This window comes from Lycium barbarum, chromosome 1 (assembly GCF_019175385.1).
Source record: "Lycium barbarum isolate Lr01 chromosome 1, ASM1917538v2, whole genome shotgun sequence".
Taxonomy (NCBI): domain Eukaryota; kingdom Viridiplantae; phylum Streptophyta; class Magnoliopsida; order Solanales; family Solanaceae; genus Lycium; species Lycium barbarum.
In genome coordinates, this window is record NC_083337.1 from 79,112,836 (window position 1) to 79,184,924 (window position 72,089).

A 72,089-nucleotide genomic window follows, 5' to 3' on the forward strand; every position below is an offset into this window, starting at 1 on the left:
GTATTCATGTTTATGACCAAACTTCAATTCCAGTTTCAATTTTAGTTTTCATGATGTTATTTCCATGTGCCATGTTATTTCATTCAGTTGCTTCACATACCAGTACATTTAATGTGCTGACGTCTCCTTTTATTGCCCGGGGGCCTGCATTTCACGATGCAGGTACGAATTTACAGGACGACGCATTTGCTTTGTAGGATTTGCTCATATCAACCTATTGGTGAGCCCCATCTCATTTGAGGTTTTAGTCAGTTATCTTTATTTTATCAGTTATGGTTTTAAAGGTATGCTGAAGGCCTTGTCCCAGCAAGTACGTTTTCCAGTTAAGACTCATGATCATAGACTAGCCAGTTTAGTTATGTCAGACATGCAAGGTGTTTAGCCATCTTTGGCTCAACTCATGTTATTTTCGCACTCATGTTTTGAACGAGTATTTCATTTATCATTATGACTACATGTGTTTTCTCAAAAGCCATCACGCTTACGTAATATTTCTGCTCATGTTATGCCTCATGATGATTCAGCAAGCCATGTGGTTCGCTCGGTCACATGCAGTAAGCCACCGAGTGGTGTGTTTCGCCCATGCCATGGTTCAGGGCATGACAAAGCTTAGTATCAGAGCCCTAGGTTCAAGTGTCTTTAGAGAGTCTATGAAACCGTGTCCAGTGGGGTCACTTTTATATGTGTGAGGGCCCCATGCATATAAATAGTTGACCACCAAGACATTTAGGATTGTCTCACTTCTTTCATACTCTAGATCGTGTAGTTAGAGCAGTACTCTTAGGACGCCTTACTAATTCGTGCATGTACATATTTTCAGAATCATGCCTGCAAAAAGGAAGACTTCTAACAGCCAAAGAGCATCTGCTAATGCTGCAAGGACAGAGACTATCTGAGCCACTTTGGATCAGGCACCTTTGCCAGAGACTACGCCACCAACGACTACTACTCCAACAGACAATCCAGTTCCTCCACCCAGAACTAATGATACTGATGTTAGAAGCGCCATTAACATGCTCACTGAGTTGGTAGCAGCTCAGGCCCAGCGTCAGCAATCTGGGTCAAGTTCAGGGAATAATGGAGAGTCTTCTAAGACTAAGGACTTTCTCAGAATGAATCCCCCAGTCTGCATGGGGACAAAGAAAAACGAGGACCCTCATGACTACATTGATGCTCTTAAAAAAATCTTCAGGATTATGATAGTTACGGAAATCGAAGCAGCTACCTTTAGAGCTCATCAACTACAGGGCATTGCTAACACTTGGTATAAATCTTGGGAGTTGTCCCGAGAGGAGGATGCGGCTGATGCTACATGGGATGAATTTGCAAGCGCATTCCTAGACCACTTCGTGCCAATAGAAGTCAGAGAAGCTAAGGCTGAGAAATTCCTGAAGCTTAAAAAAAATGGCAGGCCAGTTCAGGACTACTATTTGGAATTTTTAGTCTGCCTAAGCATGCTCCACTTATGATACCGGACATGAGGGCAAGAGTGAGGAGGTTTGTTGGTGGTCTAGATCCCCATTTATACAATGGGGCCAATATTGCTGCACAGAACGGGGGAATGACTATCTCCAAGATAGTTGCTTTCGTACAGGGGAATAAGAAAAGGCTAAATGAGGAGGAAGCCTTGCAGAAAGGGAAAGAAAAGGAGTTTAACAAGAGGGTCAGGTCTACCGTACAATTTAGCGGTAATGCGAATAGGAGATTCTTTAAGAACAGGTCAACTGAACCTGCTCCATCATGCGCGTGTAGGGTCAAGCCTACATCAACCTTATATGAATTATACTATCAGAATGAGCATGTTTTGCTCTAGTAGGGATGATTAAACTTAGTTTTCTAAAGGTTGAAGCTTTAAACATGTTTTCCTTAAATGGGTTTCCTTAACTTGGATGAATGATTTGGACATCAAATTCTAAATTGATTGTGACTTGAAATACCTCTATTGTGAAAAGATGACTTGAGAAGAGAATTCGACTCTAAGCCATGATTGATGATTCGGTTATTATGCCATGACTTGTAATTGTTTGTGTTTGGGCCTATATGGGAAAGTTGTGCTAGTCTAGAGGAAAATTAGCCAATATGGATCCTAACGTATCGCTCTTGAGCATTGTTGTGTCGGTCTAGAGGGCGATTGACTTTCGAGGTATGTAGCCCAGAGCATCTAATGTTGTGCTAGTCTAGAGGACGATTAGCCTCCGCGGCATAATAACCCCGGCGTATCGAATGATTGTTCGCCCGTGAGTTGGCAGGTATAGATTCTTTGGTTATCCATAAATTGGCTTGTTGATGATTTCAGATTAGTAAGTGAAAGACTTAATGTGGTAAACGGTAAATGAGTTAAACTCGTGGTATTATTTGTTATTGGTTTCTCTCTGATAATTGTGGTTAAGTTTGATGTTTTACTCTATCTATGGATTTTAAACTGTTACATAAATACTGCTTTACTGAGTTTTACTATCTTATTTTGTTTTATTAACTATTTCCCCTTAGACACTCACTGAGTACCCAGTACTCAGGCGTACCATTGTTGTTTATGATGGTGTGTTAGGTAACGTTGAGGAGCAAGTTCATGATACGAATGCGGACTAGGAGAGCTTGCTATTTTCCAGACTTTTGATGAGCCCACACTCTTGTTCATGGGACACTCCTATCTTAGTTATTGCTTTTAGTTTCTGGGATGCGTCCCGAAGTTAGACTATGCCTTATTTATCATCTTAGAGGATCCATAGATAGACGTTAATTCTGTGGGTAGTTGTGGAAGTCATTGTTGACTCTTTGGGTGTTGCTACGTTTCTTGACGATGCACTTATATTAGACTTTCGCTGATTTATTTATAATAATGATTATGAGTTAATCAGCTATTTATAACTTTTAAAGTAGTTGATGAAGGATTATTAAAAGGAACATGATGTCTATTGATTCATAAGGTGCTTCCGGTGTTATCCATAGCATCGGATGCCTGTTACGTCTACGGTTGGGTTTGGGACGTGATAATTTCTCTCCTGGATGAACATCATGACATGAGCATAAATATAGTTAAGTCATTTAATGCCCTCTTTGGACTAAGAAACAAGTTAATGAAAAGTGTAGACAACAAAGAGAAGGCAAAAAGGGAAAACTACTCCCTAAAAGAACAAGTCACTCAACTAAGTTCATCTGTCATAGCTCTACAATCTGAAGTCCTAGAGCTAACCATCAAGATTGAATCCATAAAAATCAGTGACAACCAATTCGAGGCTGAAGTTGATTTGAAAAGGATGAAAAGGGAGCTACTCGAAGAAAGGGAAAGCACTATGAAAATCGACATGAGATTAGTAAAGGCAGAAGTTGATCTAGAAAGAGCAAATCACTGGACACAATCATCTCCACTAATCTCAAATTCCACCAGCAGGATGAATAAGAAATCCACCCAACTATGATGTGATAAAATCCTAAATCTGAAGTTCACATGGAGGAATACCAAGATTGTCAATAGAGCTAGAACAGGGGTGAAGAACAAGTCCATAAGAGAGGTGCCAGGAAGGAAAAAATAAGAAATCCACTAGCTCCGGTGTTCGAAGAAAAGGACCCAAGACTGCATGGGTTCTTATAACTAACCCTTGAATGTTTTGCAGGTTGGAGGAGCAGAAGGAGGCATGTTAGATCAACACCTGAAATAAAGCCTCTCAAAAGCAAAAAACGATGATAGAAACTCTTTTCGCTCAGATTTAGGAAGGAATGTGCCAATCAAAGGACTAGAAGGCATGATGATAGGGGGAACTTGTAAGAAAGAGAAAATAATCCCAATTGCATAAGTATCTCAAAAGTTGGGTAGAATAAATACTATAGATCATGCTATGCCTAAATTGAAAAATCATACTCTACTCAGTCTTATACATTCACTTGTATGTCCTGTACCATGTTAGTTGTGGAATGTCACATAAATTAGTTTGGATGCTGAAACTGCTGTGAAGTCCATCAAAGGAAGGTATGTTTACTATCCTTTCTGTTAAATAAAAAAACTGACCAACAAAAGAGTTTTATTTTTGAACTAAAATGTGTAGCCGTCATTTTTCAAAAAGAGAACCCCACTTCTTATAACAAGCGACCCACTCACACCCAAAGAACATTACCCTCGTAGAAAAAATGGTTCTCCACTCTCTCTTTCCTCTCAAATTTGTGCTCTACTCCCATGGAACAACAAGCCTCTACCTCCGCTTCTCCTCAAAAGCCTCAAACCTCCTCCTAAATTGCCCATGACTGGATCTCCTTCACTACTGAGACAATTTTAAGTTCAAATATCCTTGAGTCATCCCTCTCAGAAAATCTACTAAACATGTTTCAGACCTCTAACCCACAAGTCCAAAACCCTAGGAAAATCAAGGCAAGAGCATGTCGTACTGATGAACCAATTTACTCTGATGACTCTTAGTTTGATCCATCTCTGGTAACTTTGTGTAATCATTCCGATGTTCAGGAGACATCTGGAAATTTGTTTGATTTTGAAAAAGAAGTATGCAAGAGCCTGGTGTGCAAATTATCAGAATTACAAGGACTCTATAGGTGGTCTTGAACAAATTGCCCCAATTTTTGTTCCAAATGTGGTGATATTAGAACAGACAGGAATATCTCATGTAGTAACGTCCATTGAGAGATTAGGTCTTGAAGAAGACAAACTTGAGAAAGAGCCAGAAGAGAAACGAAGTCAGGGGGAAGGAACTCACAAGCCGCCAGCTAAAGCAAAATTACCTATGAGGGTTAATGAGGTGGAAGATAGAGTAATATTTGCCGGTGTTGGTGACTGTATAGAAGAGATGGAGGAGGTAGTTAACACCGCAAAATCTGTAGAAGAAGTAGTGGCAGAGTACTAGAAATTTTGGGTGAAGGTGACATAAAGGAAACTGAATCTGAAAAGGATCTTGAAAACCCATAAATTGTCCAAGAAGAATCACTGTCAGTCGACAAACAAGTGCCGATGGAATAGGTCAATGAACCTAGTCAAACATAAGAAAAGGACATGCCAATAGAACATGTTATTCAACCTGATTTAGATAAGGCTAATACTGAGAATGAAAACAATGATGAAGATAAGGTACTCATTACTAATTTTGTGGTAAAGAAGGTCCGATCTAGGCTTAGAAAGGCATCAGGAAATCCTGTTCTATAGCTAAAGGAGGTAAGGAAAGAGGCTCCTAAAAAAAAAAAGAACTCCATATACCGGGGGCAGAAGAGGAAGGCCGAGGAAGAGCTTACAAAGGCAATGTAGGCAAGTACAAGAGACACTACCTCAAGAAAAAGATACACTAAAGTTGGTTCAGCAACCATGACTGAGTCATTGAAAGAGACGGAGGACGCTATGATGGAAAGAATGAAGAAGGGAAAGGGGGGTAAAAACTCCAAGATCCAGTCCACCTGTGACAAAGAAAAAAGTTGAAAATTCTGCCTCAACTAAGATTAAAACTCAAGGTAAGCAAATGGATGTGACAACTGAAAGTGATGAGAAGGAATTGTCTGAGTCAGAAGATCAAGATTACAAGGACATTGAAATTTACTGTTACTCTGAGGATTTGAAAGACCCAACTAAGCATACAATGTTGATGATCAAAAGAAAGTCAGTACTGAGAGGGAGAGTAGTCACAGGCCATGGGGGACCTGAAATGTATGCTCTGTTGGAAAGGATTAGGTACCAAGGGTGGAGTAACTTTTTTCTTCCAAAAGATAAAAAGAGGAAGATGTTCAAGAAACATGTTATCGATTTTTATGTCAATGCCACTTTTTATGGCGAGGAACTCATCAGCAATGTAACAGGAGTCAAAATAGTGTTGAATGCTCAAAATCTGGGAGAAATTCTGCATGTACCCCATGAGGGATGGGCAAAGTATGCCAAGAACAATTGGCCATCACTTCAAGGAATGGAAAATGCTGTGGATATCACTAGGAATCTCTCAAATAACCAAACATCCAATCAACACAAGAGGGTACTGAAAGGGGAGATGCCAAGACTCTATCAGTTGTACTTTGAAGTTGTTCATCGCATGATTGTGCCATGGAAGGAAGGAAGGGGAGGAGTAACTTATTGATACTTATTGATCTTCTTGATACTAGGGTCCAAATAGATTTGTCTGGTCTTATGCTTCAGCACATGCATATGATCACACTGCAGGAGAATATAAGTGTCACACCCCAATCCTAATAGGGCATGATGGGCACCCGACCCTTACTTAGAGCCGAGCGAACCTGATGGTTCTCGTTATACTCATAATCTCATTGGACTCCTAAATCATGAAATGAAATGCATAATGAAAGCTTTTCAAAAACATTCTTTTCGTCTTTCTCAAATCAAGTAAAATCTCTAATCATATGAAATCTGTAAAGTAATGCATAATGATACATCGGCTTACATAGCCGCTTACAAGACTGACATACTGCATACATCACTCTGTCTGCAAAAGTCTCTAATGTAAGATATGATAGCCAACCTAAGTTGGGACAGGACCTCAACATACCCATAATGTGTATGACTCAACTCATAAGGAAATACTCCGACGCGATATCACTCCGAACAGAATGGAGTTTACCAATCCAGCTGATAGCTTGGGACATCCTATAGTGAAACTCCTGTATAACTTTCCTGCAAAGAAATATGGGGCTGTGTGGCATCAAACACAGCACTCCCAGGCAAAGGGATGTCAGTACGAACAATGTACCGAGTATGTAAGGTAACAGTAATCATAAGGAATGAGATATAAGTCATAATTAAAGTACGAGAAACAACCTGTAATATGAATAGCCCCAAAGGCAGAATAACAATGTAAGTAGCCCCGAAGGCAATGACTAGAAATGTAAATATATACCGTACCCGGCCCTTTAGTAAGGGACTCGGTGAAATGTAAATATATACCGTGCCCGACCCTTTAGTAAGGGACTCAGTGAAATATAAATATATACTGTACCCAACCCATTAGTAAGGGACTTGGTGAAATGTAAATATATACCGTACCCGGCCTGCATCAGGACTCGGTGTGAATAGCCAACTGATCAGTGGTTGCACATCTACGTGCCATACCCGGCCAACTATAGCGTGGAATGGTGAAGTAAAATAGTGTATACATATATATAGAAGCAAATGAATGCAAGTGAGATTCATAAGATTATTTCTTAAACTCTTTGAATAACCTGGAAGCGCCCTCGAATGTCACTATGTATTATATCAAAATAGGACTTCAAGAATCATAGACACGTATCAGGACATAATGAAATAGCTTCTGGAAATCAAGAACATTAGCCATTCTAGTATTTCTAAGAATAGGAGCTTCTTTGGAGTTTATACGTTCATCGTCCGTTTGTTTCATATAGACCATGCCAAAAGAAGAAAAGGGAATAGCCTTAACATACCTGGTCTTAGGTCGACGACTCAAGAACTCAACTCGTATCTGCTTCACGATCAATATCTAACAACAATGATGCTATCGTTAATTATACAAACGATTCTCTTAATCGTATAATGAAACTTTAACTTATCCTAAAATAAAATGGGCAACACCTCCCCAGTTCTTCTCATTTTCCCAAACTCCATATATCAACAACAATAACCAGAACAATCTAGCAAGTATATACATCAATAACAAGGTACCATGTAGCAACAACAAGCCACAAACATTTCACGACGAGCGACAAGCCCGGATACGATTACCAAACACCTCCAATTTTTTCTTTCCTTAAAAATATATATCAATGACAACAACAACAATATACTTAAGTTACTACAACAATTTCCAGCCAAAACACAACCGAAAAATATACCTCAAATCAGCCCACACAACAACAATAATAACTTATCTGATTTCCCGTAATTAATTTCGTAGTTCCCATCTCACAATTTAGCTATGAACGGGATGAATTTAAAAATATCGAGGAGAGGATAATTATTACCTTATATGCTAAGAACTATTCTTCTTCCACCTTACTTCTCTTTGAAGAAATCCCGGATTCAACTACGCAACAAGCGGAATAACGAGATCGAAGCGGTGAGCGAAACTCGCATGTTGGAAAAATTATAATTTACTTCCCCAAAATTGACACTTACGTTGCTACAAAGAAATGATGTTGCTGTTATTGTGAACATAGGTATTTCATATACTTATACCTAAATCGAATAGCCAAAGTTTCATGAGAATCTGCTTAAAACGTGTATATCTTTATATATAGCAAATTGGAAGTGAATCAATTCCCCATGTATACTTAACTCTTTTACCACAAAAGAAGTAATGATAAATATATATTCTCATTATTGACCAAGGGGTCCACCACCCTTTATCCATTCCTTTTAAATAAGGCATTTGTCATATAGGTGTCATTCTTATAAATATGACAAAGTGGGTGGTCACTGCTAGCCCCTTCGGCTGCCACATGGAGAGGTGGTGTCATTCACCATTTATTAATTAATTTATTTAATCTCTTTATCTCCACTACCCTTTACCACTTACACCCATAATTAATTTCTTTATCTCAATTTACTTAAGTAGCAATCACCTTTAACATACTCCTTATACCCATTACCATGATCATGTGATATAACACTAGTCCATAGCCTCATCTGTAGCACATAAAATATTATTTTCTATCATCGTCGTCACACTTTTTCGTCTTAAATCATTTCAGGACTTCATTCCTTGTATACACTGAGCTCTTGATTTTCATCCTTGAATATGATCAAATTCTCCGGGCTCGGGTAAATTTGCTCACGTTGGACGGTTCAATTTCCTGGTCCAATATACAGGATATTATAGCTTGGACCATATTTCATTCAAATAAATTTCTAACCTCGGCGAAACTTATTTTATTTGATTTGTTTAGCTTCTAATCCTTACGATACATCTGTACCATCACTCTAACCACATATAAGCTTAAGGGGTAACCTCACTTCTGTTGCTAATGTCATTTAACTCGCACACTTTCCAACGCATGAAAACACGGGATGTGACATTCTTCCCCCTTTAGGACATTCTTCCTCGAATGTTAAACTAGTCTTGTACAAGTATACTGGTTATGGTGATCTTATAACGAATCAATTATTCTTCTATCATGTTGTGCCTCTTCTTGCTTAAATTAATACCATTCTCCACCTGACATCAATTATTATTGAATTTCCAAAGAAAGTGGTCATAAATTAGCTACTTCCATAATTGACTGCAACTTACTATATCCATCTACGCTTAAAGCTTAAGTCGAGTTTATCTTGTTTCGGAGTCATCTTTCCAGTAATACTATAGAATAGGAGCTGTCTTTCCCCTGGGTAGGTTTACCATCGTATATTGGTTCCTCTTGTTCTCTCTTCTAATTCTTATAGGTCTACTTCCACTCTTTATTTAGGTCGCATAGTCCGCAGCTTACATCCTTCTTGGAGTAATCATTTTAATCCTCTGACATCCACTATCTATTACATTCCCTTTGAATAGTTGAAACCGAGTTTCCTTCTTAGCAATGAATCTCTGTTGCAATACTCCCTTGACACCTCAGGAATATGCTTTCAAGAGATATAAGCGAGTCACTCTCTTGATATGATCCTTCTTGATATTTGAACTCTTCGATCCTTTTTCTTGCTCAGTAGTCTAGATACCTTTCGTCCTTATCGTTACCTCTTCCCATAATCTTAATCGTATAGTCATTAGTTCTATACCTGCATTATTAAATCAACATTGTGAATCCTATATTTATATCATATTCAGAGTAATTGTCCTATTTGTCCTTAATGATAATTCCAACTCAACATTTCGACTCAATTTACCATATATTTTCCCTCAACTGACTCAGAGTATCACAAACACACTATTATTGCTTACCTCTTACTCCTCTTTCTAAGTACCCAATTGGTTTCATTCTCGACATGTAACTACTTGCAGGTTACATAACCGTTCTTGTGTGATTTGTGTATGAACATCTAATCTTATTCGTAAACTTCCCTTCCTTTGGTCGTTCTATTTTACGTAACTCATACATACCAAAACTCTTTTGTGTATCTGTTGTAACTTATCTCGTCATACTCTTTTCTTTCCTTTATTTGTCCCTTGATTATCACATCTTATATTCTACTGTAGAAAACTTTATGTCCCTTCTTATTTGTCACTTATAAATCGCAATATCATTAACAAACTCCTTTACAATATTCCTCGAGTTATTTGCTTCCAATGTCATGTTGTTCAAGGTCTTCACTAATGATTTTCAGTACAGTCTCAGATACCCGCTCGATTTTTGTTCATTTATTTACTAGCTATCAGACTCATTTCTGCATAACTCTCACTTTTGTTTTAGAGTCTACATTTGTCACATCTTAGGATTCATCATTTCAATCTCTACACTTGTATTTTCCTTACTCGCTTCCCCCCTTAAGGGTCTTACTTATACCATTCTCAAATCCGTTACCTCACTTCCAATCTCGAATTCATATATCCCTTTCCTCAATTCCCTTATTATACTGCATCATGTTCATGCCATTTCCCATAATTTGTAGCTACGGTAATTCATGTGTGAAGTCTTAACATACTCATCTTGCTGTTTTGCAATCAAGTGATACAACCAACATAGCAATCTAAACAAGGATGTATTTTACTTAGCTCAACTATTAGTTATGAGTCAATGTCTACATTCGCTCCAATTAACAACTTCTGTCCCATAGGGATACTTGAAATAGTAGTATGTCTAGCTATCCGTACCATCCATGTAATGTCACTTATCCTATTCTAGGATACTCAGAGTTCACTTATAACATCATTTTTCCCTTTTCTTCCCATCTCAAGTTATTCCTCTCTTTCTTGTAATTGACTTATAGTAACCGTAAATGCATTTTCCCTTAAAGATCTAAGTCTCATGTGCAACTAATACCCCTTATGCCTCATACTCTTTTACTCTTGTGTTGCACTCAACATTGATTTCAAAACCAATCATAATCATATCGTATTTGTCGTTGATGATAGCCTTGCTTTATCGCTTTATCGTCGTACGGTAAACTCAAAACTCATGGTCACATTTTTCTTTCCAACTTATTCCTTTATATACTTTACTCGTTCTGTCTTGGTATAGGTTATCCATAGGAGATGCATCTTCCTTTTCTCATAATATGACTACTTCTTAAGCGTGCGTACTTCGCATATTTCCTTTTCTTTCTATACCCATACTTATTCCTTTACATTCTTTCCTCCTCAATTTATCTTATTACATCTCATTTTATAATCAATCCTTTATTCCTCGCACAAGGAACCCTATTCTTAACTCAGTACCGCTTTGTCCTTTAGAATATATTACTTCTATACAATCCATTCTTCGCTTCCAAAGCTTATTTTGTTCATTCTGATCATCCCCTCTTATCCTTATTATGCTGATCCCTTTTCCTAACAATCGTTCTATTTCGTTATTCATCTTTCCGTAGTCTTGGTCTTTTACATCCAGCCACAGATATCCCTCGTGATCTCGATTATACAAATCACAAACTGTTTTCAAGTTGGCTTCCTTTTTCCTTTTGCTTGCTATCATTTCTGTCATGGCGAAACCTCTATGCTGAACTTTCCCCTAACAAGGTCTTATAAGCTTTCTTATCTACTGCCTCATGGGTCGCTTATTCGTTTTACACTTGCATTCACTCTTTATTCATATAGAACATGTCACATCTTTAGTCGTTTCCTTGCTATACTTTACTTACTTTGTATTACAGTTCTTGCTACGTTCTCATTATATCCTGATCATAATCAACTATAGAGTGCCACTTCTTGATCTCATTCGTAAGCCTACTTATAAAATAGAATAAACCTCATGAAGTAAGCATACTTAACCTGTTACTCTTTCTGATCAGCCCTATTACACTTACCACACAAGTTGCTGTCACGACCCGACTCGGGGCCGCGACGAGCACCCGGTGCTAGCCCACCCGGGCACCCTCTTAGCTTACTCTTATGCTTACATCTAGGTGAGCCACATAATTATACATGCATTTCCATTCATTCGTCAACTAGTCCCATTTGGACAACAACACATTTATATCATCATAGGCATCTATGCCACATCAATGTACATGGGCCAACGTGGCCGACAAAATGATATACAAACATAGGCCGACAAGGCCAAACACATCTACCCACACACACACATGTCTACGAGCCTCTAAGAGTATAACATATCACATTAGCGGGACAGGACCCCGCTATGCCCATAATTATATACACAAAAGAATGAGTACCCAAACGATATGGCTCCGAAGGAAATGGAGCTCTATGTAATCTCCGAATAGGCAGCTATGGATCAAGTCTGTCTCCCTGTGCACCTGCGGGCATGACGCAGCGTCCACAAACAAAAGGACGTCAGTACGAAGAATGTACTGAGTATGTAAAGCATGAGCAACATCAATAAATAAGCATCATGAACAACATATGAAATAGCATAGGAGGGGGAGACAATAATATCATCGTCATAGCACTTACCTGCCTTTCATAGGACTTTCCATTTTTCATACGTATTTGTACACCTATATCATCATCCGTATTCCATAATAGTACTCGTACCATACTTGTGCTCATATTTGTATACATGTCCTTATTCGTATTCTTATACATAGTCTTATCACATTCATATTCATATTATATACATAGTCATTTCATATACATAGCATTTACATAGCATACCCGACCTCATAGGATCGGTGTTTCATACATACTTGGCCAACCAAGGCTCAAGGTTACTCATACCTGGCCCTACCAAGGCTTCAGGGTTATCCGTACCATCTGCAGAGGTGCGCGCGCATTTCGTTATCGTATACATACTTTATACATATTCATATACATATATCCTACCCGGCGTTATAAGCTCCGGGTGTCATTATAGCCCTTCATAGGCACATGTAAGTATAATAGCCCGTAGGTACCTTTAGCATCATTATTATTATTATCATCATCATCACTATCATCATCATTTTCGCTACATCTATATCTTATGCTTACTCGTCATATGGGGTGCGTAGTACAATCGTAGCACATATCGAGGATCGTGAGCTTATGAGCTCGGAGTGTCAATCATTTGAATACAACATACTCATATAGAGGATTTAAGAGTTTGGCCAAGGAACCATGCCTTATGAAAGAAGGGTTAGCCTTACATACCTTTTCGTCGGACTATTCTACACTTGCACGCTTCCTTCCAATGCTAGCGTCTATACCTTCATTAATATCATAACAATGGCCATTAGTCATTCACATTATCCACATTATCTAGATTCCTTAATTTGCCTCTAATTCACCCATATTCATGTTCATAACATCCAACTTCGTCCATTCGTCGAAAGTGTCTAGTTCATGATCTTAGTACCATTTATAATGCATTCATATCACAACACAACAACATTCATGATTAAATTCAAACTATTCCTCAAAATGCCACTATTCATCATTCATGACCTACTTGACCATATTTTCTACAATCCATTTATTTCAACTCTTCAATACCTTAAACATCAATTAAAAATCATGAATCTTACCTTAGAAGTTGTAGGAACAAGCTTTGGTTAATAATACTCCACTTTGAGCAAAACCCTAGTTTTTCTCCATTTGGATTTCTTGACCTAGATGGTCTTTGATGATGTTCTTACTCTTGATTCACCTTGTTTTATGTTGTTGATCCTCAAATATCCTTGAAAACTTGTATAATAAATGTAGAGAGAGGTTTTAGAGAGAAGTGGTGTAATGTTGTAATGAAATAAAACAAGTGTTGGTCCCTTTATTTAATGACTTGCAAAATCTGTGCTGAGGTGAACAGTGGTCGTCCATCATGGTTTACGACCCGTATTACAGTTTACGAACCGTCTCTCGCGATCGTCTTTAACCATTTCCGGAACCAGAAGATTTGGCTGCTTGCATGGTGATTTACGACCATGGTTTACGGGCCGTAAATCACTTTACAGTCCGTCCTCCAGGTCGTATTTTACCATTTCTCGGCTGGCAAAAAGTTGAAGCCTTGCATGTAAGTTTACGACCTGCTAGTTTACGGACCGTATACCAGTTTACGGTCCGTCCTAGCACTTTACGACCACTGGGCAGTTGCAATTCTGCAACTTCCCATATTTCTTAGACTTCTCATTTTAATAACCCACGTCCATGCACATGCATTGCTCACCTTATATCTCATCTTAATTTAGCCAACTTTCTCATCTCACATCGGATACCTTCGAAATATCGCCTAAGGTCATCAAACGTCGTTTCTTGCTCATGGACATCATGCACTCATACTTATCACTAGTTCGTTCACTTACGTACCAACGAAAAGTTTTTCCGAGGTGTAACAGTCTTCCCCCCTTAAGATCATTCGTCCCCGAATGTTAAAGTGCTCGGGAATTCTACAAAAATTTCGCCAGAGTTTCCCTTATAATACGGTGCTACCATCCTTCCACAACAACCCATAATATCGATGCCACACAGGGCCACAACATAACAACATAAAATTTTGGCCACACATGACCCAAAAGCATAAAAGGAAAATATACATACCTTATGATCTTGACATCTCATCTTGGGCTTCTTCCAAGGGCTGAAATAAATGTGGGTATTTGGATCGCATACTTTCTTCTGCTTCCCATGTCATCTCCTCTCATTTACTGCTTCTCCATAGAACCTTAACCGAGGCCACCTCTTTGTTTCTAAGCCTCTGTACTTGCCTGTCTAATATGGCAATGGGTACCTCTTCATAAGTCAATTTCTCTGTCACTTGCACATCATTTAGTGGGACGATCCTAGTGGGATCTCTAACACATTTTCGAAGCATCGAGACATGAAATACTGGATGGACTGACTCCAATTCCGGAGGTAGATCTAACTCATAGGCCACTTTGCCTATTTTGCGCACAATCTCATATGGTCCAATATACCGGGGACTAAGCTTCCCCTTTTTGCCAAATATCATAACGCCTTTCATTGGCGACACTTTCAAGAATACCCAATCCTTCACTTTGAACTCCAAGTCTCTTCGACGATTATCCACATAGGACTTCTGACGACTTTGGGCTGCTAAGAACCGATCTTGTATAAGCTTGACTTTCTCTATAGCTTGCTGGACCAAGTCTGGTCCTATCAATTTAGTTTCTCCGGTTTCAAACCACCCAATTGGGGATCTACACTTTCGCCCATATAAAGCTTCATATGGTGCCATTTGAATGCTGGAATGATAACTATTATTGTAAGCAAATTCAATGAGTGGAAAATGATCATCCTAATTTCCTCCAAAATCTATCATACATGCTCGTAACATATCCTCAAGAGTCTGAATAGTACGTTCAGCTTGTCCATCGGTCTGGGGATGAAATGTCGTGCTAAGGCTAACTCGGGTCCCAAAATCCTCATATTGTCGCTCTTTCACTTCTGTTACTAGCGACGAGACTGCTGTATTCTGGATAGTAGCTCCGCTGCTACCTGAGTCCACTACTCGGACTCCTAGGCTAGCTAACTGTTGAAGCTCACGGGCCATCTCTTTCTTTTCTGGTCGTACATCCCATCGACCTACGGCTAAGAGCATCAGCCACTACATTTGCCTTTCCGGGGTGGTACAGGATCTGAACATCATAGTGTTTTAGCAACTCTAGCCATCGTCGTTGCCGCAAATTCAACTCTTTCTGCTTGAAGATGTATTGAAGACTCTTATGATCTGTGTAAATATCTACGTGGACACCATATAAATAATGTCTCCATATCTTTAATGCATGGACCACCGCGGCCAATTCTAAGTCATGGGTAGGATAATTCTGCTCATGTTTCCGCAATTGCCTTGAAGCATACGCAATCACTTTGCCATGTTGCATCAGCACACAGCCTAGCCCAACACCTGAAGCGTCGCAATACACAACGTATCCTTCCAATCCCTCTGGAAGTGTCAGAACTGGGGCAGAAGTAAACCGACCCTTTAACTCTTGGAAACTACGTTCACAAGCATCTGTCTATTGAAACTTGGCTGATTTCTGTGTCAACTTTGTGAGTGGTGCAGAAATAGAGGAAAAACCTCCAACGAATCTCCTGTAATAACCTGCTAAGCCCAGAAAGCTACGAGCCTCTGTAGGAGTTGTGGGTCTTGGCCAAGTCTTCACGGCCTCAATCTTTTGACTATCCACTCGAATACCATCGGCTGCCACAATATGCCCTAAAATTGCCACTGAGTTCAACCAGAACTCACATTTGGAAAACTTTGCAAACAATTCTCGAGTTCGAAGAACTCCAAGGACAATACGCAAATGATCCGCATGTTCTGCTTCGGATTTAGAATACACCAAAATATCATCAATGAATACGATTACAAATAAGTCCATAAAGGACCTGAACACATTATTCATCAAATCCATAAATACCGCTGGCGCATTAGTTAGCCCAAATGACATCACCCGAAATTCAAAATGACCATATCTCGTTCTGAAGGCTGGCTTAGGGATATCTTTCTCCCTAACTCTCACTTGATGATACCCGGACCTCAAATCAATTTTTGAAAACCATTTGGCGCCTTGCAATTGATCAAACAAGTCATAAATCCTTGGGAGAGGATATTTATTCTTAATCGTTACTTTATTTAATTGCCTATAATCAATGCACATTCTCAGGGAGCCATCTTTCTTTCGGACGAACAATACGGGCGCTCCCCACGGGGATGAACTAGGCCTAATGAAGCCTTTATCAAGCAAGTCCTTCAATTGCTCCTTCAACTCTTTCAATTCTGCGGGTGCCATTCTATATGGAGGAATAGATATAGGTATGGTGCCTGGCAACACATCAATGGTAAAATCAATCTCCCGTTCGGGAGGAAGGCCTGGAAGCTCTTCCGGGAACACATCCGGAAATTCGTTCACTACGGGAACTGACTGAAGAGTCGGCGATTCAGCTTCTACATCTTGAACTCGCACTAGATGATAAATACATCCTTTCATGATCATCTTCCTTGCCTTTAGATAGGAAATAAATCTACCTTTTGGTGATGCCATATTCCCTTTCCATTCTAAGACTGGTTCTCCCGGAAACTGAAAAACGAACCATCTTCATTCGACAATCAACATTGGCATAACAAGAAGCCAACCAATCCATGCCCATAATAACATCAAAATCTACCATTTCTAGCTCATGCAAATCAATGCTGGTACGACGGTCACAAATTGTGACTATACAATCCCTATATACTCGGCTAGCTATTACCGATTCACCCACGGGTGTGGACACCTCAAAAGGTTTGATCGACTCCGGCTCAACTATAAATTGACCCGCAATATAAGGAGTAACATATGATAACGTGGAGCCCGAATCAATCAAAGCATATACATCATGAGAGAATACCGATAATATACCTGTGACCACGTCAGGAGAAGACTCTAGATCTTGGCGTCCAGCCAAGGCATAAATACGGTGCTGAGGGCCGCTAGTACTGGGAGCTCTGCCTCTACCTCTACCATGGCCAATTGGCACATGTGAACCTGGCCCTGTAGGGCGTACAGATGCCGAAGATCCGGCTACCGACCCTAATGGTTGGGTCCTACCTCTACCATGTACTGAGGGGCAATCACACATAATATGGCCTGGTCGACCACATGAATAGCAAACATCTGAATCACCTCTAAACTGGGACCCCGAATAACTCTGACAGGTGGACTTGATCCTTAGGAGCTCTGCCAGCAGTACTCTACAGCGCTCCAGTCGTTCCGGAGCCTTATTTCAGTGGTACTATTTTGTGTATATATAATCTCGGGCACGATAGTACTCGGCCCTTTCTATGTATAGTGTACTATGTCTAGAGGCTCGTAGGCAGATATGTACAGTCGGTCAAGTATAGTTAGATATATGGTGTTTTGGCATGTTAATGTTGCTGTATAAAGTGCTACGAAGTTTATTAGCCTATGTTCAGAATGACGCTGCTAATGTTAATGTTCAAAAAAAAAATATATGGCTCTGTTTACACGGTTTGCTAAGAGGTAAAGGTAATATGACAGATAAGGAGTGCTCGGTACAAGTATCGGGTACTCGTCACGGCCCCTAGTCGGGTCGTGACACGTCTGTACCTGCGGGCATGTAACGCAGCCCCCGAAGAACCGGGGGTCAGTAAAAATGTACCGAGTATGTAAAGCAGAAACATAACAAACATAATCATAGTCTGAACCAGAAGCATATATATATAGCGGACAGAACCATAAGTCAAACGGACGGACGAAGTCATAATCCCGACAGACGGACAGAATCATGGTTCAGACAGACAGATAGAATCGTAAACCATACGGACATACAGAATCAGGATCCATATGGACATACAGACAAAATCGTAATCCAGACGGACGGACAGAATTATGCATGCAGAGTCATACAGAGTTATACAGAATCATACAGAGTCATACAGAATCATACCGAGGCATGTGCTTAGATAAATGCTGATGGCACATGCATACATACATACAGATTCCGGCCCTGTCTGGGGGCACGGTAACAGAACTCGGCCCTCTTAGTACGGGACGCGGTGGACAGACAGAATCAGATCATATGCCATCCTGGCCGCCATCCCCATACACAATTCATAATATCATACAGATATAAACAGATCCCGACCCGTACACCGAGGGACGCGGTGAACAATGCAGAGGAGTATGCACGATAACAGAACCTGGCCCGGGACGCAGTGAAGGAATGCATTGAGACATCCACGAACAGATTAATGAGAAACCACATACATACAGACTCAATCAAACTGAAGGGTGCCAAACGGCGAGTCAAGTCAGAGTATCCGGATAGTATGCATAATACGCGCCTATGTCCTACTTGGGAAGGCACGACAGATTATTATCAGAATCAGATTCTCAGATGTCCAGAAATCATTTTGTAAGATTTGCATAAAAATAGTCATTTCCTAACCAAAATAATAGTCCAGATGTTTTCTGAGAAAATCGGACAGAGCCAAAGTAATTAAGGTTATACAGAAGGCATCGGGCCTTGTGGGCCCGCCTCGGACCAACTCGAGGCGACATATGTAAATTACTGATAATAGACCTTATGAGGTCATCCATAATCATTTGGAAGTGTTCCGACTCCGTTTGGAAAGGTTTCGTGCAAAAGTTCACTTTGAAGGCATTTTATAAGGAAATGGTTTCAATTGTACTGAAGGAATTGGAACGGATTTCCATCTCGAATCCCGAGGAACGGAGTCGTACTTAAGGCTCGCGGCCGAGCCTATTACATCCAGAACATGCCTAAGAATAAAGGGGAAGGCTTTACATACCTCGATTGCGCCTTATGCTCGCTTGGCTTCAATTCCAATTTCGTCCAAAATCTAGAAATGGTCAAGTTTACCAATTGTTAATTTCAAACTTTAAGACTCCAAACTTAATACATACTTGCCTACCGAAATTTCGGCAGCATTTCCCCTATACATATAGCCTCCCCGAGATTCAACTCGGCTCAACACAACCAACAACAACCCAACAACAACATCAACAACATCAACAATTTTCATAATTCACAATATACGCAATTAGTCTACTTTACGACATAATGCAATAATCCTCATTTCGACTTCACACTTCCAAATCAATACCAACATATGCCGTAAAACAGCCCGCACATTATTTTCCAAATTTTCCCAACCAACCAATTCGCGATATAACTATTTAATAATTTTATTTCCGTAAAGAGGTCAAAATTAACACTAACAACATCAATAACAACATCCTCCACATTCTACAAGTTAAATACATTTGTTTTCGTCCAAAATTTTCTTCAAACCCCATTCTACAATTCAGCCATACCAACAAACGAATTTATCACGTTATTTCTTCGTTCTAATCCGTTAAAACTCTAAATAAACTTGTTAACAATAATAAAAAAAAAAGCCTTATTCATACCTTAAGTGCACAGCCACCACGTCCACCCTCTTATTTTTAGTTGATTTTTAGCTCAAATCGAAGGCAACGCGACGTAGAACACTTTTCTCTTCATGGGCTTCGGGATTCGGGGCTCCGATTTTGGTCAAAAACTGCTTTTATTTCTCTAGGCTCTCCGCTCTCTTTTTCTCTAGAGTTTTCCAGGTTTCTTGATCTGAAAATGAGGGAGAGAAACCTATTTTTTTCTATTAAAAGCGTGGGTAATGGGCCTGACCCGAATTGGAATTGGGTTGGGCCCATTTCACTGCCCAGCTTGACCTTTCGACCTTAAAACGTCCATATATCCTTGTACCGACGTCGCCTGGGAGCCCACGACCTACCGTTGGAAAGCTATTTCAATTATCTACAACTGTTATTTCTGGGCGTTTTCCCAAATTCCAAACTTATGATGCCGGTTTTGCCCCTCCAAGTCAGGTCATCCGAAAACGTTTTCTTAAAAATATTCGTTTGGAGGGCTTCCACTTTGATTTGGCCCCAGGGCCCTTCACGGGTTGTGTTTAACTTTACATATACGATTCATATAACTTTTCACATGTCCCAAAAAAATCTTGATGTGTGGGCCCCACCTCAGCTTACAAATAATTCGACGTTCGAAAATGCAGGATATAACATTCTCCCCCCCCCCCCCCCCTTTAGAACATTCGTCCTCGAATGTTCGATTGACCTTAGGGGGTCTCGTGACACTTCGGGGAGGTTCCTTTCTTTCCTTTTTTGTTCTTGGTTTTTCTTTGTTTTTCTTGAAGGTTCTAAGGATATGGATGCATATATATAATATCACATGGAAATTAATTAATTCCATGGGCTAGGCCATGCAATGGCCGGTTGGGCCTCCCTTATTGGGGAGGTTCAACCATCCACATCTTTCACTTCTTGTCATACTTCTCGGTTCCTTACAACGTTATCATAATTTCACGTTACATCAAACAGGTTCATAACTAGAGCCAGACGCACAAAAGCATATCGGACAGATCCATAATCAGAGACAGATGTACTGCACTATGTCAGACAGATTCGTAGTCGGAGTCAGACGTATAGAATTATATCAGAGAGATCCACGATCAGAGTTAGACGTACAGAGATGTACCAGACAGATTCGTAATCAGAATCAAACGTACAGAGGTGCATCAGACAGATTCGTATCCAGAGTCAATCATACAGAGGCATATCAGACAGAAGCGTAATCGGATCTAGAAGTACAGAGGCGTAATAGGCAGAACCTCATCAAAGTCAGAGGTGCAAAAGTATAACAGATAGAGTTTTGATTAAAATCAGATCACTCCTATTAAGGCTCCAGTGATTTACGAAAATTTCCCTTTTGTCGACATTTCATTGTTCACCTTGACAATTATACCACGGATTATCTCGTCGAAATCTATTCACTCATTCACAAACTTGTTCGTCAGATTGTCGTACAAGTCGGCTTACGTGTCGCTTATCGATTCTTTCGAAAGTTTTGCTTAATCACATCTCTTATCCTTCATCTTTCCTACTAGCCATGCTCATTTTCTTGTTCAGATATCGTCGCACTAGACTAAGTTGTAAGGTAATTGGGGTTTTTCTATTCTTTGACAACATTCGTGTCCTTACCTCCGCTTCGTTTCGTGTATTCGGTTTAGTAAAACCTTTCGTCTATCACAACATCAGTCGCCGGGACTCGGCTCTTGATCCATATGATCACCAAATGAAAATCATACACATACCTATACATTTACTAATATCTTATTTGCGAACGTCTCCGACCGTTATTCAAATTCGCTCAATTTCCCGAGCGGTATTACGCTTCTTCCTTTCGCCCATTTAGTCTGCCTCGGTCTGCGCGACTCCTGTAAGGGCACTAGCCATTCCACACCTTCGCTTTTCCTTTAGGTTACCCCGAAATTTCCATTTATATACCATACTTATACTTGTGAATTTTTTTTTTTTTATCCTTCCCAGGGGGTCACCCATCCCAGAATTGCTATGGCCTTAGCACGCTTAACCTCAAAACTTTCATGCGTTCTGATGCGTTAGGGCTAGTATAATTGTGTCGACTGCCCCGCACGACCTTTGTCACGCCATATAAGGCAGATAGAGATCTTGGCACATTTTTGAAAATTTTTCGTAGCGGGTCCCGCCCCGATCCAACCACACAATTACCATATCGTCTTTCTGAACCTCCGATATTCACTTTCATGCACATATACATACGATTTTAGACAGCCCACAGATTTACATCTTCATCCCACGAATCCCATCTCCAATTAGTCGATGAAATCTGATAAAATATCATCGTAAGGTGCTCTCCACCCACCAACAGAGGAAAACTGGATTCCGACAAGTATCGCGGAACCTTTTAGTACTTAATTTACATATTTATCTCCATATTTCTGGAAAATTTTGGGCAGAGGTTCCTCTGTATTTCTCGCTATCCTAAACCTGTACACCAGAAATACCAACCATGCCTCACAGGGCCGATAACTTCAAATAAAAATTTTAACAATGTCGAAACTTACCTCACATGCCCAACTCAAATGGCATCGGAGGCACTTTCCTGTTCACTTTCATCTGGGGTTTCTAGATTCACACTGATGGTGGGGACATCTCAGTCGCCCTTTCCTTTAGTCACTAGGTCTCTAATCCTTTCTAAATTTCCGTCGTCATCATTGAATAACATTTTTCCGATATCATACACACATCGGAAATTCTAGGAAACATACATACTCATAAATGATCAATCTCGGGTCTAACCTGGGGAGCTGCCGTGGGAACTGTTTCCCTCATCATCATCATCTGTCTGACCCCCACTCGCCTGGCCCCCGCTATTACCTGCATCTGAATCGGAGGAGTGTAGGTAGCCCGACAATTCCTGGTTCACTGATGGCCAGGACAAAGGACTGGAGTAGGGCGTAACACTCTCCGGAGAAGCCTGTCTAACATAATGCTCCACTACAGGAGCTGCTAGCATGTCCTCGGGGACCTCCTCCTCCGGCGTCCCAGAGGAATGCTCTAGTGGCTCAGCATCGGGGCTATCCTCCTCCCTGGGGGTAAGGAACTCTGGAGGTATCGTCGCTGGGTCCTCCGAGGGGTCAGTATCATAACTATCTTCTCTGGGATCCTCTGCTCTGGGAATCAGAAACTCGGGAGGAATTGTCTCTGGATCCTCCGAAGGGTCTGTCTCAATCGAGTAGTTGGGGATCTGCCTACTCGGTCCTGGTGACGTCCTAGGGGCCTTCTGAGCACCCCTATCCCCATCATCAGAAGCACTCCTCTTCATTCTTTGTCAATCCGCAATCACCTGCAGGAAGAGGGTCAGAAACATTTTTCCCAAATACTGACACTTCTGCTCTTCTGGAGCCTCGCTGTAGATACAACAATTCGTAGGAAACATCCTAACCATACAGCTTTATCGCACGATCTAAGATCCGAAGAAGGGTAACATCCTAGATGCCCTGTAGCTTCCTGTTTATAGATGTGGTGCACAACACACCGATAAACAAGACTCTACTAGACACGGCCTGTAGACATACCGAGGACTAACCGCTCTGATACCACTTCTGTCACGACCCAACCCCGTGGGCCGCGACTGGTATCCTAACTGGATACCCATACGTACCTACTTAACAGAATGTCGTACCATACTGATTTTTTTTCCAAACAGATGTGTACAGAATCAGGCCGATACAGATGCGGCGCACGCGAACATATACATACCTGAACATACAGAAATTTACAGACAAGCCGATGAGGCTAACATACAGACGGAGTCACAAAATCATTCGTACTTACCTAAACAGATGAAACCCGTAACACACATATCTATCTACAGGCCTCTACAGACATACAGAATCAAATGACGGGACAGGGCCCCGCCGTACCCCAAAATACCATACGTACAGAGTCTACAGATGACAGAAGATATATATACCAAAAGTATTTGCTTCGGATTAAAGGAGCTCTTCCAATATATTAGAATCGATGCCCTAAACTGGCGGCGTATCTCCAGGTGCGTCTGTACCTGCGGGCATGTAACGCAGCCCCCGAAGAACCGGGGGTCAGTACGAAAAATGTACCGAGTATGTAAAGCAGAAACATAACAAACATAATCATAGTCTGAACCGGAAGCATATATATATAGCAGACAGAACCATAAGTCAAACGGACGGACGAAGTCATAATCCCGACAGACGGACAAAATCATGGTTCAGACAGACAGATAGAATCGTAAACCATACGGACATACAGACAAAATCGTAATCCAGACGGACGGACAGAATTATGCATGCAGAGTCATACAGAGTTATACAGAATCATACAGAGTCATACAGAATCATACCGAGGCATGTGCTTATATAAATGCTGATGGCACATGCATACATACATACAGATTCCGGCCCTGTCTGGGGGCACGGTAACAGAACCCGGCCCTCTTAGTACGGGACGCGGTGGACAGACAGAATCAGATCATATGCCATCCTGGCCGCCATCCCCATACACAATTCATAATATCATACAGATATAAACAGATCTCGGCCCGCAAACCGAGGGACGCGGTGAACAATGCAGAGGAGTATGCACGATAACAGAACCTGGCCCGGGACGCAATGAAGGAATGCATAGAGACATCCACGAACAGATTAATGAGAAACCACATACATACAGACTCAATCAAACTGAAGGGTGCCAAACGGCGAGTCAAGTCAGAGTATCCGGATAGTATGCATAATACGCGCCTATGTCCTACTTGGGAAGGCACGACAGATTATTATCAGAATCAGATTCTCAGATGTCCAGAAATCATTTTGTAAGATTTGCATAAAAATAGTCATTTCCTAACCAAAATAATAGTCCAGATGTTTTCTGAGAAAATCGGACAGAGCCAAAGTAATTAAGGTTATACAGAAGGCATCGGGCCTTGTGGGCCCGCCTCGGACCAACTCGAGGCGACATATGTAAATTACTGATAATAGACCTTATGAGGTCATCCATAATCATTTGGAAGTGTTCCGACTCCGTTTGGAAAGGTTTCGTGCAAAAGTTCACTTTGAAGGCATTTTATAAGGAAATGGTTTCAATTGTACTGAAGGAATTGGAACGGATTTCCATCTCGAATCCCGAGGAACGGAGTCGTACTTAAGGCTCGCGGCCGAGCCTATTACATCCAGAACATGCCTAAGAATAAAGGGGAAGGCTTTACATACCTCGATTGCGCCTTATGCTCGCTTGGCTTCAATTCCAATTTCGTCCAAAATCTAGAAATGGTCAAGTTTACCAATTGTTAATTTCAAACTTTAAGACTCCAAACTTAATACATACTTGCCTACCGAAATTTCGGCAGCATTTCCCCTATACATATAGCCTCCCCGAGATTCAACTCGGCTCAACACAACCAACAACAACCCAACAACAACATCAACAACATCAACAATTTTCATAATTCACAATATACGCAATTAGTCTACTTTACGACATAATGCAATAATCCTCATTTCGACTTCACACTTCCAAATCAATACCAACATATGCCGTAAAACAGCCCGCACATTATTTTCCAAATTTTCCCAACCAACCAATTCGCGATATAACTATTTAATAATTTTATTTCCGTAAAGAGGTCAAAATTAACACTAACAACATCAATAACAACATCCTCCACATTCTACAAGTTAAATACATTTGTTTTCGTCCAAAATTTTCTTCAAACCCCATTCTACAATTCAGCCATACCAACAAACGAATTTATCACGTTATTTCTTCGTTCTAATCCGTTAAAACTCTAAATAAACTTGTTAACAATAATAAAAAAAAAAGCCTTATTCATACCTTAAGTGCACAGCCACCACGTCCACCCTCTTATTTTTAGCTCAAATCGAAGGCAACGCGACGTAGAACACATTTCTCTTCATGGGCTTCGGGATTCGGGGCTCCGATTTTGGTCAAAAACTGATTTTTTTTCTCTAGGCTCTCCGCTCTCTTTTTCTCTAGAGTTTTCCAGGTTTCTTGATCTGAAAATGAGGGAGAGAAACCTATTTTTCTATTAAAAGCGTGGGTAATGGGCCTGACCCGAATTGGAATCGGGTTGGGCCCATTTCACTGCCCAGCTTGACCTTTCGACCTTAAAACGTCCATATATCCTTGTATCGACGTCGCCTGGGAGCCCACGACCTACCGTTGGAAAGCTATTTCAATTATCTACAACTGTTATTTCTGGACGTTTTCCCAAATTCCAAACTTATGATGCCGTTTTTGCCCCTCCAAGTCAGGTCATCCGAAAACGTTTTCTTAAAAATATTCGTTTGGAGGGCTTCCACTTTGATTTGGCCCCAGGGCCCTTCACGGGTTGTGTTTAACTTTACATATACGATTCATATAACTTTTCACATGTCCCAAAAAAATCTTGATGTGTGGGCCCCACCTCAGCTTACAAATAATTCGACGTTCGAAAATGCAGGATATAACATTCTCCCCCCCTTTAGAACATTCGTCCTCGAATGTTCGATTGACCTTAGGGGGTCTCGTGACACTTCGGGGAGGTTCCTTTCTTTCCTTTTTTGTTCTTGGTTTTTCTTTGTTTTTCTTGAAGGTTCTAAGGATATGGATGCATATATATAATATCACATGGAAATTAATTAATTCCATGGGCTAGGCCATGCAATGGCCGGTTGGGCCTCCCTTATTGGGCCTTATTTTCTCTTTTTTTTTAGTCCAATTGGTAGCTAAATGTTGTAATTCATGAAGCAAGTTTCCAAAATTCCACTTTTTCCCTTGGCCTCCTTTCGTAATTCCACACCAATGTTATCGTAGTCGACACATTCATACCAAGTAAGGTTCAAATATGGCCTCATTCATTACAAGTCAAGTTATCTCGAATTTTTCGAATATGCAAAAATGTCGGATGTAACAAAAATCCACCGCAAAACAATACTAGAATCACAACCATGCATTACCTAGACCTAAACCACTACTCTGATACTTGAAAATTGCTTACTTTTTGTTTTCCTCACTCTCTCTCTCTCTTCCCTTTCTGGAATTTTCCAGAAAAATCTAGTGAAAAAAGGGGTTCTTACCACTACTCTGTAGCAGCACTGTAGCAGGTCGGTTACTGTAGCCGTATTGTAGCACGCGTTTCTGCTCTGTCAGCTGAACTTGTAACGTCCATAATTCTCTACTCCGATGTCCTATCGATGAGAGATTTGTTGCGTTGGAAACTAGACTCGACGAACTTCATTTTAGGCTTTTGTTTCACCTTAAAACACTTCATATGCTAAGAGATATTCGTCCCCCCAGTTGGACCAAAATTTTCACACAAAACATTACCCATCCTTTCTCCAAAGTCGTACTACTCCATTTCTTCCACTCATTTCCTTATAAAACCTTCCAGTATACCTTATATACATCCTTCACTTATTAAATATACTTAATAATTGTCACGACCCAACCCCGTAGGCCGTGACTAGTACCCGATCTGGGCACCCAAACACATCTATCCAATGCTATCTCAACTGTTATCAAACACATTCAAGTATAAAGCAGAAGCCGTCAAGGCTATATTTCGAATTTAGATAATTTCCAGAAAATTTTTGGCAGAGTTTCCTTTGTTTTACAGACTATCCAAAATAACCCTGCGCACAGAAAATACCAACAACGGCCACACCGGCCAACAAAGCAATATATAAACATATGCGGACCGGCCGCCGCGGCGAATGGGGTCGCCCCAAACACAACATATACACACATCCGTACAGAAAGACCCTAACCCACAAACATATCTACAGGCCTCTAACAAACATACAGAGTCATATGACGAGACAGGGCCCCGCCGTACCCGGAGTTGCCATACATACAGAATATACAGAAGACAGAAGATATATACCGAAAGTACACGCTCCGGACCAAAGGAGCTCTTCAAAATAGCATAATCTGAGCCCTAGACTGGCAGCGTATCTTCAGGTGCGTCTGTACCTGCAGGCATGTAACGCAGCCCTCGAAGAACCGGGGGTCAGTACGAAAAATGTACCGAGTATGTAAAGCAGAAACATAACAAACATAATCATAGTCTGAATCAGAAGCACAGAAGTATAGCAAACGGAATCATAATCCAATGAACAGACAGAGATATACAGGACAGAGTCGTAGTTCAGACAGACCGACGGAAGGATACCGGACAGAATCATAGTCCAGACGGACGGATAGAATCATAATCCATACGGACAGACAGAATCAGAATAGGGCACAAGAACGTGGTCGCCACTCCTGCCTTTGGCGCCACAACATATCATATTTCAGAAGATTTCATATCTTCGAACATCTCCGTCACATAACACATCATATCATAACCACGGTAACCCCGGGGACAGATCACACGCCGGGAAACCGGACACATCATACTTCGTAACATATACACGGTAACCGGGAATGACATATACCACAGTGCCCCGGAACCGGACACATCATACTTCGGAATTCATACATGGGACCTGGCCCCCGACAAGGGACTCGGCGGCCCATCCGCACGATATAAACTGGCCCGGGATCCGGTGAAAGGAAGCATTGAGACATCCACGAACAGATTAATGAGAATCCACATACACACAGATCGTTATACCGACTCAATCAAACTGAAGTAGGCCAAATGGCGAGTCAAATCAGGGTATTTGGATAGCGTTCATAATATGCGCCTATATCCTACTTGGGAAGGCACGACGGATTATTACCAGAATCAGATCTTCAGATGTCAAAGACATTTTGTAAAATTTATATAAAAAGTAGTCATATCATGATCAGAATAATAGTCCAGATGTTGTCTGAGAAAGTCGGACAGAAACAAAGTAGTTAAAGTTATACAGAAAGTATCGGGCCTTGAGGGCCCACGTCGGACCAACCCGAGGAGACGTACGTAAATTACAGATAGTAGACCTTATGAGGACGTCCATAATCATTTGGAAGTATTCCGACTCCGTTTAGGAAGGTTGCATACTTAAAGCTCACGTTGAAGACAAGTTATAAGGAAAATGATTCAATCTTACTGAAGGAATTGGGGCGGATTTCCATATCGAATTCCGAGGAACGGAGTCGTATCTAAGGCTCGCGGCCGAGCCTATTACATTCAGAACATGCCTAAGAATAAAGGGGTAGGCTTTACATACCTCAGTTGCGCCTTATGCTCGCTTAGCTTCAATTCCAATTTCGTCCAGAATCTACAAATGGTCATGTTTACCAATTGTCAAATTCAAGCTTTTAAGATTCCAAATTTTATTGCATACTTGCCTACCGAGATTTCGGCAGCATTTCCCCTATACATATAACACCCCCGAGACTTAGCTCGGCTTAATATATCAACACAGCAACCCAACAATCCAACAACAACACAAGTACTACAAAATATACAATATGGCATAACTAGCCATCTTTCCGACATAACACAATAACTTTCATTCCGACCTTACATTTCCAAATAAATCTTACCATTTTCATATTCATCACTTAACAAGGTCATTACAACATACTTCGGAGGCATATCATACCATTTTCACAAAATATTCATAAGGTATACACAATATACAAGTCTCCTGCCAAAGACATAATTCACCCACAACTTCCAATCTTTTAGCAAGCATGTTCATGACATATTCATATCTTCCAACTTCATCAATGATAATCCTAATTTGCCTCTTACTACTTTCATTTCCATATTTACATAGGTTACGACAAACTTGCATGTTTTCCTACAACAACTTAACAACCATTTTTCCATAACAACAAAATGATTATTCTTTCATTCATTTCACAATAACAAAATTAACATACTAACGGAATTTAATTCACATTCCATCATCACCATAGCATCACACGGCCATAACCTATTTTTTTCCAACTTCCACTAATTCATTCAACTTTCACTTCCAATACAATTTCTACCATAATCACAACTAGATTCCAACATGAATTCAAGTCATTATATACATGCAACATATGCATACACACGGCCAACTTCCAAACAACATACCCACTTTACAAACTTCCATATTTTCATACACTCTACTCAATTCTATATATTACAACATAAACCAAACTTCATAACACAAGAAAATGAATTAATTCATACCTTTTCCTCAAGTTCTTCACTAGCCACCAAAGTCACCTTTTGGCCAAAATAATTATACCAAGTTGTAGAGAATCTTGAGTTTGGTAATAACCCCACAAGAAATGAATTTTTGAACCAAAGGAATTGGCTCCAAGAATTTTTCTTTCTTTTTCTCTTCTCTCTTTCTCTTACCCGAATTGCTCTTTTTTTTTTTTCTTGCTTTGTTTTTCTTGATTTTTCTTGAAGCTTCTATAGGATCAAGACAACTTATATAATAATTTTGTCACATGGAAATTAGTTAATTCCATGGACTTGGGCACTATATGGCCGGTTGGGCCTCTTGAATTTGGACCTCACTTTCTTATTTTTTTTTTTGAGTCCAATTGGCTAGATTTTGTATTTCATGAGGCAAGTTTTCCAAAATTCCAATTTTGCCCTTGGCCTCCTTTCGTAATTCCACACCAATGTATTCATAGCCGACACATTCATACCAAGCAAGGTCCAAATATAGCCTTATTCATTACAAGTCAAGTTATCTCAAATTTTTTCGAATATGCAAAAATGTCGGATGTAACATCCTCCCCCCATTTAAAACATTCGTCCTCGAATGTTAAATTGACCTCATGGGGCGTCTTACTACTTCGGGAGGGTTCTTTTTATAATCGTCCCTTGTTGACTTTCCGATATGGATTCTTTACCAAAATGATGGAGTAATTCTTCACATTACTGACTCATATGCTTTTATAACATATCTTCTCATATCCCACACAGTCACTGGGCCAAGAATTATATTCCAGTAACAGATGAATGCTTTTCGCTCCTTCACAGACATTGTGTCCCTTCTTCCTTTCCTTCAAAGCTTTTCAGACATCATAATCAATATCACTTCTTGTTACACTCCTCGGTCCCTTACCACATTATCATATCCCCATATCATACCAATCAGGTTCATAACTGGGATCGGATGCGTAGAAGCGTATCGGACAGATTCGAAATCGGAGTCGAATGTACGGAACTATGGCGGACAGGTTTGTAGTTAGAATCAGACGTACAAAGTTATATCAGACTGATTCATGTCCAGAGTCAATCGGACAGAGGTGTATTAGACAGAAACGTAATCGGATTCAGAAGTACAGAGGCGTAATAGACAGAGCCTTATCAGAATCAGAGGTGCAGAAGTACAACAAACAGAGTTTTGATTAGCATCAAACCACCCCTATTAAGGCTCCAGTGATCTACGAAAATTTCCCTTTGTCGACATTTCATTGTTTACCCTGACAATTATACCACGGATTATCTCGTCAAAATCTGTTTACTCATTCACAAACTTGTTCGTCAGATTGTTATACAAATCGTCTTACGCGTCGCTTGTCGACTCTTTCGAAAGTTTTGCTTAATCGCATCTCTTATCCTTCATCTTTTCTAATATCCACATTTATATATATCATACTTACACTTGTGAAAATTTTTGTATTACTTCCCAAGGGGTCACCCATCCCAGAATTGCCCTGGCCCTAGCACGCTTAACCTCGAAACTTTCATGCATTTTGACGCGTTAGGGCTGGTATAATTTCGTCGACAGCCCCGCACGAACTTTGTCACATAATTCAGGGTAGATCGGGGTCTTAATAAATTTTCGAAAAATTCTCATAGTGGGTCCCACCCAGGGCTAAACCATACAATTACCATATCGCCCTTCCGAATTCTCAATGTCTATCAGGTTAACAATTACCTTGCTCTTATTAATACCCAGAAGAAGAAAATCACATAATATGATAAAGTATAGACCCATTCATACACATATCCCTTAAGAAAAGATCACTAACATACCTGGGTGTGCGCTTGAAGACGCTCCTGGGTCCTGCCGGCCGGTCAAAGCAAATACGCGGTTCGAAGGACCGCTGTAACCAGAAGCGGCACCTCGACCTCGGCCACAACTCGCTGGTGCTGGCGCTGGTGCTCCTCGCCCTGTGGGGCGTATGGCTGCCGAAGGAGAAGACGAGCCAGCAACTGACCCGGTAAGCTGGGCTGAACCACCTGGACCACCCCTATACGGACACTCTCTCATCGTATGGCCTTGTTGGCCACAAGAAAAGCAGGCACCAGTGGCACGATAACACTCACCAGGGTGACGCCTCCTGCAATAAGGGCACCGAGGTATGGATGGCCCCATCTGACTGAAACTCCTATTTACTTGCGAACTCGAAGCCATTGAGTTATGTCCCGAGAACTGTGGGGGCGTACTGTATGCTGGCTGGGACGAATACCTGTTACCCTGCCGCTGAGAAAACTCACTCTGAAATCCCCCTGAGTACCCGGCCGATCTGGCTCTCTTAGGCCGGCTCCTGTCGTGACCCCTATCAGGCCGACGTTCCCTACGTCGGTCCTCCATGCCCTGGGCGTGCGCCTGTACCCGGGCAATATGCATCCCTGGCTGAGAAGCCACCGCCAGTCAACTATCAATCAAATAAGGGTCCAGCCCCATCACGTACCGGTGCACCTTGTCGTCCATCTCAGCTACTATAGCAGGTGCATACCTAGCCAGTGAGTCAAACTCTAGGCTATACTCTCGAACACTTCTACCGTTCTGTCTCAAGTTCAAGAATCGATCAACCCTAGCTCTCCGCAGCTCTGGAGGTAGAAAATGATCAAGAAAGGCCTTAGTAAACTCGGCCCATACTGCTGGGGGAGCATCGTCACCCCTGGATAGCTGCCAGGACTCATACCAGTTCGCCGCTACCTCATATAACCGATACGAACCCAACTCGACAGACTCAGTCGGCGAAGCCTTAATCAACCGTATCGTACTCTCCATCTTTCTAATGAACTCCTGGGGGTCCTCTTCGGGTTTTGTCCCGGAGAATTCTGGAGGATTACATGTCAAAAACGCACGAGCCCTGGAGCTTTCATATCTGTCCGCACGACCACCCCCAAATCTATGCCTGCGAACCTGCTCTGTCATCAGTGTGGTCAATAACTGAACCGCATCTCGCATGGCCCTGTCCTCCGCCCCTGGCTGTGGAGCTGGAGGCTCGGGCACTGGAACCCCGGGAGCTCGCGGTGGAGCCGCCCTCTGATCAGCTGCTGCTGCTGCTCCAATCTCCTCTGATAAGGGCGGTGTACCAGAGCCAGCTGACAGGGGCTCATCCTCAACCGCTAACCGCGCACTGGCCCTGGTAACTCTCTGGGCCCGGCTGGTTTCTCCTACCTCGACCCCCGCTTTGCCCTTCTGGGCAAATGTTGCCTTCTTCGGAGGCATCGCTGAAAACATAACAAATCGTCAGGAGGGGATCATCCTACTAATACAGTTCTATCGCACGATCTAAGATTCAAAGAAGGGTAACATCCTAGATGCCCTGTAGCCTCCTGTTTATAGATGTGGTGCACAACACACCGATAAACAAGACTCTACTAGACACGGCCTGTAGACATACCGAGGACTAACCGCTCTGATACCACTTCTGTCACGACCCAACCCCGTAGGCCGTGACTAGTACTCGATCTGGGCACCCAAACACATCTATCCAATGCTATCTCAACTGTTATCAAACGCATTCAAGTATAAAGCAGAAGCCGTCAAGGCTATATTTCGAATTTAGATAATTTCCAGAAAATTTTTGGCAGAGTTTCCTTTGTTTTACAGACTATCCAAAATAACCCTGCGCACAGCAAATACCAACAAAGGCCACACCGGCCAACAAAGCAATATATAAACATATGCGGACCGGCCGCCGCGGCGAATGGGGTCATACTTCGGAACCGGAACCGGACACATCATACTTCGGAATTTATACATGGGACCTGGCCCCCGACAAGGGACTCGGCGGCCAATCCGCATGATATAAACCAGCCCGGGATCCGGTGAAAGGAAGCATTGAGACATCCACGAACTGATTAATGAGAATCCACATACACACAGATCGTTATACCGACTCAATCAAACTGAAGTAGGCCAAATGGTGAGTCAAATCAGGGTATTCGGATAGCGTTCATAATATGCGCCTATATCCTACTTGGGAAGGCACGACGGATTATTACCAGAATCAGATCTTCAGATGTCAAAGCCATTTTGTAAAATTTATTTAAAAAGTAGTCATATCATGATCAGAATAATAGTCCAGATGTTGTCTGAGAAAGTCGGACAGAAACAAAGTAGTTAAAGTTATACAGAAAGTATCGGGCCTTGAGGGCCCACCTCGGACCAACCCGAGGAGACGTACGTAAATTACAGATAGTAGACCTTATGAGGTCTTCCATAATCATTTGGAAGTATTCCGACTCCGTTTAGGAAGGTTGCATACTTAAAGCTCACGTTGAAGACAAGTTATAAGGAAAATGATTCAATCTTACTGAAGGAATTGGGGCGGATTTCCATCTCGAATTTCAAGGAACGGAGTCGTATCTAAGGCTCGCGGCCGAGCCTATTACATTCAGAACATGCCTAAGAATAAAGGGGTAGGCTTTACATACCTCAGTTGCGCCTTATGCTCGCTTAGCTTCGATTCCAATTTCGTCCAGAATCTACAAATGGTCATGTTTACCAATTGTCAAATTCAAGCTTTTAAGATTCCAAATTTTATTGCATACTTGCCTACCGAGATTTCGGCAGCATTTCCCCTATACATATAACACCCCCGAGACTTAGCTCGGCTTAATATATCAACACAGCAACCCAACAATCCAACAACAACACAAGTACTACAAAATATACAATATGGCATAACTAGCCATCTTTCCGACATAACACAATAACTTTCATTCCGACCTTACATTTCCAAATAAATCTTACCATTTTCATATTCATCACTTAACAAGGTCATTACAACATACTTCGGAGGCATATCATACCATTTTCACAAAATATTCATAAGGTATACACAATATACAAGTCTCCTGCCAAAGACATAATTCACCCACAACTTCCAATCTTTTAGCAAGCATGTTCATGACATATTCATATCTTCCAACTTCATCAATGATAATCCTAATTTGCCTCTTACTACTTTCATTTCCATATTTACATAGGTTACGACAAACTTGCATGTTTTCCTACAACAACTTAACAACCATTTTTCCATAACAACAAAATGATTATTCTTTCATTCATTTCACAATAACAAAATTAACATACTAACGGAATTTAATTCACATTCCATCATCACCATAGCATCACACGACCATAACCTATTTTTTTCCAACTTCCACTAATTCATTCAACTTTCACTTCCAATACAATTTCTACCATAATCACAACTAGATTCCAACATGAATTCAAGTCATTATATACATGCAACATATGCATACACACGGCCAACTTCCAAACAACATACCCACTTTACAAACTTCCATATTTTCATACACTCTACTCAATTCTATATATTACAACATAAACCAAACTTCATAACACAAGAAAATGAATTAATTCATACCTTTTCCTCAAGTTCTTCACTAGCCACCAAAGTCACCTTTTGGCCAAAATAATTATACCAAGTTGTAGAGAATCTTGAGTTTGGTAATAACCCCACAAGAAATGAATTTTTGAACCAAAGGAATTGGCTCCAAGAATTTTTCTTTCTTTTTCTCTTCTCTCTTTCTCTTACCCGAATTGCTCTTTTTTTTTTTCTTGCTTTGTTTTTCTTGATTTTTCTTGAAGCTTCTATAGGATCAAGACAACTTATATAATAATTTTGTCACATGGAAATTAGTTAATTCCATGGACTTGGGCACTATATGGCCGGTTGGGCCTCTTGAATTTGGGCCTCACTTTCTTATTTTTTTTTTGAGTCCAATTGGCTAGATTTTGTATTTCATGAGGCAAGTTTTCCAAAATTCCAATTTTGCCCTTGGCCTCCTTTCGTAATTCCACACCAATGTATTCATAGCCGACACATTCATACCAAGCAAGGTCCAAATATAGCCTTATTCATTACAAGTCAAGTTATCTCAAATTTTTTCGAATATGCAAAAATGCCGGATGTAACAATAATGCTTGCTCCTTATATTCCAAAGTGGTTTTACTTAACCCTAACTCAACGTACTTATGTTTCAAATTTGATAAGTGTTCTTCGAAGATACGGGGTGTAACATCCTTCCCCCTTTAGAAACATTGGTCCTCGAATGTTTCTGTATCGCCAACCCATGACACCATCTTTGATTCGTTAGAACAAATATTTTTCCTTTAGGGTCCGATTACCATTTGCTTAAACTATAACTTGGGTCAGTCTCTTCTCATTCTTTCTTAACTCTTTTATTGCCTTCAGTCATCTCCTTTCACTTCTTTGTACTCACGTACATGATCGAAAATTAACTAGCATCTCGATCTTGTTATTTCTCCATTATGGTAGTCTTGACTTGTCGTGTCATAACTATTCATCGTCCTGTAAGTACTCTTTCTTCTTTTTTATTTTTTCTCACTCCTTGTTTCCTTGTTAGTGGGAAATTACCTTGCTCATACAGGGCGCACTCTTTGCGTTTATCTCTTCGGTACCATCTCGGGCTATCCTTTTTGATATCTGTTGGTCTTGGATATACACTATCGACTCCCTGTAGTTCATTAGTTTGGCTCCCTGTTCTTTTACATCTTTGTCACTATCCCTCCTAATCTTACATTCTAAATATTCATCCAATCATGACTTTGTCACTAATGAGCATAATGGTTATGTTCCTTTCCAAGGCCAGTTATATCATTATCCGAAATACGTATATACGTAATTATTCTTCGCCTTTTGTTATCCTTCGCAGTCCAGTTACACTTATGGCAAACTTGTAATCCGAGTTCAACTAATTTCATAGCTTGCAACATCTTTGAGCTCCTGCTACAACTTTTTCTTTACTTTCTTTCCACACATCTATCAATACAATCCCAGAAGCATAGGACTACGATAATTCTTCTATTATGACTCTCTTGCAACGCAAGTATACTTATCTTTGATTTCCTTGTATCGGCGATCGTTTCGTCAGTCATTATTCCTTGTTGGCTTTCCGGTGTGGCCTTCTTACAATTTTAGTTGGGCATAGCTTCACGTTGACGATTCATATAATTCCATAGCATATGCTCTCATGTTCAGTATAATTAGTGGTCCATGAACTATTTTCTAATATCCGGTGAACTCTTTCATTTCCATTCATAGGAGCAGTGTTTTTTTCTTTCCTTAAAAAATTTCCAAACTACCAATCGTTGTTCCTTTTATTACAATTGTACTGTCATCCTAAGTGTCCTTTGGGTTCGTCATCCTCTCTAACACCCTTTGTAAATTTAACTTGGAGACTCTTCTTGCTCTTTCCATTACCCTTTAGGGCATGTCGCTCCATACTTAGGTACGACACAATTTTTGCCCAATACGAGGGATTCAAATCATGGTCTAAAAATATCGTAGTTCATCTTGGCGTAAAGTGCTCTCTTGAGTTATCTTTCATAATTTCTCCTTATGTCTGCCTCATGGTACACTTACTGTCAATTCGTTTCTACTTCTTCAGTTACCTTCCCGATATGCCAATATGCCTCGAACTCTAGCCTCGAGCTAATAAATTTCTTCTTCTGATGCTTGAAACGTCATAGTTCCTTTCAAATATAGTATGTTCTTCCCCCCCCCCCCCCCCCTTATTAAGGAGGTCCTTATACGCCTATAGCCTTCGAGTAACCGTCGTCTTCGATAATTATCTGCCGCCCTTAACAATCTTCTTAGGGCCGGGGTTCCGTCATCGTATGGTCTGACTTGTCTATCTTCTTGCTAGTTACAGTCTTGTATCCAATCAAAATACTTATAAGGGTTAGATCCAATTCCGATGTCTTCTTTTCCGTCTTTTCACACCTCTGTTTTTTTTTACTAACGGTTTTCCGGACCCGCAAGTTAATGGGGACATCAAGATTCACCACGTCCTTTATGAAGTCTTCGATTATACCTTACTCCTCATTTTCTTCCCGACTTTCTTATAACATATCTAAAACTTCTTTCCCTGAGTTATTCTTCCATTTATGTCTATATCATCATTTTTTTCAACATTTCCATACCCTTCCATCCACTACTAGTCTTTCCGCCCGCTTAGCTCACTTACTCATAATCCTTCTTAACTACGCGTTTGTGTTGCAGCTGTGCATCCAAGTTTTTCGAGTGTCCTGCTACTTTTTTTCTCAGCACAAAATTCTTATAATTTACACTCTCTCTATCCTCGTTCATCGAACCATTATCTATCTTTCTGATGCTACGGCCGGGTGGTCTTCCATGCACGTTCCTTACATTTCATACCATTTCCTCTATGATCGAATCTCTCGGTCTTCACATGAATTCTTATTCCATGTCATTTATTTTCTAATCAATTGTGTCGACTCATCATCCTCGTTCTTTCCTCGATGAGTAATCGGTTTCCTACCGCCAACTCATTAAAGTATCCTTCTTACTCCCATGGTTAAAGATTTCCTGTTACTTTACTCCTAAATGCTCTCCTCTTCCTTTGACCAACCCATTAGTATACCTTTCCTACTTTCATCCTTAACCTTCCTTGGGTTTCTTCCTCCTCGAGCACCTTTCTTCTCTTGTTATTTGTAGTATCAGCTCTGAAGTTCGTGAAATATTCCTTTAAACGTGCAAATCCATTCTATTCTTAAGTCATCTTTTTGGAAATCTTTTCCATGTCCGAGGCAACCGTGTTAATTTGACCACACACTTATCCCTTTATATCCTTTCGAGGGCTGGAAATCACTTAACATCGTCGCAAGGCATAACCATTCTTTCTCCTACTTCCCATTCCTCGTCGTGGTCACTATCCTTTTAGCCCCACTTATCAAAGCCTATTCTCTGACCCCACATATTCCTCTTTTGTTCCATACTGCCACACTTTATCCAATTCGCATGCCTACCTTCAAATTTTTACCCAAATAGTCTCGTGCTTGCCCGTCATCCCTCTTGGAGGCTTCACTCACTCATGTTTCTTACTTTTTACTTTTTCAACACTTTGATCTCCTTACCTTCCATATTTTCACTTTCTTTCTTTTTCAAATGTCATTGCATTAGAACTCTCCAAACCTAACCTGTAGTGAAAGTAGCATCAGCTTACCTGGTAACATTCTTCTGTTTCTTGAACTTTATTACCCTGTTCGATCAATGTCTTCAATATACCGCAACGCCAGTTGCTGGGATACACATACCCGCTGATACAGCCATAAATAGGATATCATATGCATACATATGTACATTTTCTAACGCCTCGCTTGCAAGGTATTTCCAAACGCTACTTAAACTCATCCTAATTCTAGAGCTGTGATGCACCTTCTTTCTCTTCACCGGTCTAGTCTACCTCGTCCTACGCGACCTCTTAAGGTTTCCAACCACTCTGCACACTCCCATTTCCCTTAGGCTACTCTAGCTTCTCATTCGTCTCTTATGTCCAAATTTATAACACTTTTAGTAGACTTCCCAGGGGGTCACCCATCCTAACATTTCTTTCACCCCAGCACGCTTAACCTTGAAACCCTGAAGAAATCCGATGCGTTAATGCTGGTATAGTCGTATCCACCTCACCGCATGACCTTCACCACATAATATAAAGTAAGTTGAAATCTTAACAGATTCCAAAACATTCTCGTAACACATCTCCCTCCGAATTAGAAAGGGTCTTTTACTCTTCTGACTATACAATTACTATTTTCGCCTTTTCAATCCTTAATATTCACCTTTCACCTATGTGTATGACTACCTTTCATCCTAGGTTTCCAGATTCCCACTGGTGGCGAAGACACCTTCATCGCCGTTACTTATAAATACTTGGTTATCAGCCTCTTTGGGGTTTCGCTCGCCACTATTAAATAATAATCTACAGCAAATGTACATGCATAGAAAATTCCAATAAGGACTCATATACCTGTAGCCGATCGGTCTCTAGTCTGATCTGGTGGACTATAAGTTGAAGTGTACTCCCCGTCATCGTCTACCCACCATCCGCTCGTCTGGCCTTCGTCATCTCTCTCATCTAAATTCGAGGGATATACATAACCTGGTAGCTCCTGGTTTACCGACGGCCAAGATAGGGGGCTGGAGTAATCTGTAACACTCACCGGGGAGGCTGGTCTGACGTAGTGCTCTGTCATAGGAGCAGCTGGCACGGTCTCGAGAATCTCCTCCTCCGGTGTCCCAGACGAATACTCGGATGGATCTGTATCATAGTTGTACTCTGGGGGGTCCTCCTCCCTAGGAGTCAAGAACTCTGGAAGGATCGTCGCTGCGTCCTCCGAGGGATCAGTCTCAATAGAATAACTGAGGCTCCTTCTGCTCGGTCCTGGAGCCTGGGGTCCTGGAGATACTCTAGGGGCCTTCTTAGCACCCCCACTATCTGAAGCTGATCTCTTCATCTCTCGTCAGTCTGCGCCTACCTACAGGAAAAGAGGTCAGAAGCAATCTTTCCTAGACTCTGGCTCTATCGCACGATCTAAGATAGAAGAAAGGTCAATGATTCCTAAATGCCCTGCAGCTTCCTGTTTATAAGTGTCGCCGGCTTCACACCCATAAACAGGACTCTACCGGACACGGTCTGTAGATAATCCCTAGGACAAACTGCTCTGATACCACTTTTATCACGACCCAAATCGATGGGCCGCAACAAGTGCCCGACCATTGCTGGTCAAGCACTCATATGCCTATATTTACCTCTCACTGACTATCCTGGGCCCATACACAATCTGTAACTGAGTTGGACTGTCTCCTGAACAATCAACATAAGAAACACCGTACCGGGAACTTACTGTCACAACCCAGCTAGGGGCCGTGACGGGTGCCCGGGGCTAGCCACCGAGCACCACTCGTTCTACTACTTATTAAGCTCATTAACATTCTTTTATCACATTCATACTCAAATTATAAAGAAAACGTCTTTCATTTGAAGATATAAATACTTTTATATACATGCGCCTCCCGGCTATCAAAATAATATATATATATATATATTAGCAATCTCGTGAGACCATATAACCCATACTACGTATCTACGAGCCTCTACTGGTGTGCTAGACATAAGGACGGGACAAGACCCCGTCATGCCCAAATACATATACATATGCATGACTATACACAAAAGAATCATTATAAGCACCTCCGGAACAAAGGAGTGCTTTCAATCAGCTGACAACTCCTACGAATTAGGATCAGGCTCACCTCTCTGTCTACCTGTGGGCATGAACACAGCGTCCAAAGGAAACAGACGTCAGTACGAACATTGTACTGAGTATGAGAGGCATAAACAATGAAATAAGACAATGATATAAAAGAAGTATCAATATGGAACAACTGTATCTGACTGTCAAGTATAAAGGAAATAGTGCATGTTGGCTTACTCATAATCATCATCATGTCATGTATGCATAAGTATATATAAGCTGCCCGTCCATATAGGTACGGTGTGATAATGTATAAGCTGCCCGTTCATATCGGATCGGTGTAATAATCATAACATTAGCCTGCGTCCAGGCCTCCCGCGTCCGGGGTATCATCTCATGCCGCCCACTAGTGGTGTCTGCCCATGCCATCTGGCCATGGTGTATACGCTGCCCGCCTTAGCAGTGACTGCCCGGCCATATAGGCGTGGTGTTATATCACAATATGCTCATCATAATATACTTATCATAGTACATGCATAGGGCCCAAGAACAACTATATTTTAGCGGGGTGACGTAAGGTCGTGATCCCCCGATTTCATTATGGAGCATTCATTGACTGTTACACCTTGGAAAATTCCCCGTACATGTATAGTGAATAGGTCGATGAAGGTCATAGTGTATGAGAAGTTTCGATGAGCAAGAAATAGTAATTGACGACCCTAAACGAGATTTCAAGAGCATATAAGGTAAGGGACGAAAGTTGCTAAGAAAAGCAAGACATATATGGTGTATCGGGTAAGAAATTATGAACGACGAGTTAACGATGGCTTAAGGATGTTTTAGGGACATGTGATAACGTCCCTTATGTTGGTATTGAGGTGTTAAACAAGTGCTAAGAAGGTTCCATAAGGATCGGAGATCAAACGAATCGACGAGAACAAGTCTCGAAAAACTAGGCAAACATACGGCCAGACATACTGGCCGTATAAAATCTACGGACCGTATGTCCAACCGTAGATTCAGCCCAGTATATCATACCTCTCTGGACCAGATCTACGGCCAGACATACCGTCAGTATAAAACATACGGACCGTATGTTGGTCCGTAGATCTCGATCGGGCCAGCTTTTAAAATAAGTATGAGGGGCCTTTTTCATTTCATTTTCATTTCATCCACTCTCCACAAATCAAGAGCTCTCTAGAAAATTCTCCCACCTTCATACACAATAGAATCAAGGGAAAACCAAGATCAACAACACAAGATTCATGAAATCAAGTGTATGAAACCTCACTAAAGTCATCCAAACTAAGAAATTTCAAGAAAGGTGAAATAGGGTTTTTGGGTGCTAGAAGAATACTTCCACTCAAGGCTTGTTTCTACGTTATCTAAGGTAAGTTCCATGGTATTTTCATGATGTTTGAAGTGTAAATAAGTTGAAATACTTTGATGGTAGAAAAGTATAGAAAATGGGTCATAAAATGGGTGAATAGTGCTATTGTTGAGTAGTAGTTGGAATGAATCATGAAAATGGATATGTTGAGATTATAAATATGTTATAAATGACATTTAGAGCATGGAATAAGAATTGTATGAGAAAGAACACGATAGTGAACCTTGGTCATGATTATGGAGAATTGGAGTGAAACTGTGAAATGCGAATAATGTAAATGAATGACGATTGTTGTTATGATATTGTGATTGATGTTATGAATGTTGGGAGTTGGTATGGTATATAGCGGAATTCAAATAAACAAAGGAAGTGCTGCCCAATTTTATCTAGAAATAGTAGCGCGTTCTTATGGTTGATTGCCTAATGTTAGTACGGATCCTCTTTTGAAGGTAGAGGCGTGACATCGAAGGGGAAAAAGCGAATGCTAGATTGCTTAAACGAAAAAGGTATGTAAGGCTAGTCCCTTCTTTCTAAGGCATGAATCCCATGATATGATATTCCTTCCTTCTTCATGATTTTTCCTACGTATCAAAAACTATGAGTCTACGATTATAAAGAGCATCACAAGATAAAGAAAAGAGACACGTTACGAGTATGACGATGTTGATAATGAATCTAAGTCTAGAAGTCATAAAGCTCATGATATGATATTCCTACGAAGTTAATGATCCTTATATGATTCCTATGATAGTATTTTCCTTACCTCTCCATGACTTTCCTACTTTCTGGAAAACTAAGAGCCCATGTTCATGAATAGCCCTATGGGATAAGATAAGAGGCATGTTACGGATGTGGTAATGACGATGATGAGTCTAAGTCTAAAGATACTAAGGCCTACAATATCATAGTTCTACAAGGCTAATGATCCATATTGCGATCCATTGATATTGCTCGTTGACTACACTCACCTTATATGCTAATTCCTTCAAGGTGATGCATAATGCTTATGATTGCTCCATAATGGACTCGGGGGTTCTCGACCTTATGTCACCCCGACATTGTTATAGATTGCCCATAAGCCCTAATGCATGTTCTATGACCAATGTTCCACAAAGTTATGAGTCTATGTTCTTAGAGGATTTCATATGAGATAAAGGTAAGAGATATGCTATATAAAAGATAGTGGTAATGTTTATCTTAAGCCTAAAGATTATAAAGAATATCATACGATAATTATATGAAATTCATGCTACGAATACGATGTAACTTTCATAAATTGTCTTTGAATTTAAATGTGTGCATTAATGAAAGGTTACGATAAGCTTATGAGATGTACATGATGACAATGATGATGATGGGATATAATGATCCTTGTGTGATGCATGTGACATGGTCGAGCCACTATGTGGCCGAATACGGATACTGTCGAGCCACTATGTGGCCGAATACGGATATTGTCGAGCCACTAGGTAGCCGAATACGGATACTGTAGAGCCACTATGTGGCCGAATATGGATACTTTCGAGCCACTATGTGGCCGAATACGGATATTGTCAAGCCCTACGTGGCCGAAAACGGATAATGTTTTATGTGTATGAGTAGATACGGTATTGTGAGGATGAATTATATGACGTGACGATGTATACGCTATGATGACTCATGTATGACGATTATGTATATGTGATATATGTATGGAATGCATTCATCCTTAAAGGTCGCGCGGGTTTTGCCTTCACCTCATGACTTATGTTTCTCTATCATGTTTATTTCATTCATGCCTTACATAATCAGTACAATATTCGTACTGACGTCCATTTTCTTTGGACGCTGTATTCAAGCCCACAGGTAGACAGGGAGACGGCGCAGACCTATAGGAGCTATCAGCAAATTTTCAGGAGCACGCCATTATTCCGGAGGTGCTAATTGGGTTTATACTTTTGTGTATATATATGTATATGTATTTTGTGCACGACGGGGTCTTGTCCCGTCCATATGTCTAGTACTCTAGTAGAGGCTCGTAGATACGTATGTGTGGGTTACATGGTCTCACAAGGTCACTATTGTATATACGTAGATATGTGTACATTATCTTTGATAGCAAAAGGGCTTATGTATATAAAAGTGTTTATGTTTTTCAAAGAAAAAGATTTTCTTATGATTATAAGTTCATGAACGAAAAAGGGGGCTTAATGAGTATGATGAGTGATAGAACGAGCGGTGCTCGGTGGTTAGCCCCGGGTACCCGTCACGGCCCCTAGCTGGGTCGTGACATTGACATTCTGCCTCACCTTGAAAGAATTAGCATATAAGGTGAGTGTGAGAAATAAATAACATCATTAACGTTATATGATCATCATATCATACATTTAGGATTTCTATACTTTAACTCTTCGTCATCATTAGAGGACTCATAACATATCTCTTGTCTTATCTAGCCTTTCATGGATATAGACTTTTAGCTTTCCGAAATATAAGGATTCATGAAAAGGAAAGAAGAGTCACGATATAGGATTCATGCCATTAGAAAGAAAGGACTAGCCTCACATACCTTTTACGTTTAACTAAGCTATCGTTCGCTTGTTCTCCTTGAATGTCACGTTTCTACCTTCAAGAGAGAATTCGCATTAACGTTAATTAATCGACTATAATAACACGCTACTATTTATAGGGAAACTGGGCAGCATTTCCTTTGTTTATACTACCTTTCTCATGTTCTATATCAACTCCCAAACGTTCATATCAACATTCACAATATGGCAACAACAATCATCATTTGTATACATTTACCACAATTCACCATTTCTCTTCAATTTCTCCACAATTTATGGCTATAGCTCATTATCACGTTTTCTTATATATAATACTTATTCCATGGTCTAAATATCATTTATAACATATTCACAATCACAACACACCAACATTCATGGTTCATCCCAACCACTATTCAACAATGACACTATTCACTCATTTGTGACCCATTTTCTATGTCTTTCTACAATTCAAGTGTCTTAGCCTTCCAATACCTTAAAAAACATGGTATGGTCATGAAACTTACCTTAGGTGATGGATGAGCAAGTCTTGAGTGGAGTTACTCCTCTAGCACCAAAACCCTACTTCACTTCCCTTGGGTTTTCTTGAGTTAGATGAACTTTGGCTAGGTTTCATACACTTGGTTTCATGGATTTGGTGTTATTGATTATGGATTTACTTTTATTTTCTTGTGGATGGGTGATGGAGAATATTCTAGAGGGTTCTTGACTTGTGGAGAGTGGAAATGAAGTAAAATGAAATGAAAAATGGTCCCTTATATTGAATTAAAAGCTGCCCCGATCAACTTATACGGACCAACATACGATCTGTATGTTGGACCGTATATTTGGCCCAGTGAGGTATGCTGTTCTGGACTGAATCTACGGCATGTACATACGGTCCGTGAATTTTATACGGCCAGTATGTCTGACCGTATAATGTTCAGTTGTCCGGTACTTGTTTTCGTCGACTCGTTTGATCTCCGATCCTTATGGAACCTTCTTAACACTTGTTTAACACTTCAATACCAATCTAAGTGTCACACCCTAATTCCGCTAGGGTGTGATGGGCACCCGACCCTTACCTAGGGCCGAGCGAACCCTCAGACTCTTGTTGTACATAAAATCACGTCAAACTTTTCAAATCAAATGAGATGAAATACATCGTAATTTTTTTTTCCAGAAAGATTCTTCCACATAGCTTCCAAGCATAACAAATCTATAATCATACAAAATTCAGTACATAACACAGACCGACATTTCGGCTGACGGAGCCGCTTACAGACTGACAACCAATACCCACGACGCTGTCTGCAAAGTCTCTAACGTAATCCAGAAAGCATAACATACCAACTCTGACTCGGCAGCACTCCGGGAACAAATGGAGCTTGCCATCTGCACTGGAACATCTTCTATACTGTCTTCAACTCACCTGGGAGTACCTGCGCGGCATGAAACGCAGCCCCCGAAGAAAGGGGGTCAGTACGAAATATGTACTGAGTATGCAAAGCATGAAGTACAGAAAACGAAGTCATAACCGAAGTAAAATGTACAGAAAGTGAGCACAATAGCCAGAATACCAAAGTGTTGCATCTGACGTACAAATCATACATAAAAGGTTCCGGAAGACAAATACTGCAATCAAAATGCCAAAATACTTTGCTTTCCTTTGAGGAACATTTCCGTCTCATACACACAGAAAATCAACACACAATTACCGCGGCCAAGAGTCCCGCGGTCACTATCACACATACCGCGACCAAGTGTCCAGCGGTTAGCATCCCAAACCCGACATACCGCGGTCAGGGGTCCAGCGGTCAATGTCGCAGATACCGCGGTCAGGGGTCCAGCGGTCAACATCACATAGTGCGGCATACCGCGGTCAAGAATCCAGCGGTCAATGTCGCACACACCGCGGTCAAGAATCCAGCGGTCAATAACCAAATTTATTACTTTCCAAACATAAATCACATATGTCAGAATCAGGCATTACACATACATACAACGTGCCCCGGCCCTCGGTGAGGGACTCGGTGATTAGATTCATGTATGCCAAAATCGTATATCAGAAAAATACAGAAGGTAAGTAGCTTATCCAGAACATCAGAACACTTACTTTTCAATCACAAGGATACACATCAAAGTCATGCAAAGGGCATAGGAACATGGTCGTCACTCCCGTCTCTGGCGCCATAACACACCATACTCCAGAAGATTCCATAACATGTACACGGTATCTCGGGAACCGGACATATAACACGAGAACCCGGGAACCAGTCACATCATAATCCATATACACAGTAACTGGGGACGGACATATACCACAGTACCCCAGAGCCGGCCAGATACATCATAGTTCGAAAATTACATACATGGAACCCGACTCCTAGACAAGGTACTCGGCGAACCATACGCACGATACATACCGGCCCGGAACTCGGTGAAAGGGATCATAGCATATATACGAGCGGAGTAGTAAGAAATTAGGTGCACATAAATCAAAACCCGGTAAAAGAATCGAATGTATTATTAGGATATTCACATTAAGGAGCTTTCCAAAGACTTATGGAACGAATCAAACGGAGTCTTAGATTCATAGGCGAAAGTCTTACTTTCATATCATACAAGGATAGCTCAAGTGAGACAAACGAAGGAAGTTTCGGAACTTGTGGGCCCACCTCGGGTCAAGTCGAGGTGGCGGATATAAATTACAAGCATTGGACTCTATGGAGTCATCCAAGAAAGTTTCAAAGCAATCGGAATACGCTTGTGGAAGTTATGGATGTTTAGACACCTTTCCAACAAAACATAAGAATTATAGTTCAATTACATTGAACGAATAGTATTCAAAATCAAACTCGGGTTTCGATGGACCGAATTATTCCCGAGGCTCAAGTCTTGACCTAGTATACATAGGACATGCCAAAAGAAGGAAAGGGTGAGCTTTACATACGTCGCTTGCGCCTTACGCTCGTCCGAACTCAATCCCCGTTTCGTCCAAAATCTACAATTGGTCATAGTTGCCAAATGTAAGTTTCAAGCTTAAATTCATATTGTCTACCTAAATTTCGTCAGCATTTCCCCTGTAAATTCAACGTCCCCGAGAATCATCTCGGCCCAAAATATCAACAACAACAACCCAACAATACCAACAACCATTCCAACAACATCAATAAGAGGTTCAAAACACATTCTAACATTAGTAACTCTTTTCTATACAATTCGACAATATTCCATTTTCATTCAAATCAACCGCATACGATCAAACCAACTTCCATATTCATACATTCAAGTGCTAATCCAAACCATTTAAACAAGATTCAAAAACGCTTCGGACAAACCACAAAACATTCAAACAATCCAAACAATGCACCATAGGACCCGAAATCTTCCAACTTCCATAGAAACCATCGCAACCCATTTCTTTCTTCAAAAATCACAAACTACACCCACAAACCATACTTTAACAACATTATTATCATAATTACAAGAAACTATATTTGATTCAAATTGGCTTCCAAAACAGCCCACAACAATTACGACACTAACTTGGATCATTAAACTCTCATTTACATCACATAATCCACAACACAACAACCAAATTACACTAATTAAGCTTAGTTCTTCACTTACTACACAACACAACACGCATAGCCAAATCCAACATACATGGCCAAACATCAACTCCAATATTTTATGAGTTCCATTCATTTCTACACAAACCATGTATAACATATAAAAGTAAGAATTGAACCTTACCTTCTTCCATCCATGTTTTCCCACGGCTAGAGTTATTCAAGACCACAACAAATGATTGATTTGCTCCAACAACTATTCCACGTCGTAGAGGGCCTTCCAATTAGTGGAAAACTAGAAGAAAAATAATTTTTCCATGATCAACTCCCTAGGGCAGTTCGGCCAGCCCTCTTTGGCCGTCCCCTCCTTCTTCTTTTTTTCTTCACTTTTCTTGAAACTTCTAGGGTGGAAAAGATGACTAATTGTTGCTTGTCATCCACCCTCTAATTATATATACTTATCCCCCTTCAAATGTAAAATGAACACATGTACCATTCCATGGCTTGAAATTATTGGCCAACTTTAGGTGGGGCCCACGGCCACTTAGCCATTTTTGACTAATTCATGAAATATTTTTTCCAACTCATAGCCCTTAATTTTCATGAAATGCTCAACTTTCCAAAATTCACTTTTAACCCCAAATTTTCCTTATTCCAAATTTACCCTTAACACTCCGTACCAATGAAAAGATAAGTATGCAACTTGTGCATTCACAAGATTAACAAAACCGAAAATTTAGAGTCTTGCCCATGACCCGTCGCAACGAACTTAAAATATTTCATAATGTTCCATGCCACAAAATCATAAGCAACTTATGCCTTAAAACAAAAATCGAAGATCATAATTCTTAACCTCTTACCCCGGAGTAGTCTTGACCTTAACTTTTCATGATTAACCCGGAATGTCCCCGACGTACAAAATACGGGCTATAACACTAAGGGACATTGTTACTTGTCTCTAAGGCATCATTATTCCATCATTAACTCGTCGTCCATAATTCCTACCCGATACATAACATATCCTTTACTTTCTTCGTCAAACTTCTTTCTTTACGTCTAATGTCTTCGAATCTCGAATAAGATCATCAAATGCTATTTCTTACTTATCCAAATCACCGTATACCTCTTGTTCCTCGCTAGCCTATTCACTGTAAATTAACAGGGAATTTTGCAAGGTGTAACACTCACGGCCAACGCATACATATAAATATAAACACTGAGGATAACAGCGTGAGCCGATTTGGCCGCCACACATAGATATTGTATAACAAAATAAGTGCTGACGGGGCTGATAACAACACGACTACATATTACTGCCTACAGACCTCTATGGAGTACAAACTGTAGAAATGACAGGACAAGGCCCTACCGTACCCATATATGTACATAACAAGATGGCATACCAAACGGACTGAAGCTCCGGATCAATGGAGCGTACCGACTACCGCTGAGGGGAGGTCCTACTGCTGCGATTCGTCTGACTGGCTACCTGGTCCTGCCGGCATGAACGCAGCATCCACAAGAAGGGACGTCAATACGATTAATGTACCGAGTATGTAAGGCATGAATAGTAACATAGTAAGGGATGTAAAGTATGAATAATAACAGAATGGAATTATAGAGCATATCGTGAGATAAAAGAGTAACATATACATGTGAGTGCCTCTTAGGGCGGATACCATGCATGCTTAGCTTTCTTTGAAAAACATTTCTTGTTCATATATATAGAAAGAAGGCCGAGGCGTTGGCTCCGATCCATTTAGCCACATGTGTCCCGCATCCGGGCATCCTACGTTCGGGATGATAAGTTACACCAACTGATTAGGTGGCAATGCGTCTATAGCGCCACTCCCTTTTTCCCCATATTCCCTATATACATATACATATATCATATACATATATCATATAAGCAGCATGCAGGAGAGCCCAAGGAAAGCTATAACTCTATCGGAGTGACGTAAGGTCGGTAACCTCCGATTATATTATGGAATAATCATCGCTCTATCTCACCTTGAAGGAACAATTATTTTAAGGTGAGACTATCAATGAAGAATAACATCAAGAGAAAACATATAATAAGGTCATAAATCTCATAAGGCGTCAATTCATATACTTTGAAGTCTTTAGAAAATAGTGTCATTATCAAGGAATAAAATTGAGGATAAAGAAATAGATCAATATTCTCATATTTATGTTGAAACCATAAGCTTGGAACCTTTAAACATGAAATTGTTCTCATCATAGTCATCAAAGAAATATTCTCATCCTTGACATCATCGTTGCCATTACAAAAACATGTCCGTCGTTGTAGTCATAAAAGCTTACAAAATCATAAACCTTTGTTTTGGAAAAATACGGACATTTTGGAAAACATTTACAGGTTATCAGGAAGGGAATCATGCCTTGGAATCGTAGACTTTTAACTTTTGATAACAAGGAAGATATAGAAACATTTATGAAATCATAACATAGGAATCATGCCTTTGAAAGAAAGGGACGAGCCTTAACATACCTTTCAGTCGCCTTAGTCATTCAACGTTTATCCTTCCAAGCTCGTAAATCTACATATAAACCATTCATACTATTATTAGGCTCAATGTCATATTCTCATCTTAAGCCTTCAATTTAATTCTGTTTAGAATCTGTCGAAATTCGGGCAGCACCTCCCCTATTTATATGCCTAGCCCGAAATCACAATCCAACAACCAACAACAACAACAAAAATACCAACATCAATAATATCATTTCCAACACCAATATGTACCGTAAAACATCCCACACGTTGTTTTCCAACTTCCATAACTAACCAACTTACTACACAATTATTTAACGGCTTTATCTCCGTAAATAAGCCTTAAATAATACCAAAGGAGAAAGATTCATACCTTTTTTCTTGTTAAGACAGCAATATCATCAATATCCACGCTAAAATCCACCGCAAAAAAATACTAGAATCACAACCATGCGTTACCTAGACCTAAATCACTACTCCGATACTTGAAAATTTCTTACTTTTTGTTTTCCTCACTCTCTCTCTCTCTCTCTCTCTCTTCACTTTCTGGAATTTTCCAGCAAAATCTAGTGAAAAAAGGGGTTCTTACCCTTTTTATAGGGGTCAAATTCGGGTCGGGTTCACTGTAGCATTTTGCTGTAGCATCACTGTAGCAGTATTGTAGCACGCGTTTCTGCTCTGTCAGCTGAACTTGTAACGTCCATAATTCTCTACTCCGATGTCCTATCGATGAGAGATTTGTTGCGTTGGAAACTAGACTCGACGAACTTCATTTTAGACTTTTGTTTCACCTTAAAACACTTCATATGCTAAAATTTTCACACAAAACATTACCCATCCTTTCTCCAAAGTCGTAGTACTCCATTTCTTCCACTCATTTCCTTATAAAACCTTCCAGTATACCTTATATACATCCTTCACTTATTAAATATACTTAATAATGCTTGCTCCTTATAGTCCAAAGTGGTTTTACTTAACCCTAACTCAACGTACTTATGTTTCAAATTTGATAAGTGTTCTTCGAAGATACGGGGTGTAACAGTCGCGATCACCCCTTTGCGGATGTCGTTGTCCTTCTAGATTATGGGCATGGGCTTGTATTCGGGAAATATCCATCCCTTCTTGTAACGAAGCCGTCAAACAATCCTTGAACAAATGTGGCCCCAAGCCACTCACAAAGCGATGCATTCTATCTCCCATGTCGGCCACCATAGTCGGGGCATATCTAGCCAATGAATTGAATTGAAGGCTATACTCCCGAGCACTCATATTCCCTTGTTTCAAGTTTAAAAACCTATCCGCTCTAGCTTGGCGGACCTCTGTGGCAAATAATGGCGGATGAAGGCATCCACAAATTCTTGCCAAACGGGAGGAGGCGCATTTTCTTTTCTTGATGCTAGCCAATTATTATACGACAATACCGCAACATCTTGGAGTCTATAAGACGCCAATTCCATAGATTCACTTTTAGAGGCATGAATAACCCTCAATGTTCTCAGCATCTCATCAATAAAGCCTTGTGGGTCTTCATCCGGCTTTGACCCGAAAAACTCCGGAGGATTTAAACTCATAAAATCACGGGCTCTGGTACTAGCTGCCCGATCACTTGAACTCACATTCTGCCACTGTGCCTAGGCAGCAACCAACTGTGTCAATAGATGAATGTCCTCGGTCACTTTTTGACCTGAAGCAACTGGTGGAGGAACTGGAGCTGAAGCTCCTCCTTATTCTTCTATATTGGGCGGGGTGGAGGAAGTATTAGATAGGGCCTCATTATGTGATTCGCCCTCTTCTACATCCATCGGAGGATCTCTTTCCACCCGCCTTTTTGTCATAGTCTTGCCCTTCTGGGCGGCTGCAGCTTTTTCCTTTGGCGGCATTTCTGAAATCATAACACACTATTAAGAGGGGAAAATCTTATAACACAGCTCTATCGCATGATCTCTTAAGATGAAAGACGGTCATTTTTTCCTAAATGCCCTATAGCCTCCTGTTTATTAGTGTGGCGGGGAACACACCATAAACAAGACTCTACTAGACACGGCTCGTAGACACTTCCTAGGACTGAACTGCTCTGATACCACTTTTGTCACGACCCGACTAGGGGCCGTGACGGGTACCCGGGGCTAACCACCGAGCACCACCGATTCCCTTACTCGTCATAGTACTTCTTTACCATTCATATACTCATAATCGTAAGACAACCATTTTTCATTTGAAAACATAATTAATCTTTTACACTTAAGCCCTTCGGCAATCAAAATAATAATATATATATACAATCATAGCCTCGTGAGACCATACTACCCACACATACGTATCTACGAGCCTCTACTAGAGTACTAGACATATGGATGGGAAAAGACCCCGTCGTGCCCAAAATATATATATATATATATATAGTGCTCTCAAATCAGCTGACAGCTCCTACGAGTCTGAATCAAGCTCACCTCCCTGCCTACCTGTGGGCATGAACACAGCGTCCAAAGAAAACGGACGTCAGTATGAACATTGTACTGAGTATGTAAGACAAGAATGAAATAAACATAATAGAAGAATCATGAGCCGTAAGAGGAAGGTATAACCTGCATGAGTTTCATAGGTGCATACATTTCATACATATATCGTATACTTATATAATCGTAGTATATATGTCATCACAGCTCACATATCATCACATCATAATCCTCATCATTAACCCGCGTCACGGTAACCATCATATGCCGCCCACTAGTGGTGTCATGCCCGGCCCTCCAGGCACGGTGTAAGCATAAGCAACCCGTATTAGCGGTGACATATCCGGCCATCTAGGCACGGTGTAATCATAAGCAGCCCGCATTAGCGGTGACATGTCCGGCTATCTAGGCACAGTGTAATCATATCGTCACATAATCATTCATAACTTAACATTTTTATACCTTGCATAAGTATATCACAAACTTACATAATTGACCATTTCATAGACATATCATGACTTAGCATCCTTATACATTTATCGTTAAGACATACATTGGAACTTGAAGACAACTATGGCTATGTCGGGGTGACATAAGGTCGTGAACCCCCGATTCCGTTATGGAGTATTCATAAGTATCCGGCCTCACCTTGAAGGGAATAGTGTATAAGGTGAGTGTATCCAATAAATAACATCATTAATTATATAGGAACATCATACCATGAACTTTAGGATCTTTAGACTTAAGTTCATCATCATCATTATTGGACTCGTAATGTATCTCTTGTCTCATGTAGCTATTTGTGAACATAGACTCTTAGCTTTCCGGGATATAGAGGATTCATGGAGAAGAAGGAGAAATCATGCCATAGAAAGAAAGGACTAGTCTCACATACCTTTTATGTTTAACTAATCTATCGCTTGCTCCTTCTCCTTCGATGCCCACGTTTCTACCTGCAAGAAAATTCGCATTAACATTAGTTAATTGGCTATAAGAACGTGTTACTATTTCTAGGGAAAATTGGGCAGCATTTCCTTTGTTTCTACTACTTTTCCCATATTCTATATCAACTCCCAAACGTTCATAACAACATTCACAATATCGCAAACAACAATCATCGTTCATCTACATTTCTCACAATTCACCATTTCCCTTCAATTTCTCCACAATTATGGTTATAGCTCACTATCGCGTTTTCTCATATATAATACTTATTCCATGGTCTAAATATCATCAATAACATATTTACAATCACAACATATCGATAATCATGACTCACTCCAAACCTTTACCCAACAATGTTACTATTCCCATATTTATGACCCATTTTCTATGTTTTTCTACAATCCATGTGTTTTTAACTTTCAACACCTTAAACAATCAATAATGATCATAAAACTCACCTTAGATGATGGATGAACAACACTTGAGTGAAGCTTCTCTTCTTGCACCAAAACCCTAACTCACTTCCCTTGAGTTTTCTTGGTGTAGATGAACTTTTGTTAGGTTTCATACACTTGTTTTCATGGATTTAGTGTAGTTGATTTTGGATTTCCTTTGATTTATTGTAGATTAATATTGGAGAGTGTTCTAGAGTTTTCTTGAAGTGTCGAGAAGTGAAATGAAATAAAATGAAGGAGAGAGGTCCTTATATTAAATTGAAACTTGTCCCGACCAAGATATACGGACCAACATACGGTTCGTACATTTTATACGGGCTGTATGTCTGGTCCAGTAGGTTATTCCCCTCTTGGCTAATTATACGGCCTAACATACAACCAGTATAATTTATAGGGCCAGTATGTTGGGCCGTATAATGCCCAGCTGTACCGATTTCGTTCTCGCCGACTCGTTTGATCTCCGATCCTTATGGAACCTTCTCGACACTTGTTTAACACCTCAATACCACTCTAAGGGACGTTATCACTCTTCTCCAGGATATCATTATGCCGTCATTAACTTGTTGCCCATAATTCTTTTCTGACACACGACATATCCCTTACTTTCCTTGACAACCTTCTCCCTTTTCGTTAAATGTCTTGAATCTCCATTAGGATTATCACATGCTATTTCTCACTTATAAAATCATCATACATGTCGTCCTCTTCTCTATCCTATTCACTGTGTGTTATCAGGGAATTTGCTAAGGTGTAACAGAGCCTCAGCCCCAGCTCCAGCACCTCCGGCTCCTCCACCGGATGCTTCAGGCCAAGATGTTGTTATATCCCGCATTTTTGTACAATCGGATAATTCAAGGTAATTGCGGGAAGATGACAAGCAAGGCCTTATTTTTATTTTGTTAAGCATATGAGTTGCTTATGAAGAATTTAGAAGCGGAAATATTAAGAAAGGCTAGGGGCAAAAAGGTAAAATGGCAATATGACTCGTGGAAATAAGGAGGAAGACGAAGGGTAAATTTGGAATTCGGAAAAAAATTATTTGTCATGAATAACCAAAAAAAAAAAGTGGGCGTATGTTTTGGGCCTTGTTGGCCATCCAAGTGGTGGGCTAAGCCCACAAGTGGACTTGAAAAAAATAAGGATAAAAGATGACTTAGTCATCTTATTTCTAAAACTTTCTAGACATTTCAAGAAACCAAGAACAACAAAAGAAAAAGAAGAAGCTTCAAGGGCCTTTCGGCCAAGTGCAAAAATTGCCAAGAAAATTGACAAAAATTTCTTCAAAAATCTTTTCCTACCAATTGAAGGGTTCCTAGTAAAGTGAAGTGGTCTTTGGAGCAAGAAAAATTTATATTCTTGCAAGATACAAGGCATAGCTAAGTGGGAAGTCAAGGAGAAAAGGTAAGAACTTATACTCTTTTATATGTCATGGATGTTTATGTATGTTGTAGTGTACAAAAATGGATGAAATTTATATGGAATATGAACATGGGGGTGTGGCCGTGCATGTATGTGTGTGTGTAGAAATCAAGTTTTAATTATTTTATCTAGTGGATAGTTGTGGTTGTAATGAATGCTATGTTAATAATGGAAGTCAGATGATGTTAGTAAAGTTGTAGCCATGTGTGTATGATGTTGGCCGTGAGTTGTATATCACATGTATAGCCGTGTATATTTGGTGAATCATGAAGGAATGGGGAGTAAGTTTTATTTAGTATGTTGGTTGTTGTGTTGGGAATTTTATGTTGCAAATAAAAGCCTAATGAGCTTAGTGGAGTATTAGTAGTTGGAGGCTTGTTTTGGAAGATTATATAAATTAAATATGATGGTTATGCATGTGTGGAATATAATGTTGTTAGTGTGAAGTTGTTAGTGCGTAAATTATTAAGTTGTTATTGTTTTTATTGGAGTTGGAAGGCTTTGAAGGAAGTAGTATATTGATTGAGTTGTGATAATGTATCTTGGATTGAATATGGAAATTGTTAGTATGGTTGTTGACATTATGTTGATAGTTTGGCCGGGTTGAATTCCCGGATTGTTGTTGATTAAAAATTGGCTAAGTTGAATTTTGGGGATGGTGTATTTACAGGGGAAGTGCTGCCGAAATTTCGGTAGACAAGTGTTAGCTTAAGATTCAACTTCTAAATGCTCTAATCAATGTTTGGTAAATGTGACCAAATTGTAGATTTTGGCGGATTGGCAACTTGAATTTGGAGTAGCATAAGTAGCGGAAAAAGGTATGTAAGGTTTTACTCTTTCTTCCTTGGCATGTCTTAGGCATACTAGGTTGGATACGAGCCTCGGGGACAACTCTATTCTCCGGAATCCGCACCTAAAGTTACCCCTTTTTCATTCAGTAGAATTGAATTAGATATTCATGAATAGTTGGGAGAATTGCCTAGATATGTAGAACTTGTATAAATGAGACCCGACTACCTTAAAAACTCTCACAAGTGACGTCATGGAATTTAATATACGTAAATTGTGTACGCCGCCTCATTTGATCCAAGGTGGGCCCATTGTTCCCGGATTTTCCTTATTGTTCCGTTTGACTTGTTTTGGAGTAGAACCCAAAGGACACTTTCGATCCTTGTTCCGTTTATCAAACGATAAGTACTGTAACTATTCTAATGGAAATATGTCTATGATGACAATGATAACGATGATGCTAAGAAAGAGAATATGTCTATGATGAGTATGACAAGAGTGATTCCATGACCAAGAGTCTTAAGTTAAGGATTCAAAATGAGTTTGAAAGTGTCAAACTAGTTCTTGAATTTTTATTCTATTTCTTGGTTACGACTCTATTTTTCTAAAAGACTCTAGAGTATATGAATGAATGTTCTATGAGGCTCGTGTTCTTATTTTACGTTTTCTCTTAAAGCTATTCCTTATTGATTGTCTCGCCTTATAATGCTAGTCCCTTCAAGGTGAGACAAAGTCATGATGATTGTTCCATAATGTAATCGGAGGTTACTGACCTTACGTCACTCCGATGGACACACGATCTTCCTTGGGCTCCCCTGCATGCTTATATGATATATGTATATGATATGTATATGTACATTGGGGGAGGGACATATGTTTCATTGCCACCTGGTCAGCTGGCGTTATCATCCCGGACGCGGGATATATGGGCGAGCCGACGTATTTCGGTGCTATGTGGGCGAGCCGACGTCGTTCGGTGCTATGCTATGACATGATATGATATGACTTGATATAATATGATATGAATTGATATGACATGATATGATACGATACGGCATGATATGATACGATACGCTATGAAAAAAAAGAGACATGATATGGTATAAACTCTATTTTCTATGACTATGAAAAAGAAATGTTTTTTTTATATAAGGGAAAGACAAGCATGTATGGTATCCGGCCTGAAAGGGCATTCCTATGTACAGGTAACTTTCTTATCTCATTACATGTCCTATGATTCCATGATATCGTTATTCATACTTTATGTTTCTGTTTGTATTATTTTCCATGCCTTACATACTCGGTACATTACTCGTACTGACGTCCCTTCTTGTGGACGCTGCGTTTCATGTCGCGCAGGTCAGCAGATAGGCAGATTTAATCCCTAGGAGCTCCACTAGCTGTTCATCGAGAGTGCTCCAGTTGATCCGGAGCTTTAGTCTATTGGTACTACTTTTGTGTATATATTCGGGCACGGCAGAACCCGGCCCATCTTGTAGAGATATGTGTGCTATGTTTAGAGGCTCGTAAAAAGATATGTACAGTCAGATGCTTTGTACTTTTGTTCATTTTGGGGTTGTATAACATGCTAGCAGATTTTATTAACACCTGGTTATGGTTATGCTATTAATGATAGGAATAAGTAAAGAAACAACGGTATTACCAATCTGGCCCACTTAGTAATAAGAATGAGATACGAGTTAGGGGGTGCTCGGTACAAGTATCGGGTACTCGTCGCAGCCCCTAGTTGGGTCGTGACAGATGTAAAAGAGGCCATTCATTTGCTTACTCAATTGGTTGCTACCCAGACTCAGCGGCAGGGTACAGGGAAATGTGATAGGGCTATTAATGCAAGGGCCCGTGATTTTATTAGCTTGAACCCTCCGAAATTCTTTGGATCAAAGCCGGATGAGGACCCTCAGAATTTTATTGATGGAATGTTGAGGACGCTTCAGTTGATACATGCTTCGGACATCGAATCGGTGGAGTTAGCATCCTATAGGTTGAGGGATGTTGCGGTTCATTGGTACATGGTTTGGATGGCTTCACGGGGAGCCAATGAGCCTCCCCCGGTATGGCAAGAATTTGTAGATGCCTTCCTCCGACATTATTTTCCTCGAGAGGTTCGGCAAGCTAGAGCCGATAAGTTCTTGAATTTGAGGCAAGGAAGCATGAGTGCTTTAGAGTATAGTCTCCGCTTCAATTCTCTGGCAAGGTATGCTTCGGCCATGGTAGCGGATATGGGTGATCGAGTTCACCGATTTGTTAGAGGCCTAGGTCCACATTTGATGGATAGGTGCTTGACTGCGTCCCTTCAAGACAACATGGATATTTCACGCATTCAGACCCATGCTTAAAATTTGGAAGAAAGCCTACAACAACAAAGAAGTGAGCGTGAGCATGATAGAGGGTATAATAAGAGGGCTAGATCTTCGGGTCCGATGAGTGAGTATAGAGGCGGACACAGACAGCAGTTTTCGAGGCATTCAGTCCAATCTATGACTAGTGCGCCTCCACGGGTTCAGGCCAGAGATTTGATAGGTCTACTCATTCCGGGCCGGGTCAGAGTTGTTTCGGTTCTCAGTTCAGGGGTGATTCGGGTCAGGCGAGGCCACCCGTACCACGATGTTTCCAGTGTGGGAAGTTAAATTGGGGTCAGTGCCGATTGGGTTCAGAGGTTTGCTATTCATGTGGTCGGCCAGGCCACATTATGCGTGATTGCCCTTCAGTTGGTGGTAGAGGTAGGACCCAGGCTTCAGGGTCGGTAGCCGAGTCTTCGTCATCTATACGCCCTATGGGGCTAGGTTCACATGCGCCAGTCGGCCATGGTAGAGGTAGAGGGAGAGTCCCCAGTTCTAGCGGTCCTCAACACCGTATTTATGCTTTGGCTGGGCGCCAAGATCTTGAGTCTTCTCCTGATGTTATCATAGGTATATTATCGGTATTTGCTCATGATGTATATGCTTTAATAGATCCGGGCTCCACATTGTCGTATGTTACTCCGTATATTGCGGGTCGGTTTAGAGTCAAACCGAAGTTGGTCAAACCTTTTGAGGTGTCTACACCCGTTGGTGAATCGGTAATAGCTAACCCAGTATATAGAAGTTGTATAGTTGTGATTTGTGACCATCATACTATGGTTGACTTACATAAGTTAAAAATGGTGGACTTTGATGTTATTATGGGCATGGATTGGTTGGATTCTTGTTTTGCCAATGTTGATTGTAGAATGAAATTGGTTCGTTTCCAATTTCCGGGAGAACAAGTTTTAGAATGGAAAGGGAATACTGCGTCACCAAAAGGTAGGTTTATATCATATCTAAAGGCAGGGAAAATGATCACAAAAGGTTGCATTTATCATCTAGTTCGGGTTCACGATGTAGAAGCTGAGCCACCAACTCTTCAGTCAGTCCCCGTAGTGAATGAATTTCCGGATGTGTTCCCGAAAGAGCTTCCAGGTGTCACGACCCGTCTAGAGGGCCGCAACGAGCACCCGGTGCTAGCCCACCCGGGCACCCCTTAACTTACACTTATGCTTACATCTAGGTGAACCATACAATTAAACATATACATCTATTCATTCATCATACTAGTCCCTTTGGACGACAATGCCTTTATATCATAATTGGCATCTATGCCACATCAACGTAAATGAGCCAACGAGGCTATCAAAATGATATACAAAATATAGGCCGACAAGGCCAGACATATCTAACCATATACACGTGACTACGAGCCTCTAAGAAGAGTGTAACATATCACATGAGCGGGACAGGACCCCGCCATGCCCATAATTATGTACACAAAAGAATAAGTACCCAAAAGTTATGTCTCCGAATGAAATGGAGCTTTGCTATGTAATCTCTGAGAAAGTAGCTATGGATCAAGCTTGTCTCCCTGTGCACCTGCGGGCTGGACGCAGCGTCCACAAACAAAAGGACTTCAGTACGAAGAATGTATTGAGTATGTAAAGCATGATCAATATCAATATAGAAGTATAAGTAGCAACATAAGAAATAGCATAGAATGGGCGATGGAAATATCATCGTCATATGCACTTACTTGTCTTTCATAGGAACTTTCCGTTGCTAATACGTATTTGTGTACATACATCATTATCTGTATTCAATAATAGTACCCATACCATATTTATGCTCGGATTCATATACATGCCCTTATTCACATTCATATACATAGTCATATCATATTCATATTCACGTCATATACATAATCATATCATATGCATAGCATTTACATGGCATACCCGACCACGTAGGATTGGAGTTTCATACATACTTGGCCAACCAAGGCTCAAGGTTACTCATACCTGGCCCTACCAAAGCTTTAGGGTTACATCTACCTGGCCCTACCAAGGCGTCAGGGTTGTCCGTACCATCTGCAGAGGTGTGCGCGCGTTTCGTAATCGTATACATACTTATTTACATATCATACCCGACCTCATAAGCTCGGGGTACCATAATAGTCATACATAGGTACATACATATACTAGCTCATAAGCATCATTTCTATTAACGTCATTATCATCATCGTCATCATTATCATCATCGTTATCCTTATCACTATTATCGCCATTCGTCACATTTGCCTTAATGGGCCTACTCGTCATACGAGGAATTTAGTATAATCGTAGCATATCGAGAATTATAAGCTTAGTAGCTTTGAAGATAGAAGCATTCGGAGAACATCATAAGCTCGTAGAAGATTTAGATGATTGGCCAAAGAACCATGCCTTATGAAAGAAGGGTTAGCCTTACATACCTTTCCGTTCAACTATTTACCACTTGTACGTTCTCTTTCAACGGTTACGTTTATACCTTCATTAAAGCCATACTATCATTAGAATCGATAGTTAGCATATATGACTAAGACTAGAGGAAATCGGACAGCATCTCCTCTATTTATACGACATTTCCTCCATAACATATATCAACTCCCAAACGTCAATGACACACTCACTATACCATAACAATAGTCATTACTCATTCACATTATCCATATTTCTAGACTCACTTTCAATCACCCATATCCACGGTCATATCACATAACTACGTCCATTCACGTACATTGCTCATCTCATGTTCATAACATCATTTATAACACATTTACATCACAATACATCAAGACTCATAACTCAATTCAAACTATTTCTCAAAATGTCACTATTCATCATTCATGACCCATTTTCCTATACTCATCTAATTTCCAAGCATTTTGACTCTCAAATACCTTAAACAACATATAAATACCATGAATCTTACCTTAGATGTTGTAGGAACAAGCCTTAGTTGATAATACTCCACTTGAGCAAAAACCCTAGTTTATCTCCGTGAGATTTTCTTGACTTGAATAATCTTAATGGGTTTCCTTACACTTGATTTACTTGATTTGTGTTGTTGATGACTAATAATCCTTGAAATCTTGTGGAATAAATGTAGAGAGATGTTTTAGAGAGAAGGGATGAAATGTGAAAATGAAATAATAAACTTGGTCCCTTATTTAATAACCCAAAGTCTGATCTTAAATGAACAGCACAATGGTCGTAAACTTGGTTTACGGCCCGTATTCCAGTTTACGGACCGTCCTTCGTGGTCGTGTTTACTCATATCAGAACCAGAAACTCAGGCTGAAACATGGTGATTTACAATCACGGTTTACGAGCCGAAAATAACTTTACGGTCCGTATTTCAGGTCGTATTTAACCTTTTGATCATTTGGCAGAAAGTTGAAGTTTTGGAAGCCAAAATACGACATGGCAGTTTACGGACCGTATACCACTTTACGGTTCGTAATTCACTTTACGACCAACTGGCCAGAATGCAAACCTGCAACTTTTCACATTTCCAAAACCTATAATTATTCATTATGGAGCATAACCTATCTCTCATTGCAATTGCCTTCGGAATCTTACTTAGGGTCGTCAAATGTTATTTCTTACTCATGAAAACATCGGATACTCGTACTCCTCGCGAGTCCATTCACTTGGACAACAATGGAGGATTTTTCCGAGTTGTAACATTCTCCTCCCCCCCCCCCCCCCTCCCCTTAAGAACATTCGTCCTCGAATGTTTAAAGTCTTCGGGGATTCTATAAAAATTTCGCCAGAGTCTCCTCTATAATATGGCACTACCATCCTGTTACAACAACCCAAAATATCATCGCCTCACAGGGCTACGTCACAATATCAACATATCTATGGCCACACACGACCAAAAGAATGAAAAGGAAATCATACATAGCTCATACCGCTGATGTTTCATCTTGAATCTCTCCCAAGGGCTGAAAAAAATGAGGGTATCTGGATCGCATACTTTCTTCCGCTTCCCATGTCATTTGTTCTCGTTTACTGCTTCTCTATAAAACCTTAACTGAGGCCACTTCTTTGTTTCTAAGCTTTCGTACTTGCCTATCTAGCATGGCAATGGGCACTTCTTCATAAGTCAACTTTTCTGTCACTTGCACACCGCTTATTGGCATGATCCTAGTAGGATCTCCAACATATTTTCGAAGCATCGAGACATGAAACACTGGGTGAACTGACTCCAAATCCGGAGGTAGATCTAATTCGTAGGCCACTTTACCCACTTTGCGCATAATCTCATAAGGTCCAATGTACCGGGGACTAAGCTTCCCCTTTCTGCCAAATCTCATTACACCTTTCATCGGTGACACTTTCAAGAATACCAATCTTTCACTTGGAACTCTAATTCTCTTCGGTGATTATCCGCATAGGACTTTTGACGACTTTGGGCTGCTAATAACCGATCTTGTATGAGCTTGACTTTCTCTATGGCTTGCTGGACCAAGTCTGGCCCTATCTGTTACACCTCAGAAAATCTTCTGTTGGTACGCAAGTGAATGAACTAGTGATGAGTACGAGTGTACGATGTTTCCGCGAGTAAGAAATAACATTTGACGACGCTAAGTGAGATTCCAAAGGCCATCGCAATGAGAGAGAGGTTGTGCTCCATAATGAATAATTATAGGTTTTGGAAATGTGAAAAGTTGCAAGTTTGCATTCTGGCCAGTTGGTCGTAAAATGAAATACGGACCGTAAAGTGGTATACGGTCCGTAAACTGCCATGTCGTATTTTGGCTTTCAAAACTTCAACTTTCTGCCAAATGAGCAAATGGTTAAAAACGACCCAAAATACGGACCGTAAAGTGGTTTACGGCCCGTAAACTGCGTCCGTAAATCATCACGTCTTAGTTTGAGTTTCTGGTTCTGATATGATTAAATACGACCACGAAGGACGGTCCGTAAACTGGAATACGGACTGTAAACCAATTTTATGACCACTGTGCACTTCAAATCAGATTTTTAAGTCATTAAATAAGGGAACCAAGGCTTATTTCATTTCACTTCTACATCACACCCCTTCTCTCTAGAACATCTCTCTACATATATTCCACAAGAATTCAAGGATATTTTGTGATCAAGAACATAAATCAAGGGAATCAAGTGTAAGAAAACCATCAAGATCATCCAAGGTCAAGAAATCCAAATGGAGATAAACTAGGGTTTTGCTCAAAGTGGAGTATTATCAACTAAAGCTTGTTCCTACAACATTTAAGGTAAGATTCATGATATTTCTATGTTTTTTAAGGTAGTTAAGAGTTGAAATATTTGAATTGTAGAAGAGTATAGAAAAATGAGTCATGAATATGGAATAGTGTCATTTTGAGAAATAGTATGAATTGAGCTATGGGTCTTGATGTATTGTGATGTAAATGATGTTGAGAACATGAGATGAACAATGTACGTAAATGGACGTCGTGTGTGTTATGGCCATGGTTATGGATGAATTGAATGTAAGTCTAGAAATATGGATAATGTGAATGAGTAATGGCTATTGTTATGGCATCGTGAATTTATTATTGACGTTTGGGAGTTGAGATACGTTATGGAGGAGATGCTGTCCGATTTTCTCTAGCTTTAGTCACATATGCTAGCTATCGATTCTAATGATAGTATGACTTCAATGAAGGTAGAAACGCTAGCATTGGAGGAGAACGCGCAAGTGTAGAATAGTGCAACGGAAAGGTATGTAAGGCTAACCCTTCTTTCATGAGGCATGGTTCTTTGGCCAATCATCTAAATCTTCTACGAGCTTATGATGTTCTCCAATTGCTTCTACCTTCAAAGACAGTAAGCTTATGATTCTCGATATGCTACGATTGTACTAAATTCCTCGTATGACGAGTAGGCCTATTAAGGCAAATGTGACGAATGACGATAATAGTGATAATGATATCGATGACGATAATGATGACAATGATGATAATGATGTTAATAGAAATGATTCTTATGAGCTAGTATATGTATGACTATTATGGAACCCCGAGCTTATGAGGCCGGGCACGATATGTAAATAAGTATGTATACGATTACGAAACGCGCGCACTCCTCTGCAGATGGTACGGATAACCCTGACGCCTAGGTAGGGCCAGGTAGATGTAACCCTGAAGCCTTGGTAGGGCCAGGTATGAGTAACCTTGAGCCTTGGTTGGCCAAGTATGTATGAAACAACGATCCTACGTGGTCGGGTATGCTATGTAAATGCTATGTATATGATATGATTATGTATATGACGTGAATATGAATATAATATAACTATGTATATGAATGTGAATAAGGGCATGAATACGAATCCGAGCACAAATATGGTACGGGTACTATTATGGAATACGGATAATGATATATGTACACAAATACGTATTAGCAACGGAAAGTTCCTATGAAAGATAAGTAAGTGCATATGACGATGATATTGCCATCTCCCATTCTATGCTATTTCTTGTGTTGCTATTTATGCTTCTATATTGATATTGATCATGCTTTACATACTCAGTACATTCTTCGTACTGACGTCCTTTTGTTTGTGGACGCTGCGTCATGCCCGCAGGTGCACAGGGAGACTGGCTTGATCCATAGCTGCTTTCTCAGAGATTACATAGTAGCGCTCCATTTCATTCGGGGCCATATCTTTTGGCGTACTTATTCTTTTGTGTACATAATTATGGGCATAGCGGGGTCCTGTCCTGCTCATGTGATATGTTATACTCTTCTTAGAGGCTCGTAGTCACGTGTATATGGTTAGATATGTCCGGCCTTCTCGGCCTATATTTTGTATTTCTTTTGATAACCTCATCGGCTTATGTACATTGATGTGGCATAGATGTAAATGATGATTTAAATATGTTGCCGTCCAATGGGACTAGCATGATTAATGAAAGGAAATGCATGTTTAATCGTATGGCTCACCTAGATGTAAGTATATGTGTAAGCCAAGGGTGCTCGGGTGGGCTAGCACCGGGTGCTCGTCGCGGCCCTCTAGATGGGTCGTGACACTATCAATCTAGCCTCTCCTCCAAACCACCCAATTGGGGATCTACACTTTTGCCCATATAAAGCTTCATACAGTGCCATTTGAATACTAGAATGATAACTGTTATTGTAAGCAAATTCAATGAGTGGCAAATGGTCATCCCAATTTCCTCCAAAATCTATCATACATGCCCGCAACATATCTTCAAGAGTCTGAATGGTACGCTCGGCTTGTCCATCAGTCTGCGGGTGAAATGCCGTACTAGGGCTCACTTGGGTCCCTAGACCTTCTTGGAAAGACTTCCAAAAATTGGCGGTAAACTGAGTTCCTCTGTCTGAGATAATAGATACTGGAACACCATGGAGTCTTACTATCTCTTTAAGATAAAGCTTTGCATAGTCTTCTGCCACATACGTCGTTCTGACCGGTAAGAAATGAGATGACTTTGTGAGTCTATCCACAATCACCCATATGGAATCATACTTACGTCGAGAACGGGGTAAGCCTGAAATGAAGTCCATGTTAATCACTTCCCATTTCCAAGTTGGGATTTCTATAGCTTGCAACAATCCACCCGGCTTTTGGTGCTCGATTTCACTTGTTGACAATTGGGACATTTAGCTACAAATTCTGCTATATCTTTCTTCATCCCATTCCACCAATATCTAGACTTAAGATCATGATACATCTTCGTCGCTTCGGGGTGGATAGAGTAGCGGGATAAATGGGCTTCCCTCATTATTTGGTGGCGTAAGTCTGCCACATCGGCAACACATAACCTGCCTCGACAGCAGAGAACTCCATCTCCTGAAATATCAAATGATGACTCCTCTTTCTGGGGGAGTGTATCTCTGTACTGCATTAGCATGGAATCCTCGTATTGTCGCTCTTTCACTTCTGCTACTAGTGACGAGACTGCTGAATTCTGAATAGTAGCTCCCCTGCTACTTGAGTCCACCACTCGAACTCCTAGGCTAGCTAACTGCTGCAGCTCATGGGCCATTTCCCTCTTCTCTGGTCGTACATCACATAAACTTCCCATCGATCTGCGGCTAAGAGCATCAGCTACAACATTTGCCATTCTAGGGTCATATAAGATATCAACGTCGTAATCTTTTAGCAATTCTAACCATCGTCGTTGCCACAAATTCAAATCTTTCTACTTGAAGATATACTAAAGGATTTTATGATCTGTATAAATATCCACATGGACACCATATAAATAATGTCTCCATATCTTTAGTGCATGAACCACTGCGGCCAATTCTAGATCATGGGTTGGATAATTCTTCTCATGTTTCCGCAATTTCCTTGAAGCATACGCAATCACCTTACCACGTTGCATCAATACACAGCCTAGCCCAACACCTGAAGCATCGCAATAAACAACATATCCTTCCAATCCCTCTGGAAGTGTCAAAACCGGGGCAGAAGTCAATCTACCTTTCAAATCTTGGAAGCTACGTTCACAAGGGTCTGTCCATTGAAACTTTGCCGATTTCTGGGTCAACTTTGTGAGCGGTGCAGAAATAGAAGAAAAACCTTCAACGAATCTCCTGTAATAACCTGATAAGCCCAGAAAGCTATAAACCTCCGTAGGAGTTGTGGGCCTTGGCCAAGTCTTCACGGCCTCAATCTTTTGACTATCCACTCGAATACCATCGACTGTAACAATATGCCCCAGAAATGCCACTCAGTTCAACCAAAACTCGCATTTGGAAAACTTTGCAAACAACTCTCGACTTCGAAGAACTCCGAGGACAGTACACAAATGATCCACATGTTCTGCCTCGGATCTAGAATACATCAAGATATCGTCGATAAATATAATCACAAATAAATCCAGGAAAGGCCTGAACACATTATTCATCAGATCCATAAATACTGCCAGTGCATTAGTTAGCCCAAATGATATTACCCGGAACTCAAAATGACCATATCTTGTTCTGAAGGCTGTCTTAGGGATATCCTTCTCCCTAACTCTCACTTGGTGATACCCGGACCTCAAATCAATCTTTGAAAACCACTTGGCACCTTGCAATTGATCAAATAAGTCATCAATTCTCGAAAGAGGATATTTATTCTTAATCGTCACCTTGTTCAATTGCCGATAATCAATGCACATTCTCAAGGAGCCATCTTTCTTTCGGACGAACAGTACGGGTGCTCCCCACGGGGATGAACTAGGCCTAATGAAGCCTTTATCAAGCAGGTCTTTCAATTTCTCCTTCAACTCCTTCAATTCTGCAGGAGCCATTCTATAAGGAGGAATAGATATCGGCTTAGTGCCTGGCAACACATCAATAGCAAAATCAATCTCCCGCTCGGGAGGAAGGCGTGGAAGATCTTCTGGGAACACATCCGGAAATTCGTTTACTACGGGAACTGTCCGAAGAGTCGGCGATTCAGCTTCTACATCTTTAACCCGAACTAGATGATAGATGCAACCTTTCGTGATCATTTTCCTTGCCTTAAGATAGGAAATAAACCTACCTTTTGGTGACGCCGTGTTCCTCTTCCATTCTAAAACTGGTTCTCCCAGAAATTGGAAACGAATAATTTTCATTCTACAATCAACATTGGCATAGAAAGAAGCCAACCAATCCATGCCCATGATAACATCAAAATCCACCATTTCTAGCTCATGCAAATCAATCGTGGTACGATGATCACAAATCATAATTACACAATTTCTATATACTCGGCTAGCTATTACCGATTCACCCACGGGTGTAGACACCTCAAAAGGTTTGATCGACTCTGGTTCGACCGTAAATCGACCTGCAATATATGGAGTAACATATGACAATGTAGAGCCCAGATCAATCAAAGCATATACATCATGAGAGAATACCGATAATATACCTGTGACCACGTCAGGAGAAGACTCGAGATCTTGGCGTCCAGCCAAAGCATAAACACGGTGTTGAGGACCGCTAAAACTGGGAGCTCTCCCTCTACCTCTACCATGGCTGACTGGCGCATGTGAACCTGGCCCCATAGGGCGTACAGATGCTAATGATCCGGCTGTCGACCCTGAAGGCTGGGTCCTACCTCTACCATGAACTGAGGGGCAATCACGCATGATATGGCCTGGTCTACCACATGAATAGCAAACATCCAAACCCAATCGGCATCGACCCCAATGTAACTTCCCACACTGGGAACATCATAGTACAGGTGGCCTTGCCTGACCCAAATCATCTCTAAACTAAGACCCCGAATAACTCTAACTCGGCCCGGAACGAGTAGATCTGTCGAATCTCTGGGCTGAAAACCATGGAGGCGCGCTAGACATAGTGTCACACCCCGACTTTACTAGGGTGTGATGGGCACCCGACCCCATATTCGGAGCCGAGCGAACCCGCTGACTCTTATCACATACTTAATTTCCTTAGACTCTTACATTAATAAAAAATGAAAACGTAATAAAACCTTCAGAATTTTATTTTTCTTTTGTACTCAATTCAAACAAAATCTGTAATTATATGAAACTCATATCATAACACGTATGACACATCGGCCGGTGGAGCCGCTTACTGAACTGACAACCCATAACCATAACTCTGTCTACAAAGTCTCTAACTTTGAACAAGACATCATAGCATAGTACGCTGACTCGGCTACACTCCAGGGCCAAATGGAGCTCGCCAACTTCGCTGGTACACCTTCTTTAATAGCTTCAACTCATCTGGGTGTACCTGCGCGGCATGAAACGCAGCCCCCGAAGAAGAGGGGTCAGTACGAGCAATGTACTGAGTATGTAAGGCAAGAATAATAAACATAAGATCATGGTAGAAGACATAGAGAATAGTGTATAGTAGGATCATAACTTGTACCTCTGTTTGCCTCTTAAGGCAGATATCATGTACTAACTTTACCTCTAGAAATAACATATAGAAATCTCAAGTAAACTGCCCGACCGTGTGGGTTCGGTGTGATGCTGCCCGACTATATCGGTACGGTGTAATGCTGCCCGACCATATAGGTACGGTGTAACTCTATCTGAGCATATCATGGGGTAAAGGAATGATTTGTACATCTGAGTGCCCCTTAGGGCGGATACCATGCATGCTAACCTTTTTTTTTAAAAAAAAAAACAAGTAAATATCTGTAAGTAAACTGCCCGACCATATAGGTGCGGTGTAATGCTGCCCGTCCCAATAGGAACGGTGTATAGACTGCCCGTCCATGTAGGAACAGTGTGTGAGCCCGCGTCCAGGCCTCCCGCGTCCGGGGTATAAGCTGCCCACTATAGTGGTGTATATATCTGCCCGACCGCCTGTTGGACGGCACGGTGTCATAAAAGAGATCATACATAAGTATAAAGCATGCATGAGAGCCCAAGTGAAAGCTACAACTCTGTCGGAGTGACATAAGGTCGGAAACCTCCGATTGCGTTATGGAATAATCATCATGACTTTGCCTCGCCTTGAAGGGACTAGTATTATAAGGCCAGACTATCAACGAAGAATAGCGTTAAGGGAAAACATAGGACAAGGTCATCAACATTATAAATCACTCACTTGAAGTCTTTTAGAAACTCGGGTCATAACCGAGGAGTAGCATTAAAGATCAAGAACTGGCTTGGCACTTTCATACTCATTTTGAGTCCTTAACTTAAGGCTCTTAGTCATAGAATCACTATTGTCATACTCATCATAGACATATTTCCTTTCTTAACATCATCTTGGTCATACTTATCGTAGGCATATTCTTTTTTTTTTTGTTGACATCATCGTTTTCTTTATCGTCATGGAAGTATTCTCGTTGGGATAGGTATAGTACTTGTCATTTGGTAATGGAATATGGATCGAAGGTTTCTTTTGGATTCAGCTTCAAAATAAGTCGAGCGGGAAAATAAGGTAAATTTGGGAACAGTGGGCCCACCTCGGATCAAATGAGGCGGCATACCAAATTTACATATGTTACCTGTCATGGCGTTACTTGTGAGGGTTTTAGGGTCATCGGGTCCTATTTATGCGAGTTCTAGAGGTTTAGGACATTCTTCCAACATTTTGCACACTTTTTAATTCAATCCTACTGATCGAAAAAGGGAAAACTTTAGATGCGGATTCTGGAGGGTAGAAGGGTCCCCGAGGTTCTTATCCAACATATTACATCTAAGACATGCCATAGAAGGAAGGATGAAGCCTTACATACCTTTTCTGCTTCTTATGCGACTCCAAATTCACGTTCCAATTCCGCCAAAATCTACAAATTGGTCATGTTTACCAAAACTTGATTAGAGCCTTTAGAAGTTAATTCTTTAAAGTAACACTTTGTCTGCCGAAATTTCGGCAGCATTTCCCCTGTAAATGTACCAACCCCGAGAATACGGCTCGGCCCCAAATCAACAACAACAATCCGAGAATGGAACTCGGCCAAACCAACAACAATATTAGCAATTCATTCTAGCAACATTCCATCATTCAATTCAATTCAATTCAATTCAATTCACATAATCTTTCCACGACTTAATCAACATATTACTTTGCCCGAAACACTCCAATTCAACAACAACCGTGTATGTCATCATCATTCATGTATGCTAACTTCAACAACAACCTTCATTCTTCATCACATAATCCATAACGACGACAACTAAAATGTCAAATAACATC